This window comes from Panthera pardus, unplaced genomic scaffold (genome assembly GCF_024362965.1).
Source record: "Panthera pardus isolate Hobbes unplaced genomic scaffold, ASM2436296v1 HiC_scaffold_7, whole genome shotgun sequence".
Taxonomy (NCBI): domain Eukaryota; kingdom Metazoa; phylum Chordata; class Mammalia; order Carnivora; family Felidae; genus Panthera; species Panthera pardus.
The window spans coordinates 23,369,778-23,441,866 of record NW_026527002.1 but is presented as its reverse complement, the minus strand read 5'-3'; the positions used below and the strand labels follow the sequence as shown (position 1 = coordinate 23,441,866).

General features: G+C 39.6%; 1 long non-coding RNA gene and 1 pseudogene across 2 annotated transcripts; one reads left to right on the top strand and one right to left on the bottom strand.

The window, feature by feature from the left end:
* Positions 1–43,450: 43,450 nt before the first annotated feature.
* LOC109269530 (uncharacterized) lies at positions 43,451–49,383 on the bottom strand. 2 transcript variants are annotated; one of them, XR_008419970.1, is made up of 2 exons: positions 49,327–49,383; positions 43,451–43,762 (listed from the first exon to the last, which is right to left on the bottom strand). It is a non-coding gene; the product is annotated as an uncharacterized LOC109269530 (long non-coding RNA). The 2 variants fall into 2 exon arrangements; XR_008419969.1 differs by lacking the exon at positions 49,327–49,383 and adding an exon at positions 48,522–48,671.
* A 14,290-nt stretch (positions 49,384–63,673) lies between these two features.
* On the top strand, positions 63,674–64,829 carry LOC109269360 (L-lactate dehydrogenase B chain-like; annotated as a pseudogene).
* The last annotated feature ends 7,260 nt before the right edge of the window (positions 64,830–72,089 follow it).

Sequence of the window (72,089 nt, the reverse complement as noted above, 5' to 3'; positions counted from 1 at the left end):
AAAGGCCTGAAAATGGAAACACATCTGGAATGTTTCAGGAAAAGCAGGGCCACTGCACCTGTAGTGAAAGAGTAGCAGGAGACCAAGTCAGAGAAGTAATGGGTGGGGGAAAGGAGAAGATCTTGCAGATCCTAACAGGCCTTGATAAGGGTTTTGGCTTTTACTTTGAAGGAAAGAGAGAGTCACTGAGGGTTTGGGCAGAGAAGTGAAATGATCTCACTGATGTACCGAAGAACCCAGCTGGCTGATGCAGGGAGACCTGGGCAGAAGCTTGGAGACCAGTTAAAAGGCAACTGCAATCATCCGTGCGAGACATGTTGGTGGTTCCGACTAAAGTAGTAACAATGATGAGGTGCCTTGGGTGGCTCAGTCGGTTAAGCATCCGACTTCAGCTCAGGTCATGATCTCATGGTTCATGAGTTCAAACCCCACATCGGGCTCTGTGCTGACAGCTCAGAGCCTGGAGCCTGCTTAGGATTCTCAGTCTCCCTCTCTCTCTCTGCCCCTCCCCTGCTCACACACTCTCTCTGTCTCTCAAAACTGAATAAACGTTAAAAAATTTTTTTTTTAATAATAAGGTAGTAACAGGTGGGGAGAAGTGGTAATAAGATTCTGGATATCATGATTTCTTGAAGGACTATGAGGAAAGAGGAGTCAGGGGTGCTTCCTACACATGAAAGAAGTTGTCCTTAACTGATATGCAAAAGACTCGAAGGGAAGTTAACCTGAAGGAAAGATACAGAGTTAGGTTTAAGACACACGACCATGGTAATGTAGAGACACAGAATAGATGGTTGGCCATCAGCGTCTGGAATCGGGGCAGAATTGGGCTGGAGATGTACCTGTGATCGCTGTTAGCATATAAAGCCATGACACCACAGGAGATTTCCAAGGGAGTGAGTCAACTCAAGAAAAACAAGAGATCTAAGATCTGAGCACTGGATGTGTCAATGAAAAGAGAAGGAAGGAGCAAGGATCTGGGCAGATGTGGCCAGTAAAGTAGGAGGAAAAACAGGAACCCAGGACATCTTGGAAGTCAAGAGAAGAAAGCGTTTGCTAAAAGAGATGGGGTTAACTGGGTCAAGTTTGCTGAAAAGTCAAGTAAGGCAAAGACTGAAGATGGAGCTTTGGCTTTAGCAAGACAGAGGCCCTGGGCAGCCTTCACAAGCAGTTGCAGGGCAGAAAGGAGATGAATTTTTTTATCCTCAGAAAGGATAGGAAAACCTCAATGTTAGAAAAGAGAAAAGAAAAGAAAATAAAAGAAAGAAAAGAAAAGAAAAGAAAAGAAAAGAAAAGAAAAGAAAAGAAAAGAAAAGAAAGCGTCACAGTGTCTGGCACTAAACTTTTAGGGAGGGAAGAAGGGACAGTGCCTTTGGCATTTAAGGGACAGACTTGTGTGTAAGCTGAGCAGAGATGTGCTGTGTGTGTATAAGCCTTTATTTTCTCATGACTCAACAGATTATGCTGTTAATTTACTGACTCTTTGTTCTCTCTTCAACTCTGTCCTGAATAAGCTTAATCTTTTAAATGGAAGAAAAAAATTAAAGGTCACCTACCAGCAATTAAGCCATCACTCAGATGAAACCTGGACTTCATTCATTACGTAAAAGGGATGCTTGCAACATTCTCCTTCAACTCAAGATTCATTGCTCCCACAATGGATTTTTGCTTTTCATACTGTTGCCACACCTCTGGAACCACAATATTGGGAAATGCACGCTGTCCTTTCTCAGTATTCCATCCAAAGAGGCCAGACTTCTACATTCAAGGCCAAGCTTGCTCTTTCCATCATCACACACCCCGTCTCCCGTAAAATCATCTCCTGTCACCAGTATTCCTGCCAAGTTACCCATTTAGAACTGTCTCTTTCTTTTTCACACAAAGCCATATGTGGAAAGCAGAAGAGATGATATACTTAAACCCATCAGAATTTCTTTATTTCAAAAATGGAAGATATGCCTCAAAAATTCCTGAACAGTACCTTCTACCTCATAGCAATTACCAACTGCTTATTCCCCAGTTAAACCAGAAGATAAATGTATTCTTGAGAAAGCACCTAAGACATTACACTGCTCACCTTCTGCTTTGTTTCACTTGATGGAAATAACTATCATTATCTTCTATGGCTAAAAAATGGGAAAAGTTCGGTAAAAATCTCATTATTTTATATCCTACTATGAAAATAACAGTAACACAACCTTGATTGAAGATTACTTTTGTAGCATGATTGAAAAGAGGGCACTGCAGAGAAAATGAACTAACCCATTAATAGTGTTCAGGAAAGATATTTAACCCACTTAAAATATTATGTATTTGTTAAAGGAAAGCTATCCGTACACTATTAGTACAGAAAGGGAGTTTATACGTTTAGGTATGATCGATAGGCATTCAAGAATTCACTATGTCCTTCCTACTGTTTCTGTTGTAATTACTGATCCACACACACTCACACTCACCAACATTCATGCAAGTATTATACAAACAACTTACCAACCCACACGTTTTATTTGCCAACACCCACACCCCACCAGCAAGTAGGTTTCCCAGATTAAAAAAACAAAACCACTGGTCCTTTCTTTTTGTCCATAATAACAACTCTCTCTATATTTGAGCTGTAAATGGACTACTCCCTAAACTGCATTTTCATAATTATATAATTACAATTTGAGCAGGGTAAAATTAAAAGAGAAAAATGTTATTTCTCGATGGACTAAGAAATAACCTATAAAAAATTTGCCTCTTCTCCATGCCTGTAGAACTCATCACACGGTAGAAGTAGTCAGAATCCGTGCTTAATAACTATACCAAGATTCATTTACTAAACTCAAAATAAATAATATGCTTTCTTAAAATGCTATTTTTAGATGAGTTGTATAAGCAACCTGCAGAAGATGAAAATTGAAGGCAGCTCCTCACAAGATGTAAGTTTGAGAGGCATATATTAAGAATCTTCCCAGCCCAAGACCAGCAGATGATGAAATCTGACAGATTGGCTGGCATTATCTCCCCCATTCTGGGTGCATGTCTCATGCAATCTGCTCCCACGGGGCTGAGCCATTGCCTTGTTCTAAAAACATCAACCACACATATACCACCTCCGATCCTGGAAACTGAAGAACTCTACACTGCAGTAAACATTTGTTCTCTGAAGTTTTCTTAACTAAACTTTTAGGATTCAGATCTACCACATGTTACGAATGTACCAAATGTACAATATTCAGAAAATTTCCTCCATTGCTATCCACAATAGTTCAAAAATATTTGTTCAACAAACATCTATTGAGCACCTGCTTTGTGCCAGGCACTTTAGCAGCTATTAAGGATGTAAAGCTAAGTCTAAGATTAGTTCCCTCTTAAAGGAGATGGATGTGTATGTGAAAAACAACATCACAAATAGGACACTACCAGTGCAATAGGAGAAAAGAATGCAACGCGATTCATTCTGCCTGGAAGATTGAGGAAAGCCACACTGACGAGGTTATATTTAACCTGGTTCATAAGGATGAACAGTTCACTGAGGGAGAAGGACAGAAATCGAGTTCCAGACACTGCAAAGTCGTAAGACCTATTTGGGAACGTGAAAAGCTAGAATGGCCAGGGGAAGAGCATAGAGGAGATTAAAGCTGGAATGACAAGTTGGGCAGGATGGGTTTTGAATGTCATGCTTTTATTTTACTCTGAAACAGCAAAGAACATGAATGCATTTTAACCAAGAAAGAACAAGCCAATCAAATTATATAAAGATAATTGTGGCAGTTTAGAGGACGGACTGAAACAGGAGGAGGAAATCGGGACTAGAAGTGAAAGGGTGCCAGAGCAAAGGGAGAGAAGGAGGCAAGAGCTCTTCCAGAGGTGAGACAAATAGGAATCAGGGACCTTTGGATGGCAGAGTGAAGAAGCAGGGGTATCGCATGGATCCAGTGATCCCAATGACAATGACAGATGAGACAGGCTCTCATGATCCAAAAGCAGAAATGCAGGAGGTGGAGCAAGTTTGTGTGAAGAAGTGAGTTCAGCATTAGCGATTAGGTGAGTTTTCTAAGAGTGCAGGTGGAGAGGGGTGGGGGTCAAGCAACCCTAAGGCCAAGAGTCACCAATGCTGAAGTTAAAGTCAGCCAGTAGGAAAACAAGAGACATGGATGCCCAAAAGTGAATGGATTTGACCAAATGACCTGGATGTTGAGCTGTTGCGGCCACATGCACGCAAGCAGATGGAGTGTACATCAGGGGTAGATGTTTTCAGCTGCTTAACTCCAAAGCCATTGCCAAACCTCTTCTTCCTAAAACTGGACACTCATTTCCCCAGTTGTTTTTTTGTTTTGTTTTTCTTTATTTGTTGTTGTTGTTTTTAGTTAGAGGTGGCAATGTGGGGGTACAGGAATTGAGCTGGGAGCCAGTGGGAAAACTGTCAATTCTCTGATAAAAGGAACACACATAGTTGGTCTGCTTTGAATGAGGAAATGACATCTAGAGGTTCTTGGGGCTAGCTTGTCACCATGAGATGACCAAAAGCCAAGGCATTAATGATGATGAGGGAAAAACTAGGAAGCCCCACCATCCAGCTCAGGGATATAGGGAACTTTAGGCAAAGACCAAAGAAAAGCAGTATTATCAGGGGAAAATCAGGCTTCAAATGGGTCAAAGAAGAGAAAAATGTCTTCTAAGGAAATGTTGAGGAAAGGAACCGTGCCGTGCCGCTGCCCCAGCACCCACCACGTATCTGCTGAATCAATAAATATTCAGTGGATAGCTTCGTGGAAGGGCTTGAGGGAAGGCCGGCAAAGCAAGGTGGCCTCCATGAAAGGAGAGAGCTGAGCAGCCTGGGGACGCGGTGGGTTGATCAGTTAGAGCAGTTTGTCCCTTGGACAGAGGTCTCTGATCACAGCAAGGAGGGAAGAAGGTACAGGCTGAAGGTCAAGAGGGGAAGGCAAGTGAATTATGCTTTCTCTCTGGTTTCAGGTCCCAGATTCCAGAGAAAGACAGAAGTACAGCTTGGAGAGAAAACCATCTGAGCCAAAATATTGGCCTGGGCACTTTTTTTGCAGGTCCACTGGCAGAGGCAGTTCTGAAGGCCTGATGTTTGGGAGTTCTACATCCTTAAGACTGTGAAAGAGCAGTCTTACCCTGGGAAGCTCACAGCAAAGCTCCATGCAGGCACTCTTTAGGGGACCTAAGTCATCATGTAAGGCAATGTTGACTCAGCCTGACTCAGAGGAAAACCATGCATCTACCAGCGTCTCCGCTCATCTTTTTCTCCAGCATTGGCCATTTGACAGTACTGTAATCTCAGGGTTCCTGCCTGTGGCTAGATTTCATCTACGAGGACCAATTCCAATGGTTGGGAGGTAGACATTGGACAAGAAAGAACCAGCCTGCTGCAGGCTTCCAGGTGAAGCAATCTTGCAAGGTGGTGCTGCTTCAGCAAGCTCTCTGGGTAGAGAACGATGGCCCAGCAGCTGGAAGAAACTTGCCATCTGAGAAGTGCTCACAGAATTTCCCACAAAACCACACAGCCGCCTAAATTTTACTGCAGCTTCGTTTCCCCTTGAAAAAACCCCCCTTCCTACACCACTCCTTCCTGTACAAATTCAATAAGGAAAATACATCTAATGATCCCTTATGTGGTCTTTTTACAAAGAGGAGCCAAAAATGTGTGTGTCTGTGTGTGTATGTGTGTGAATAAAACATACACACCAGAATCACGTGGAGAAGGAAATAAAATTGTCTTCAAGCATTACAGTGCATGTGGGCACTGCTCAATTCCCAATATTGGGATGTATTTTCTGTCATTTAAATATCTAAATGTTCCACTTAAGGAAGAATGACATTTCCAAATGTTAGTTTCCTACATGTAATTCCAAGAGTCTTACCAAATTACTGGAGAAGGTGATCTAATTTCGAATAGCCCAAGTATGTATTCCAGTTACAACTGCATTTAACATTTTGATCCACGTTAGTATCCTCTGCACGCAAGACCTAGTGGAGAGGACACCCTAACAAAGTACAGCGCCACCTATTGACCACACACTAAAAATACAGCCTCATGGTCCAATAGTGTATATTCAGGCTGACAGGCTATACGGCTTTGAGTCACATAATGTATTCCATATGAACTGACCTTTAACATTTTCTACAGATTTAATAGAAGCAAAGTAGAGGTAAAAATTAAAAACTCTGGCAAGGTATTCTGCCTCACTTCATTCTTTTAATGTTATTTCTTACATCTCTATTACAGGACATCTTATTGAATATTTGTATTCAAATATAAATGAACCTCACTGGTTCATTAAGTACATATTTATCACATACCTGCATGTGTCAGACTCTGTATCTGGCAAGAGGATTACAGTGGTAAACAAGACTGACCTGGCCCCTTGCTCTTTTGAAGATAATAATATAGCCTGGGTGGCTCAGTCAGTTAAGTTCTGACTTTGGCCACAGTCACGATCTCACAGTTCGTGGGTTCGAGCCCCACACTGGGCTCTGTGCTAACAGCTCAGAGCCTGGAGACTGCTTTGGATTTTGTATCTCCCTCTCTCTCTGCCCCTCCCTCACTCATGTTCTGTCTGTCAAAAACTAAATAAACATTAAAAAAAAATTTTAAGATAATAATACAGTAGAGCTTTGAACATCATGGGGGTCAGAGGTGTTAGCACCCCTCTCCATGCAGTTGAAAATCCATATAGAACTTTTGACTCCTCAAAAACTTAACTACTAATAGCTTACTGTTGACCAGAAGGCTCACCAATAGCATAGTTAATACATATTTCATCTGTTATGTGTATTATATACTGTATTTTAAAAATAAGCTAGAGAAAAAAATCATAAGGAGAAAAAATAAATTTGCAGTATTGTACTGTATTGAGTAGGAAAAAAAATTGCATGTAAGTGGACCCGAACAGTTCTAAACCCATGTTGCTCTGGACTCTGACCACTTCTTGTCACCTCCACCATGAACACCCTGGTGGTCTCCTTCATGCCTCCTGCCTCTGCAAACCCTTCTCAGCAGAGTAGAGAGGGAACCCTCTAAAACCTAGGTCAGATGATGAGACTTCTCAGCTCTAAACCTTCCAAAGTTTCTATCTCATCCAGAGTAGAATCCAGAGCCCTCACTGCAGGAGATGTAGCCTCCCCCCACCCACCTAAGTCCACCCCCTCACAATCCCCATCATCCCTGCCAGCCACACGGTCCTCCCTGTTCTTCCTCAAACCTGACAAGCCTCAGGGTCTCTGAACCTGCTAGTCCCTCCACCTGAAATGCCCATACTTACATGGCTCGCTCCCTTACTCTACGTCTACGCTCAAATAGCCCATCTGGAACACCTCTCATAAAATCGAAAGCCCCCGCCCCTCCGTGTTGGCACTCCTATTCTCCTTGCCCTGCTCCACCTCTCTCCATAGTTCTTATCACCATGTGACCTCCTATGTGGTAGTCTCTGCCTTTTAATTTGTTGTTGTTTTTCCTATTAGATTGCATACTAGTGCATGGCCTGTATTTGCTGGATGAGATCTCTCTCACTTCTCACTCTCCAGGACCGTGGTTCCTGAGGACAGGGAAGGGGTCAGATACGCAAAGCCCTCACATTAACCCCCTGGGCTAGGACAAAGAAGACCTTGCCCCACAGGGCCAGCTTCATGGTGGACAACCCATGTAGTCACAGAGCTCCATGCTCAGAGGGCCCCATACTTGTGGCTCTGTAGTCATTGACCTGAAATTCTTAATAGGTTTTGAATAAGGGGACCTTGATTTCATCTTGCACTGGACCCTACAAATTATATAGCTGGTCCTGTTTTGACAGTTCAGGGTAGAGATGTGTGAGTAAAATAGCTCACTGAGAATATCCACTGAAAGGTGAACAGTGCTCATAGTGCATGACCATTTTGGTAAGTCAGAACCACTAATTGAAGGAGGAGCATATGGGATTTTCACCCTTTTCAGTCCAAAACAGATAAACCCTTTAGGGAGTCATGGGGTTATTCCCGGCAATTCTCTGCCAGCACCTTTCTCACCCCCATTTCCCCTCCCACCACAGTCAGTGATGAATGGCAAGGGAGGCAATCACATGTTAATAGAGATAAAATTGTAAAATTAACTATTGTGGAGCTTAAATTTAAAACAGACAGGGAGTGCCTGGGTGGCTCAGTCAGTTAAGCATCCAACTCTTGATTTTGGCTTAGGTCATGATCTCACGGTTTGTGAGTTTGAGCCTCAAGATAGGTTCTGTGGTGACAGCACAGAGCCTGCTTGGGATTCTCTCTCTCCCTCTGTCTCTGCTCCTCCCCTGCTCGCTCGCTCGCTCGCTCTCTCTCTCTCTCTCTCTCCCTCCCTCCCTCCCTTCTTCCCTCTCAAAATAAATAAATAAACATTTAACAAATTAAAAAAATTAAGGGGTGTCTGGGTGGCTCACTCAGTTAAGCATCCAACTTCAGCTCAGGTCATGATCTCATGGTGAGTTCTAGCCCCATATCGCACTTTGTGCTGACAGCCCAGAGCCTGGAGCCTGCTTTGGATTCTGTGTCTCCCTCTCTCTCTGCCCCCACCCCCTCAAATAAACAAACATTTTTTTTTAAAAAACTTAAAAAATTAAAAAATGAAATAAAATAGACAGGAGGATTCCATTCTAGTGGGAAAAGCAATGGTTTGTGGTTTTCCTTTAGACGATGTCAGGAGGGAAGAAAGGGTATTGAGCCCAGGAAAGAGTGAGTGTTTAGGGGTGCATGGTGCAAAGAAGAGACCAGTACAGGAAGGTAAGGAAGGGACATGAAATATCTTTGAAGACTTAGCAACTGCATTGTCTCCACTCAGGAAACCAACAAATGACTCCTGGTGCTGTCCTAGTCCTGGCAAGAACAGTGACCAGGACAAGCCAGAGCACGGGGGTTCCAGCTGACCCCTGCTGGCTCTCCAAGGAAGTGTCCGTATGCATGGTGCTGGCAAGCCCTCCCAGGGTTTTTCCAGAATGGTGGATCACACAAAACAAGCAAGATTCCTGGGAGTGGGGCAAGCGGGCAGATGGGCTAAGAAACACTTTCACACCTGTTTCATTTAACAGAGTGATGACTGGGTGATCCGTGTGGAAACATAAAGGGGAACAGAGCAGCTCATGTGTTTAGATGGCGGCTAGAATGGTATCATAGGCATTATCATCTCTTTGAGAGCCTGAAATACTGGCTAGGAGGCTGCAGTCACGGAACAGAAAAACATGAAACTTTTAAGATGTTTGCTTTGCCTCTCAGTTTGCCTCTCTCCTCCAGCCCTGAGTGAAGGCAGTCATGAGAAGGTGACAGACAAAAGGCACTTGTTACATTCAAAGTGGTTACCGGTAAATTCTCCAGTCATCCTTCAAAATATTAAATGTAGGATGAACATTAGATCTCATTTTCATTTGATCCAAAGAAATTTATCTGGGCAGAATCTTGCAGAAAACTGCTTAAAACTCCTTAAGACGGAACGAGAAAATTTATATCACCTTATCTATGACACAAGAATTCATTTTCATTTCTACAGTTTTCTTTGCCTCCTTTAGGTCTAAAAAAACAGTTTCATCAATGCAAACTGATACTGAAAACTTGAGGAAACAAAGGCATAGTGAATGCTTCCAATGAAACTTGAGGAAATAAAAGCATAGTTATGCTTCCAGGTCAAGATCTGCTTTTAAATATACTGGGAAGAGTAACAACTCTACAACTGACAAAATAACGATTTTCCATCAAGAGTCTAAACATGGACTAGAAACTGTCACATCTCCTTTTAAACTTCCCTCCTTCCTGAACTGCATCCATCCCAGTTCTTCTGCAATATTCACCTAACACAATCAATCAACACACCTGAACTTATTAGGTGCTTACCAGGTACTTAACAAAAGTATCATTGAGGCTCTCGGGTCTTCACGTTTGCACCACAGGGAGAACACGATGGAAATCTTATACAATGTGGTACCATTACTTTGAGAATTCAAAGGATTAAAAATGACTGAGGTGGATGGGAATTTAGTGGTTGAAGACAGACTTGAATTTGTTCTTGAAAGACGGGGTGGATTCACACAAGTAGGAAGGAAAAGGCGGGGGAGGGAGGAAAACATTAGCGATGGGGGAAGCTTTCCGAGAAAGACCTACAGAGACAAGAACAGAGGAGAGAGATGTTTGAGGCCAACCTACTTTGAATATTAAACACAGTTTACATCAAGGTGACAACAAACTATGCCTTTCTTCTAGAAATAAATAAAGGGAACATCTAAAAGAGCAAAAGAAGTTCTTGTGACAGGGAAGGCATCCTTTGTTAGACTGTTAGGAAGGCTCACTTTTCACATTCCTGTGAGACAGAGAGTAGGCAGCCCAGAAGCAAAAATGCCGAGTGAAACCATGATGTGATTCAAGCCTTTTAAAGCAATAGTTAACCTTGGCCACCAAAAAGTTTGTATAACTCCGTATGTCTAAACTGAAGCAAGACTGATGACATCAGAACCTCTAGGGTGGGACCCAGGGGATGCTAGAGCCGATGACACATGACTGCTGACGACTTTGTGGCAACCCACCTCAGGCTCCTTAGGATAAGCAGGTTGTGATAAAGTACAAGCTCATTTCTTAATGACAGTAGTTCTCAAACTTTAGGGAGCATTAGCTACATACAGCTGGGCACCTGTCAAAATGTGGACCCGCAGGCCCCATCCCCCCAAGATGTTGATTAAGCAGATCCGACTATGGTTCGGTAACATGAATTTTAAGCAGCGCCCCCACCCCTCAAGGTGATTCTGATACAAGTGACTCTAGGACTGTATTTTGTCTTGCCCTCTGAACTGTCTCCCAAGCAAACCCATAAGCTTCAGATTTAGTTTTCTAGCTTTTGCCATCCAAATTTGGAAGAATGCCTGAGATGCCTCCATTCCTGTCCTGATTTTCTTTTCCCTAGAAGCATTCGATACTCACACCAAGAAGGGAGAGTTTGAGAGATGCTATTATAAACTCAGTATTTGTGTCCCCCCTCCCCAAATATCATATGTTGACATCCTAACCCCCAATGGGATAGTATTTGGAGGTGATGCCTTTGGGAGGTAGTTAGGTTTAGATGGGGTGATGAGTCTGGACCCACACGACAAGATTATTTACCTTAGAAGAAAAGGAAGAGAGCCCAGAGTGCCTCTTCTCTGCCACATGAGGACACAGGAAGAAGGCGGCCAGCTGCAAGCCAAGAAGACAGCTCACATCAACGACCAAATCTGCCAGAACCTTGACCTTAGACTCCCCAGCCTCCAGAACTCTGAGAAAGAAATGTCTGTTATTTAAACCAGCAGTCTGTGGCACTTTGTTATAGCAGCCCAAGCTACGATACCACAGTTCAATGCTAAGGAGCGGGGGATCTGCCATGAGAAGTAGCCTAAAAATACATCCCCACCTCTTCCCTTTCCCAGAACCATCCATCTTATGTCCCAGGAAACAGACGAAGCTTGAGCACACAGGTTCTAGCTAAAATATTAGCCGTCTTGGACCTCAGTCTAATTCTTCACTAGAACTAAATCTGACCGTTTTTGTTAAGCTTTGGTTTGTAAGAACAAAAGGCAGGAACCTTTGGCTTTCAGAGACAGAAGAGCAGATTGTAGCGGCTGTGGCAGTCCTGTGGCTAAGTCGAACCAGCCGTGGATGGGTGCAGGGTGCATGCACCTCATGCAGGGTGCAGTGAGCAAAGGAGGCCTAAGCTGATTCACTCAACAAAGCCTCCCTGAGTGCCTACTGTATGCCGGGCTCCCAGCGGCCAACAGAACTGGCCATGTTCTCCCTACGTCTCGTGGGGAGAGACCGAAGGTACTCTCAAATGGTAATAGACACTGAGAACTGGGAGAGAGATTGGGAGGAAGGAAGTGGCTATTTCAGGTTCTCAGGAAGGCCTCTGCAAGACGGACACTTAAGCTAGGACTTGAACAACACGAAAGAACCGAGCATGTGAAGATCCAGGGGGCAAACAGCAGATGCGGATCCCTGAGATTAAAAAGAGTTTGGCAGGTTTGAGGGACAGGAGAGATTCCAGTGTGGCTGGAACCTGTGAACTAGAGCGGAGGTGAGCTGGAAAAGTAAACAGGATCCTAACGGGGTGAAGGCACCACTGTTGCTACAATACTAGAGAGCAGTTTCACCACGAACACTCCTGGTGAGAAACCCTGGCTTTTGCAGGTGATTGCCGTGCTCTGCCTTACACGCTGATATGACAAGTGTGTAGGTGGATGATTTCTAGCTTGGGAAGCCATCACCTCCCCTAGCACCTTCCACTATCCAGGTTGGAGTTTCACTTTTGCCACTTTTTAGCTGGCAAATGTTTCCTGCATCTGTAAAATGGGGATAACAAATACCTTACTCATAAAGTGGTAGCCATTCTATAACATATGTAGATCATATGTGGAGATAATATATGAGGGTAAGTGCATAAAAGTACTTTTCTTATCCAAGAAGCTTTGTTTCAATTTCTCTAAGACGTTGTTACAAATTGAACAGAAAATCTCTCTGGAGGAGTCACACCGTAAATTAAGATTAGTTATTTGCACTTTGGTGTGAGTTTGCAATTCTTTCTCCAAAGCCCCACCAAGCTGGATCTGAGTGGAGAATTGGGAGGGGTAGAGTGAGAGAACTTTTAGATTTCAGAGGAACCAAAAGAAAGCAGAGATGACTAGATGGGGAAGGAGGGCTATAATCTCTGAAATCTTCACACTGTTTAAATTCTTTAAAAGCTTTTTTGTTCTTCTTTTGAGTAATCTCTACACCCAGCATGGGGCTTGAACTCCTGACCCAGAGATCAAGAGTCACATGCTTTACCAACGGAGCCAGCCAGGCTCTCCCTTTAAGAACAATACAGGGAAAGAAGCATTTATTCTGCTTTCCCTGTACACACTGCATTTCAGGGTAACCAGACACTGATGAGAGAACTTTCTCTTTATAAAAAGCATTCTAGCTAAGCCATTAGACGCAGTGATGGGGCGCCCAGGTGGCTCAGTCAGTTAAACATCAGATGATCTCTTCAGCTCGGTTATGATCTCACAGTTCATGAGTTCAAGCCCTGCATCAGGCTCTCTGCTTTCAGCACAGAGCCCATTCAGATCCCGTCTCCCTCTCTCTGCCCCTCGCCCATTTGTGCTTTCTTTCCCTCAAAAATAATAAACATTTTTTAAAAGGAAGAAAAAAAAGGAAAAAAAGAAACAATGATAGAATTAAAATATTACCATTCAGCAACCTAACGAGATAATAGAGGGAGGTAATGATCTTGAAAGGTTGCTCACACCACAGAGAACCAAGCGTTTTGTGTCTCCTGATAGAAATGCAGCACCAACACCTGGGAGGCATTTCAGCCCTAAACTCAAGCCTACATCTTTAGATCAAATGATCAGCTTTATGGAACAAAGGAACATGCTAAACATCATAGGGAACCAACTGGCAAAATCCAGATTATGAGGAACTCTCTTGGATAAATCACCCAGTTTCTTCAACAAAATAAATTGCAAAGAAAAATAAAGAGTGTGAGGGCAAATTTGTAGATTAAAAAAAAAAAAAGATTTATGAGGTGCCTGGGTGCCTCAGTGGGTTAAGTGTCCGACTTCGGCTCAGGTCATGATCTCATGGTTCGTGAGTTCAAACTCCACATCAGGCTCCGTGCTGACAGGGCAGAACCTGCTTGGGACTCATATTCTTTCTTTCTCTCTCTTTCTCTCTTTCTCTCTCTGCCACTCCCCCCTGCTCTCAAGCATGTGCATGCTCTCAAAAATAAATAAACTTAAAAAAAAGTTAAGAGGTACCTCGACCAATTGCAATGGATGGACGGATCAAAAGGTCCTGATTCAAACAAATCAACTATAAAATTAAAAACTTATGAGAAAATCAGTGAAACTTGACTCGGTATTTGATACTATTAAGGAATTGCTGCTAATTTTTTTTTTTAGGTGTGATGATGGTATTGTGGTTCTTATTGGGGGAGTGGGGGAGGGTTGGGGAGGAGAGAGGGAGAATCTTAAGCAGGCTCCCTGCCCAACATGGAGCCTGACGCAGGGCTCAATCTCATGAACCAGGAAATCATGACCTGAGCCAAAATCAAGAGTTGGATGCTTAACCGATGGAGCCATCCAGGCACCCCTTGTGGTTACTTTTTAAAGAGTCCTGATCCTTTAGAAATATATACTGAAATACTTACACATTTACATATATCTGTTTATAGAGGTTTATATATGTTTACATGTAAAATATATAGAATACCTGGGATTTGCTTCAAGTTAATCTAGTAGGGAGATGGGGAGTGTTTTTAATAATAACACAATAAGAACTAAAGAAATCAGAAATGTCTTAAAATAACTTTATAGTTTTCCTTAAGATTAGTGCTTCTATACACATTTCACTGATTACAAAAGGCTCCATAAGTTGGAGACATTAAAATCTTTGAAATGAGGCATGATAGTAACAATAATGATGAGTGACATTTATGGATAACCTCTACATTTGACTAAAGCCAGCCAGAAACATGCTCAGTCAGAAAATGGTGCAACCACACTGAAAAAGGCAGCAAGAAGAAAAGAGCCCCTCACCATGAGTTCCTGGTATTTCTGTCTCCCCCAAGTTCTCTGTGAGCTGCTGAAGACCAGGGAACCAGGTTGTATTCACCTCCCTGGTCCCAGGTCTTTGCACGAAGCCTGGCCCCCAGCAGCATCCCAGATGACTGGAGTGAGGAGGGGGTGGGATTCTGGTGTCTAGAGCAGTGAGAAAGAAGCAGAGGTCAATCTGCTTGCACTTGGTAGGAACCAGCCTAAGTACAAGACTCCACTATCCGAATCTACTCAATCTACCCGAAGCCAAAGTAACAACCAATACAAGAAAACTAAAAAAAGTAAGAGAGTCAATAACCAAGGATGTGGTTTGTAACTTTAAACTGCTTTAGTTTCAAAGGACTGTGCCTGGGTGGCTCAGTCCATTGAGTGTCTGTCTGACTTTGGCTCAGTGCATGATCTGTTTGGCTTGTGAAGTCAAGCCCCACATTGGCTCACTGCTGTTAGCCACTTGGGATCCTCTGTCCCCCTCTCTCTGCCCCTCCCCCACTTCTCTCTCAAAAATAAATAAAAACATTAAAAAACTAACAATAAACTGCTTTAGTCTCTCCTCTGCTCAAGGAGCGTGGCATCCCCAGGTGAGTCTGGGAACTAAAGCACTTTGAAGGAAACCTAGCCCTCGCCCACAGGGGCCAGCAGAGAGCTGAAGTCCTAAAAGAAGCCGAAACCACATCCGTAAGGTAGGGCCTCGGCACCTCCTGCTGGGAACTTCCCCACTTTGTATCAGTGTTTACTTCTCCCGCTGGGCAAGAGAATGTGTATAAGAAGGGTTTGAGAGGAGTGTTGGGAAGCAGAAAATTGGTTAGCAGTGTGGGAGGAATAAAAATTACTGGGACAAAGTGATAGTGGAGAAGTGGAAAGTTTTCATAGAAATATCTTGAACATTGACGGGAAGTTGAACAAGAACCTTGCCCTCCCTGATTTTTCTCTTTCACTTTGCCCTCATCGCATATCCTGCAGATGGTTGTTAGACCATCTTTATTGGAGATCAAAGTATATTGGTTTCAGGAGAACGACAAGTTACAAACAGCATTACCTGAAGATGGGCAGATGAACAAAAAACAGAAAAAGCCCCCAAGGAAGAGGAAAACCTCACAACTTCTAATTAGGATTCAGAAGAGCATCTTTGTCTTCTAATTTTTTTTTAGTTTCAGGGAATAAGGCAGGAGTGTCATGACTAGAGAGGGTGATGCCAGGACTTGGAAGGTCTGGGCATGTACATGGTGGCCAAGAGAGGACCTGCTCTTCCCACATTTTCCAGGAGAGAGAATCTGCTGCCCCAGTTGCCCCAAGTTGCTGCCAGATGCCCCAGGCCCCTGAGGTGTGACCATCTCCGACCTCCAGGGGCACAGTGCAAGGGCCTAGAAACCAGGCACCATGTGAGAGAATCCCAGTTCCAACACTTGGAGGAGTGCCACATTCCTGAGTCTCAACATCCTAATCTGCAAAATGGGAATCCTATTCTAGAAAATCTAGAATAATAGAATGGGTGGTTGGGAGGATTAAAAAAAGACCATGTCGGGGTGCCTGGGTGGCTCAGTTGGTTAAGCATCTGACTTCGGCTCAGGTCATGATCTCATGGTTTGTGAGTTCGAGCCCTGCGTCAGGCTCTGTGCTGACAGCTCAGAGCCTGGAGCCTGCTTCGGATTCTGTGTCTCCCCCCTCTCTCTGTCTCTCCCAGGCTCATGCTCTGTCTCTGTCTCTCAATAATAAATAAATGTTAAAAAAAATTAAAAAGACCATGTAAAGCACCCAGTTCTGTAGCTGAATGCTTAAAAATCAGTAGCTGCCTTCCTTCCCTGTCCTGTTCCCATCCTATTCTTCCAGCCCCTCCTTTCCTGGTTATTCATTTGGCCCCACTCAACAAGAAAATCCTCTATCTCCTCTGAGAGCTAGAGGATTACATTACAGGATGCTTTGTTTCCAGAACAGGACAGATAGTCAAGATACCCAAACATGAGTTTTTTTCTGGATTCACACGCTGAGCTCTAGAATATGAGAGACATCCAATAATATATGCCTACTCTTTCACCAAAAGTAAGTATTCTGAATTAATAATTGACGGGGTTTTTTAAAAACTTTTTATCATGTTTAAAACTGCAAACACATACATAGGGAGAATTGTATAAAGAACCTGTGTGAGCCCATCTCTCATGGTAATGGTTATCAACAATTTAGCATTCTTCTTTGTTCTATCGCCTTTCCACTTTTGCTGCTGTCTTGCTAGACGTCTTATTATACCACCACAAATACTTCCAGATATATCACTAACAACTAAGGACCTTTTCCATCATAACCACAATTGTTGTCTCAAAAGTGTCTTACTGTGGTTGTTTGTTGGAATCAGGAATCCTCCACATTTGGCTGATATTCCTTGTCTTTGCTCATCTACAACAGTTCCTGTGGTAGCCAGAAAGTCGCCCCATGCAGATCCCCTCAAGAGAACCTGTAGCCAGCTGCAGCGTGCAAGGTCAGTAGACAGCCCCCAACTCCAGCTCTTTGGAGATCAGAGTCAGGAGCCCCCAGAGCCTCATCATCTTGGATCGCACCGCTCCCCAAGCAGTCAACCTTCAGTGACTAAGGCCAGGCTATAAACACCCAGCTTTCTGATCTGACACAGCACAGACAACTCTAATGGACAAGGTTTGCCCCATACAGCACCACTGCATCGGCCAAGGTTTTGCCAGACCTGCACCTCAATGGGCCCTTCCCCTCTGTTTCCCGGCTTCTTCCATTCATAGGCACTGATCCTTAATCACACAGTTTGTACCAAATTGTGTCTCAGTATCTGCTTGCAGATAATGTAATTTACAACAGTTCTCTTCCATTTGTTTTCATACTTTTTACTAGATGAAAAAAACCAGGACTGACCTTGTATTTTAAAATACTCTTTTGGGCATCCCTGCATTCACTTCTCAAGAGCGGAAATTCTAAGCCAAACATTCTCATTTTCACTAAAGGAGATTTCCCATCAACTAAGATCAAAAGAAATCAAAGAAATACCAAATACGTTAACATTCCCACTTGATTTTCTAAAAAAGCTAAACTATTTCGGGGCACCTGGGTGGCTCAGTCGGTTGAGCGTCCGACTTCAGCAAAGGTCATGATCTCGCTGTTTGTGAGTTCGAGCCCTGTGTGGGGCTCTGTGTTGACAGGTGAGAGATTGGAGCCTGCTTCAGATTCTGTGTCTCCCTCTCTCTCTGCCCCTCAGTCGATCATGAGTGTGCATGTACACTCTCTCACAAAAATAAACAAAAATTTTTTTAAAAAACTAAACTTTCATATACATTAATGTTAAATTGCTAACATCAACAAAATAAGCCATGAAAGAGGTCTAAATTCCTATCCAAAGACTACTGTCATATTCAAGTTATAATAAATCTATCAATCTTTTTTTTCCTAATATAGCAAGGGCCAACCTAAGTAACAACACATTGTGGGGAAGCTGCATGAGTTACAATTCAAAACATGTCCCAGAGTACTTGGTCATAGAAATGAAAGATTGGCTGGCTCAAAACAGTGTAAACTCCAATGCCCCAGATAAATGATTTGAGCAAGCCGCTTTCCCTCCAGAATCTCATTTTACTCACCGATAAATTAGAAAACATTACACTTCCAACTTCACAGGGCTGTTGTGAGGCCTGAGAGAATATGGAGAAAGCGCCTCTGACACGGCTACATACTCACAGCCCTAGATCCCCACCCGGTTTCACACTTGGGGTGCTAAGCTGCTGACTGAGCTTGTTCCCCACCCCTCCTCCAGTGCCTCTGAACCGAGCCAGGTGTGTGTGTTTAGGTCCCCGACCCTGGGCTCCCACCAAATGCCCACACCCTCGAGGTCAGAGACAACAGGTTTCAACACTGTCCCATGGGCTCTAGCTCATGCTGGTGGGGTCCGCCTGCCCTTGCTCTCCACAACTTTCTGTCTTTCATTCCTGACTGCCTGCCCCATGGACCTCAAGCTCCAGCATCAGACGGACACTGAGATCACAGCTTTATAACCAGTTCCCATGACTGAATAAGGCCAGATCCCTTGGTCCCCATCTGCTAGTGATTCTGCTCTCTGGCTGGACCTTGACTGACACACCCACCCTCATACCACCGAGCACCACAGTGCTCCCCACAGTGCTCCCCACCGTCCTCAGAAGAACTGCCCAGAGCATGCCCTCCCCTCCCTCCAGCTCGTCTCAGGAATTCCCTGGATCTTTGAGCTTTTCCTCTTTGACAGCAACTTTGTCAAAGGCCATAAAGCTGCTTAGATTTTCCACAGGTTTGAAAGAAAAGCCCCTCCGTGTAGACTGGCGTCATTTCAGAAGGGAATTTGTCAGTGTGTACTAAAACCTTTTCCAAAATGAACATATCTGCTGCCCCAACCTGCTGTGTTTTTAAGATTTGAAAGACACAATCTTGGATGTACACAAAGGATTATATGTCAGTTTAATTTATAATGGCAAAATATTGGGAAAATATTAACCAGAAGACTGATTAAACTATATTTTAGCCATATAGTGGTGATTATGCATCCATTAGAAGAGGTAAAGGAACAAAATAAATTGCATTTTACAGAAGAAACATACACAGCCCATAAAAATATGAAAAATGCTGGGGCACCTGAGTGGCTCAGTCAGTTAAGCATCCGACTGTTGATTTTGGCTCAGGTCATGAGATCATGATCTCATGGTTTGTAAGATCAGGTTCCATGCTGACAGTGCAGAGCTTACTTGGGATTCTCTCTCTCCCTCTCTCTCTCTGCTCTGCTCCCCCTGCCTCAATAAATAAACAAACACAAAAAAAGAAAAACATGGGACTTCTGTCCTCTAAAATAATATATATATATATATATATATAATTTTAATTAAAAAATAAAAACAAACAAAAAAGAAATATGAAAAGTGCTAACTTCATTAAGATTTAAATAAATGCAAACCAGGATTACAAGATACAATTTTACAGCCATTAGTTTGACAAAATTTAGAAGTTTGATGGGGCACCTGAGTGGCTCAGTGAGTTAAGCATCCAACTTCGGCCAGGTCATGATCTCATGGTTCACGGGTTCGAGCCCCACGTCGGGCTCTGTGCGGACAGCTCAGAGCCTGGAGCCTGCTTCAGATTCTGTGTCTCCCTCTTTCTGCCCCTCCTTCACTCATGCCCACACGCTCGCTCTCTCGCTCTCAAAAATGAATAAACTTAAAAAAAAAAAAAAAAAGGTAGATGTGGGGTGAAGGTTAGGAGACTGTAATAGGAAAATGTAGATACAAGTTTTGGGTAACATTCTAGTTCTTGGATTGAGTGATAGGTACACAGTATTCATTATTATGCATGATAACTAATAGTGATGTTACACATAATATTTTGTGTATATCATTTTTTTTATTACAAAAGACATTTTAATTGCAAAAGTCAAGTGAAGTCAATTTTGAGGGTGGCCAGAGGAGGGTTGGTTGGGGCATCGCACACTGAAGGGTTAGCTCTGCTGGCAATGTAAAATACTGAAAGAAAGGACTATGTAGGGCTACTTTTTGTTTCCACATATTTCTACCTGTTTCTTCTAACCATGTTTCTGCATATTTCATAAGCTCTGCTTCTCAAAAAAAGGTCCTTACAAGGTAGTTGATGCCATGTAAGTTACTTCTGCCAAGTCTCTGAGTAATGCTTCTGAGCAGCTGAATAGCATCATAGTATAGTGGTAACGAGCTCATGCTCCAGAGTCCACCTGCCTGGCTCTGAAGCTGCTCTACCAATTTCTAGCTATGTGACCTAAGGCAAGTTTACTTAGTCTCTCAGTCTCATTTTTGTAATCTTTACAATGAGGATGATAGTAAGAGTCCTACCATATTTCACTCATGTGAGAATTAATTTAATTGTGTATTAAAATGATTGACACTGGATATTTAGTAACAAATTTTTCATTTCTGGGAATATGGTACACTAGGTACCCATGACAACATTTCTGCAATAAATGAATAAATAAATACCTCAAAAATTTACCACATAAAATATTTTAATTTTTTTTAATGCATCCTCAGTCAGCAAGAAAATAAAAACTACTTCTATCCTAATTTTGGTCTCTCGTACCATTCCCCACAAAAAGAAACCAGGGCTCCCTGGAGAAAGAGCTGATTCCAGAAGTAGAACAGGAAGAATAAAAGGGGAGCCTGGGACATTTGGGTAGTGCTTAAAAACAAAGACTTTGAAAGATTAATGGAGTCATAACAAAAGGACCCAAGACTCAGTTAAAGGAGATCTACATGGCCTAATAGTAGCATTAAAAAGAATAAATTAATAATATAATAATATTAATAATAATAAAATAATAAGAGTTGATACAAGAGAGGGCAGGGGAACATCTTCACAAAGAGAAATTTATGCCTTGCTCTTAGGCAGATAGGAGGAAGCCTAAAGTCTTTCTGCATCTGCTATTTCCCAATTGCCATTTTTCAATCAAAATAATCCTCATGCCAGGGGCGCCTGGGTGGCTCAGTCGGTTGAACATCCGACTTCGGCTCAGGTCATGATCTCACAGCTCGCGGATTCGAGCCCTGTGTAGGGTTCTGTGCTGACAGCTCAGAGCCTGGAGCCTGCTTCAGATTCTGTGTCTCCCTCTCTCTCTCTGCCCCTAACCCACTCGTATTCTGTCTCTGTCTCTCTCTAAAATAAATAAACATTAAAAAAAAATTTTTTTAAATAATCCTCATGCCAAAATGGCATATTTTGAGATGACATATTCTGATCCCCATCAGTGGGTAAACAACATGTAGCGAATCTTTACTCATACTTTAATCCTACTACTCATCAGTAAAAAGAAACAAACTTCTGATACATACAACATGGCTACATATCAAAATAGCACATTCCATATGATTTCATTTATATGAAATCTAGAAAAGGAAAACATCATTTGTAATGACAGAAAAAGACCACTGGATTCCCAGACACTGGGAGGACACTGACTGGAAGGAAAACAAACTTTTCGGGGGGTCATGGAAATGTTTTAGATCTTAATTCTGGTGTTGGTGACACAGATGTATGTATTTGTCAAAAGTGTTCAAACTATATACTTAAAATGACTGCACTTTATGTAAATTACTACTCATCAAGTTGGTCTAAAATATAAAAAATATTAGCAAACTGAATCCAGCACTGCAGAAAATGAAACAAACTCATTCCCTGCCAGAAAAGAAAAACCCCTCTCATGACCAAGTTAGTTTTATTCCATGAACAAAGGTTAGTTTAGTATTAGATGAACAATTAATGGCACTTGCTACATTAATAAAGGAGGAAAATCTATAATCATCTATAGAAAGATCATGAGATAAAAGTTAGCAACCATTCATAAATATATGAATTTTTTACTTTGGCAATCTAGGACCAAAAGGGAGCATCCTTATTCTGATAAAGAGGATCCACAAAATCCCTGCAAGAAGTCTTTAGTTAGTATTAGCTATAATTACACATTCAGGTGCTACCATTTAATGGCTAATGTGACAAGTTCCACAATTCAAGAAGCATTGCTGAACCTACTAAACTCCAGATTTGGGCTGCAAAGAGATAGAATTTATAGATCCTGACTTCAAAGACACAGAAAACCTGTTGATGGAGTTTTAAACATAATCATTTAAGAAACTCATTCATTTGAAGTGAGATTTAAACATATTTATTTTAAATGCAAACTAACATGGGATTAATACCAAGTGGTTGATATCTTTACTTCATTGACAAATTATATATATATATGTATATATATATTTTATATTTATATTTATATACATATATTTATATACATATATATATCTTTTTTTTTAAGAGAGAAAGTGAGCACAAGCAAGGGAGAGAAGCAGAGGGAGAGAGAGAATCTTAAGCAGGCCCCAGGCTCAGTGTGGAGCCTGACCAGGGCTCAATCCCATGACCCTGGGATCATGACCTAAGCCAAACTCAAGAACTGGGTGTTCAACTGACTGAACCACCCAGGCAAGGCACTATGACCAGATGTGAAAAAAAAAACAATGAACCAGAGTTGGGAGACTTTTTTTTATTTTTATGAAATCATGTCATGTTCTAGGGATTTGTCATACAGGAGAGGTAAAATTATCTCCTCAATTACGTTTTATTGTCTACATTTTGTGTTTATCATTCAAGAATTGTATTATTGAACAGGTTTCCCAATGCACAGGCTCATGAAAAATTCAACAGCTTATTAAGGCCTGGGAATTTTCACAGCAAAACTAAGACATGTCATATTTCTGGTTTAGGGTGTATAATAAATTATTAACAAAGACTCGTACAATTGTTTTTTCGAGAAAACAGTGACAAGGGGAAAACAAAGATCAATTGGTTTTGCAACAAAAAGGGCAGCAGTGACTGACTGGCTAAATATAAGTCAGCATCTCTCGCCAGAGTACAACTTCAAACAAATTGAAGAAAATTACAAGCTTTGGTGTGTCGTGAAAAACCACATTGTTAATCTGCTCCAGTGTCTGTTCTTTGAGTTCCCTTCTCTATTTAGAAGAGCATAATTATTCGGCTTCAATAATTTTGCATTTACTTTTCCTTCTGGCTTCTTCTTTCTAGCATACACTGTAAGGTCACCAGTACCCTAAATGGCCAGCGGTCTCTTTTCAGCCTCACCTCTCCGCTAATTTCATAGCTGGCACTCTTTTTGTTACCCGTCTCCTCACCCAACTTTTGTGATGATGTTTGTCTTCCCTAATTCTCCCTCCACCTCCTCGAACACTTCCCCCCAGTCTTCTCTCTCCCAGAAGGATTCTCAAGTAACCCATGGCTGCAGCCTCCACTGAACAGTGATAGTTCCCATACCTGAACCCCTCCCCCCATTTCTCCTGCACTCCAGGCTCCTGCTTCTGCTCCTGGAAAACGCCACTTCAGAATGTTCAAAATTGAATGTACTGTCTGTCTTTCTCTTACTAAACCTCTACCTTCACCTGTGCCTTGCCGTTAATAACATCACTGCTCACCTGAATGCCAAGGCACCAACCTCAAAATCAGTGCCTCCATTTTTCTCATCATTGCCATATCCAAAGGGTCTCCAGTTTCACCGACTCAGCTCCTGAGCATCTACTACTTCTGGACACTCCTCATCTCCAGCTGCCCTAGTTAAGCCTTCATCCTCTCTTACCTAGATTATAGGTGCTAGGACACCTGCCTCCAGTCTCTTGCCTTCACCCCATTCTGCCTCCAGGGTGTTATTTTAAAATACAATCTGCTTAACTTGCTTTCCTGCCTGCTTGAATCTCTCAATGTTTTTCCAATGCCAACAGGTTAAAGTACTATTTCCTTAGTATAAGATGTAAGGCTTAAAAAAAAAAAAAACTGGATTCTACCTATTTTTTCAGCTTTATTTCATATTTTTCTCCACACTGAACCCCCACACAAAATACACATGCACACCTGTTTCTCCCACACTCACATTATGCTGCAGCCATACTGAACTGATACTTCTTGAAGACGCCTTTCTCTTTCGTGCTTCCTTGCTTTTGTACATGTGAGTCCTCTGCTTGGAGTGCCCTCCCTTATATCCAGGGTCACCATATTTAGCAAATAAGAACATAGGATGCCCACATAGATTTGAATATTCCTATATGGTATGAAGTATATCCCATATACCATGTTAACAATTTCACCTTTTACTCACCAATAAAATTCAGGGGTTGGCATTCAACGCTAAGAACATACCTCCCTCACCAGAGTGTGGCAGAATATGGCCTCTTGCTTTAAATGTCACAGAAATGCATGTCTGTCTCAACTGTGGATGTTGTTTTAAAAGCTACTGTTATTCAGTGCTAAGATTAGGCTAAGGGATTCACATGCATTATGCCTTGTTTATCATTTCAGTTGTCTTTGAGGTAGGTAATATTACTAAGTTTCATTTCATAGATGAGGAAACCAAAGCCTTGAGAAGATACAGAACTTGGCCAAAATTATATCATAAGTGGGGAAGCACCAGAATTTAAGCCCAAATAGCCTCACTGCAGAGCTCTTATGATTCATCTTTGTGCTTTAGTAACTACTTATGTTTGCATAGTACCATGCACTTTATGAAATGCTTTTTTTCCTCTTCCTCATGAGACATCTTGCAGAAAACTATAAGAACAATATGACCAAGACTTGTGTACCACCATCCACAAAAATTACAACACAAATAAAGCCAAAGCCCAATAACATTCTCTTCCCCGGTACATACCATGTTTAATTGGTGCTTATCCTTCTAATTCCTGTATATGTAGTATACAGTGTATAATATTATTTTATATATTTAATATACTATTTCTGTACTGTATTTGTCAGCAACTTGCATTTTTCTCTCCTATTGTATTTTTTAGACTTAGTCGATGTTGATATATGTCGTCCTAGTCATTCATTTTCACTGCTATATAATTCTTCATTGAATGACTATATCACAATTCATTCATTCTCTTGTTACATGGATATTGTTGCCACTTCTGGGTTTTTGTTTCTTGCTTTGGCTTTCATTTTGTTTTGGATTTTTGCTTGGTTGATTTTGTTTTATTATTGGTTAGAAGTAAAGGCTATTATTTAATTTTTATACATGGCTCCTCACACACACATGCAGGAATTTCTCTTTAGTAAGTATGTAAAGAGAGGGGTTTCTCTTAAGTGTATGCCCATTATTATATTAGAGGTCCTAGACAACAGAGTAAGACAAGAAAAAATAAAGTCACAAGAATTAGAAATTAAACTGCCAGTATTTACAGTCAATTTTATTGACTACATAAAAATCCAAAATTCAGGGGCACCTGGTCAGTCAGTTAAGCATCTGACTCTCCATTTCAGCACAGGTCATGATCTCACAGTTCATGGGTTCCAGCCCTACATCAGGTTCCACACTGACAATATGGAGACTGCTTGCAATTCTCACTCTCCCTTTCTCTCTCTGCCCCTGCCCCACCCCACCCCCTACTCACATGTTCTAATAAGTCTTTAAAAATCCAAAATTTAATAAGCCAAAAATTGTATGAGAGCTCAATAAAAGTAGCTATACACTTAATGTTCAAAAATCTGTTGCATTCTTATACTATTGCAACAGAATAATTAGGACGTATAAAATTTAAGAATAATTGGGAATAGGGGCACCTGGGTGACTCAGTTTAGCATCCAACTTCCGTTCAGGTCATGATCAAATAGTTCATGGGTTTGAGCCCCCCATGGGGCTCTGTACTGACACCTTGGGGCCTGGAGCCTTCTTCAGATTCTGTGTCTCCCTCTTTCTCTGCCTCTCCCCTGCTCACACACTCTCTCTCTCTCTCTCTCTCTCCCTCTCTCTCTCTCTAGAAAATAAATATTTTTTTAAAAATTGAATAATAATTAGGAATAAATTTTATAAAAGATATGTAAGGCCTTTAGGAAGAAAATGATAAAAAAAATATAAGATGCATTATAGACCTAAATAAGTAGAAATACTCAATATCATAAAATGTCAGTTTCTCTCAAAGTAATCTGTAAATTCATTGCAATTCTAATCACAATCCCTACAAGATCACCATAGACTGGGAGAAAATACTTGTAATGCATATATCCAACAAAATATCTGTATCTTGGATATAAAAAGAATCATACAAGTGAAATAAGTCAATCAGAGAAAGAAAATGCCATATGATTTCACTCATATGTGGAATTTAAGAAACAAAACAAGCAAAGGTAAAAAATGAGAGAGAGAAACAGACTCTTAATTATAGAGAACAATCTGATGGTTACCAGAGAGGAGAGGTGTGGGGGATGAGTTAAATAGATGATGGGGATTAAGGAGTGCACTTGTCATGATAAGCACAGGGTGATGTATGGAACTATTGAATTACTGTACTGTATACCTGAAACTAATATAACACTGTATGTTAACTAACTGGAATTAAATTTTTTTTAATATTTTTTAAAAAAGAATCATAGAAGACAAAGTAAAACAAATAACATAGGAATATAGGCAGTTTATATGTTGTGGTTCAAAATACATCACAAATTCTTTCCACACTTCCTTCAAAAGGCAGAGTTAATTCCCTTCTCTTTGAGAGTGAGCTGGGTTTGGTAACTCATGTCGAACAAACAGAGTAAGATGAAAGTGTTAGTATGTATGTGATTTTTAAGACTAAGTCATAAAAGACATCACGAACTTCATTTTTGGGCAGTCTTGGATTTATTGCTCTGGAAAATACTTGCCATGTCATGAGGACACTCAAGCAGCCCTCTGGAGTGGTCCAAGTGGCAAGGAATTGAGAACTCCAGCAAATAACCATGTAAGTGATCTACAGATGACCACAGTCCCAACTGATATATTGAGATAATATGAAAGATCCTGATACAGAATAATATAGTTAAGCCACTCCCAGATTTCTAACACTCAGAAATTATGAGATAATAAATGTTTGCTCTTTTAAGCTGCTAGTACAGGAGTGATATGTTATAAAAAATGACAAATACAGGCAGTTGTGTATTAACAGCATAGTGACTGAGAGCACAAATGCTGAGCCAAACTGTCTGGATTCAAATTCTGGCTTCACTGCTGATTAATCAAGTGACTATAAGAAGTGACTAGCTATGTGACGACTTCAGTGTACTTATCTGTAAAGTGTAGTTAATAACATACCGTATAGGACCACCATGAGGAATAAGTGAGAGTTGATACAAGTAAAGCACCAAGGAGAGTATCTGGTCCACAGGAAGCATTCAAGAAGTGTTAGCTACAGTTATTAATTCATGAAAGAGTAAATGTGAATTGAAAGTTCAAAAGAATAAATAACACAAAAACCCAATCCTCTCCCCTCCTCTACCCTTACGCTAGAAAATGCTCTGTCAATATCAAATACTGGCAAAGATGTGGAACAGAAGAGCTCATATCTAGCTGGTGAGAGTATAAATTGAGACAGCTATTTTGGAGAACATTTTGGAAATAGTAGCAAAAGTGAAAATGCACAATATTTTACTTGAATAATACATAAACTTGCTCTATTATTTTTCTGTATCTTCTTCTAACTTTCATTTCTGTTAAGATGTTGATGTGAGAGAGGAGTGCCTGGGTGGCTCAGTCGTTGGTGGTTAAGCATCCAACATCAGCTCAGGTCATGATCTCATGGTTCGTGGGTCCAAGCCCTGTGTCGGGCTCTGTGCTGACAGCTCAGAGCCTGGAGTCTGCTTCAGATTCCATGTCTCCCTCTCTCTCTGCCCCCTTCAATTTACACTCTGTCTCTTTCTCTCAAAAACAAATAAAACATTTTTTAAATGAATTGTTGAGATGTAGAAACCCAAACTGAGCTTCAGGTTCCCCACAGGTAGAGAAGCTTAAGGCAAGACATGAAAACTGAGAAAGGACTAAGAGAGGCAAAGGGGAATAGAGAATGTTTTGGATAATAGGAGTATCATAAGAACTGGAGATTAGAGAGAATACAGTTCTTCAGAAGAACGTTCAAAAGCTCACCATGGGGGAGGTCTCAGAGGAAGATGCAGAGTAGGAGGATCCTGAGCTCACTTCCTCCCACAGACACAATACATGTAGTTGTTGCCTCAGTGTAACTTCCTCTGGAAATGATCTGAGACTGTCAGAGAAGATCTTCCACAGCTAGTCCTAGAGAGAAGCCACATCAAAAAGGGTAGGAGGGGCAGAGATGAGATCAGGAACCAAATCCCCAGCTTAACTAACCACAAATGGGAAGGACAGCACAAGCACAGAAGAGAGAGATCAGACGCCACACCAGACACCCCCAGTCCTAAGAACCCACACTAGGAAGCAAGTCCACATAACGTCTAGCTTTGAAAAGCCCACTAGGACTTAACTCTGGGAGAACCAGAGGATGTTAGAAAACTGAGCCTCTGCAGGAGCCAGCACACTAAATAAATTGGTTAGGGACACAGACAAAAGCAGCAGTTTGAAAAGCACCTAGGGTATACCTGAAGGGGATTTATTTACTAATTTTAAGATGTGTGCCAGATAAGCAGAGATCTGCACGTTTCTCTGGGAACTAAGGTGCTGGCCTGGACAATTTTTCTTGCCTTCTGTGAACTTAGATGGCTGGAGGCTTTTGGGAATCCCTTCTAACACTCTTCATCTACCTTAGCAGCACGCCAGCCCCTACAGACCCACCCCATCAAATCCACCCACTACCACCACCACAACCCTCCAAAGCAGATCCCACATAACCACACCTAGTGGGCAGCAGCAGCTAGGACCAGCACCCCTCCAAAGTGACTCCTGCCCTGGGGAGGAAAGGAGCAAACCGTGCCCACCAGCACAACCACAGCAATCACAGTGGCTAACTGCAGACAGCCTAGCTGAGTGCTGGCCCCATCTACCAGTGATCCCAAGGCAGCTGTGGGCAGGCCCTTAAGCCAGCAGCATGAAAAGCAAACCCTGCCCACCAGCATGTCCACAGTAGCTGTAACTGGGCCTCACAGCCAGCCACACAAGAAGCAAGTCTGCACACCAGTGCACCCACAGTAGTCACAGCTCAGCCACAATGGAAAAGTATATGCAACACACACTGGGGACACCCTTGAAGTGCATGATTCTGGTGATGAGGATTGTGCTACCAGGGGCACTACAGAACCTCTTTTACACAATGCCACTACTTTTTCAAAACCAGGAGACATAGCTGACCTACCTAATATATAGGAACAAACACAAAGAGTAAGACAAAATGAGGAAACAGATGAATATACCTAAAATAAAAGTACAAGACAAAAATCACAGAAAAAGAGCTAAGCAAAACAGGGATAAGCAATATGCTTAATAAAGAGTTCAAGGTAAGGATAAAAATACTCATCAAACTTGAGAAGAGTAGATGAACTCAGTGAGAACTTCAACAAAGAAATAGAAAATATAAAAAATATGGGCACGTGGGTGGCTCAGTCTGTTAAGTGTGTGACTCTTGATTTCAGCTCAGGTCAGGATGTCATCGTTTGTGAGATGAAGGCCTGTGTCTGTGCTAACAGCACAGAGCCTGCTTGGGATTCTCTCTCTCTCTCTCTCTCTCTCTCTCTCTCTCTGCCCCTCCCCTGCCTATGCTTTCTCTCGCTCTCAAAAATACATAAATAAACTCTAAAAAATCCTTTAAAAAAAAGAAAATATAAAAAAAACAGACTGAAGAATACAATAACTGATATGAAAAATATATTAGAGGAAATCAGCATATGAGAGGGTGCAGAAAAACAGATCAGCAATCTGGAAGACAGGGTAAGGGAAAACTACCAAGTTAAACAGCAAAAAGAATAAAGAATAAAAAATGAGGATACATTAAGCAACCTCTCAAGCAAAATAAAATTTGCATTATAGGAGTCCCAAAAGGAAGAGAGAAAAACAAGGAGACAGAAAACTTATTTGAAGAGGTAATACCTAAAAATTTCCTTAACCTGAGGAAAGAAACAGATATTCAGATCCAGGAAGCAGAGAGAGTCCCAAACAAGATGAACTCAAGAAGGTCCACACCAAGACACATAATAATTTAAATGGAAAAAATTAAAGATAAAAAGAGAATCTTAAAAGTGGCAAGAGAAAAGCAAACAGTTGCTTACAAAGGAAATCTAATAAGGCTATCAGCTGATTTTCAGCAGAAACTTTACAGGCCAGAAGGGAGTGATATATTCTAAGTGCTACAACCAAGAATATTCTATCCAGTAAGATTATCATTCAGAAATGAAGGAGAGAGAAAAAATTTCCCAGACTAACAAAGTTAAAGGAGTTCATTACCACTAAGTCAGCCTTATAAGAAATGTTAAAAGGGATTCTTTAAGTAGAAAGAAAAGGCCATAACTAGAAGAAAATTATGAAAAGTAAAAATTTTACTGGTAAAACTAAACATAGAGTAAAGGTAATAGATCAATAATTTACATAGCCAATAGAGAGATTAAAACACAAAAGTAGTTAAATTAATTATATATACAAAAATTAGTCAAGGAATACACAAAATTTAAAACTGCAAAATATGGGGGCACCTGGGTGGCTCAGTCAGCTAAGCGTCCAATTTCAGCTCAGGTCATGATCTCACAGCTTGTGGGTTCAAGCCCCGCGTCGGCTCTGTGCTGACAGCTCAGAACCTAGAGCCTGCTTCGGATTCTGTCTCCCTCTTTCTCTGCCCCTCCCCCACTCGTACTCTGCCTCTCTCTCTCAAAAGTAAACATTTAAAAAAATTTTTTTTAAAACTACAAAATATGACATCATATGCATAAAAATGGATAAGGAAGTAAAAATCTAGTGCTTTTATAATGTGTTCAAACCTAAGCAACCATCAACTCAGTACAGACTGTTATACCCAGAGGATGTTATATATGAACCCCGTAATAACCACAAACCAAAAACCTATAAACGATACACAAAAAATAAAGGAATCAAGCATAACACTAAAGAAAGCTATCAAACCACAAGAGAAAAGAGCAAAAGAAGAAAAGGAAGAAGAAAAGAACTTCAAAGACAACCAGAAAACAAGTAAAAATATGGCAATAAGTACACACCTATCAATAGTCAATTTAAATGTAAATGGACTAAATACTCCAATCAAAACACAGAGTGAGAGACTGGATAAAAAATAAGACACATCTATATACTGCCTACAAGAGAATCACTTCAAACCTAAAGATACTTACAAACTGAAAGTTAAGGGATGTGAAAAGATATTCCAAGCAAATAAAAGTGAAAAAAAGCTGGGTTAGCAATACTCATGTTAGATAAAATAGACTTTAAAACAAATACTGTAACAAGAAACAAAAAGGGTCATCATATAATGATAAAGGGATCAATCCAACAAGATGATATCATAATTGTAAATATCCATGCCCCAACATAGGCACACCTAAATACATAAGACAAATATTAACAGATATAAAATGAGAAATTGAGAGTAACACAATAATAGTAACAGGCTTTAATACCCCACTTATATCAATGGATAGTTCACTCAGACAAAAAAATCAATAAAGAACTGGTGGCTTTAAATGACATATTAGACCAGGGGACTTAACAAATATATACAGAACATTCCACCCTAGAATAGCAGAATACACATTCTTTTCAAGTGTACATGGAACCATCTTCAGGATAGATAATTTGTTGAGACTTGTTTTGTGGCCTAACATGTTTAAGATTTAAATTATATCAAATATCTTTTCTGACCACAACAGTATCAAACTAGAGACCAATTACAAGGGGAAAAAAAAACAAAACAAAACTAGAAGAAACACAAACATGTGCACACTAAACATGTTACTAAACAACAAATGGGTCAAAGAAATCAAAAGGGAAATCAAAACATATGTGGAGACAGATGAAAACAGAAACACTACAGTTCAAAATCTTTGAGACACAGCAAAAGCAGTTCTGAGGGAAAGTTTATAGTGATACAGGCCTACCTCAAGAAACAAGAAAAATCTCAAATAAACAATACAACCTTATACCTAAAGGTAACAGAAAAATTGGAACCCCCCCAAAAAAAAACCCAAAATTAGGGAGAGAAAGGGAATAATAAAGATTAGAGTGGAAATAAATGAAATGGAGATTTAAAAACAATAGAAAAGATCAATGAGACTAAGATCCAGTTTTTTGAAAAGATAAATGAAATTGATAAACCTTTAGCCAGACTCATCAAGAGAGTACTCAAATAAATAAAGTCACAAATGAAAAGTAAGTTACAACTGAAAATACAGAAATACAAAGAATTATAAGAGACCACTATGAAAAATTGTATGCCAAAAAAACTGGAAAACCTAAAAGAAATTAATAAATTCATAGAAACATACAGTCTTCCAAGACCAAATCAGAAAAAAATAAATAGAAAATCTCAACAGACTAATAATAACATTATATCAGTAATCAAAAAAACTCTCAACAAACAAAAGTCCAGAATCAGATGAATGCACAGGTGAATCTTATCAAATATTTAAAAAACAGTTAAAACCCACCCTGCTCAAACTATTCCAAAAAAGAAGAGGAAGGAATGCTCCCAAATTCATTCTATGTGGCCAGCATTACCCTGATATCCAAAACAGACAAACACACTACAAAAAGGGAAAATTACAGACCAATATCCCTGATGAACATAAATGCAGAAGATCTCAACATATTAGCAAACCTAATCAAAAATACATTAAAAGGATAATTCACCGTGCTTAAATGAGATTTATTCTGGGGATGTAAAGATGGTTTAATATACATAAATCAATCAACATGATACATCATATTAACAAAATGAAGGATAAAAATCATCTGATCATCTTAAACATGCAGAAAAAGCATTTGACAAAATTCAACATCCATTCATGATAAAAACTCTCAACAAAGTGGATATAGAGGGAACATACTTCAACATAATAAAGACCATATATGACAAATCACAGCTAACATTATACTCAGTGATAAAAAGCTGAAAACATTTTCCACAAGATCAGGAACACGACAAGGATGTCAAATATCACCACTTTTATTCAACATAGTACTGGTAGTCCTAGCCGTAGCAATTAGACAAGAAAAAGAAATAAAAGGCATCCAATGTGGTTAGGAAGAAGTAAAACTGTCACTATTTGCAGATGACAGGATACTACACATAGAAAACCTTAAAGACACCATCAAAAAATAAGTATTAGAGGGGCGCCTGGGTGGCGCAGTCGGTTAAGCGTCCGACTTCAGCCAGGTCACGATCTCGTGGTCCGTGAGTTCGAGCCCCGCGTCGAGCTCTGGGCTGATGGCTCGGAGCCTGGAGCCTGTTTCCGATTCTGTGTCTCCCTCTTTCTCTGCCCCTCCCCCGTTCATGCTCTGTCTCTCTCTGTCCCAAAAATAAATAAAAAACGTTGAAAAAAAAAATTAAAAAAAAAAAATAAGTATTAGAACTAATAAATAAGTAAAGTTGCAGGATGAAAAAATCAACGTGCACAAATCTGTTTCATTTCTGTACACTACTAATGAAATAGCAAAAAGGGAAATTAAGAAACAATCCCATTTACAATTACATCAAGAAGAATAAAATACTTAGGAATAAATGTAACCAAAGGTTTAAAAAGTGGTGAAAGAGGTGAAAGACCTACTCTCTGAAAAGTATAAGAGATTAATGAAAGAAATTGAAGACAACACAAATTGAAAGATATACCATGCTATGGATTAGAAGAATTAATATTGTTAAAATGTCCATACTATCCAAAGCAATCCACAGATTCAATGCAATCTCTATCAAAATACCAATAGTAGTTTTCAAAGAACGAGAACAAAATATTCTGAAATTTGTATGGAACTACCAAAGACTCTGAACAGCCAAAGCAATTTTAAGAAAAAGAACAAAGCAGGAAGTATCACAATCCCAGATTTCAAACTATCCCACAAAGTTATAATAATCAAAACAGTATGGCTGGCACAAAAACAGATACATAGATCAATGGAATAGAATTACAAACCCAGAAATAAGCCCATGCTTATATGGTCAATTCATCTACGACAGAGGAGGCAATATATACAATGGGGAAAAGACAGTCTCTTCAATAATTGTGTGGGAAAACTGGACAATTGCATACAAAAGAATGAAACTGGACCACTGTCTTCCACCATACACAAAAATAAAAGCAAAAATAGACAATTAAGACTACGTTAAACTAAAAAGCCTTTGCACAATGAGGGAACCATCAACAAAATGAAAACACAACCTACTGAATGGGAGAAGATACTTGCAAATTATATATCCAACAAAGGGTTAATATCAAAACATACAAAGAACCCATGCAACTCAATACCAAAACAAACTCAACCAAACAAATAATTTGATTTAAAAATGGGCAGAAGACCTGAATAGATATTTTTCCAAAGAAGATATGCAGATGGCCAGACATATGCAAAGATGCTCAACATCACTAATCATCAGAAAAATGGAAATCAAAACCATAATGAGGTACTACCTCACACCAGATAGAACATCTAGGATCAAAAAGACAGGAAATAACACATATTGGCAAGGATGTGGAGAAAGAGAACCTTTGTGAATTGTTGGTGGGAATGTAATTTGGTGCAGCCACTATGGAAAACAGTATGATGTTCCTCAAAAACTAAAAATACACTACAAGCTAGTAATTCCACTTCTGGGTATTCACCCACGGAAAACAAAACACTAGTTTGAAAAGATATATGTACTCTTATGTTTATTGCAGCATTATTTACAGTAGCCTAGATAAGGAAGCATATCCATTGATAGATGGATGGATAAAAAAGATTGGTGTATGTGTTAGTATTGGAAGTCTTGGCCTCTGCAAGCAGATAATACAAAGACATAAAAGGCATCCAAATCAGCCAAGAAGAGGTCAAACTTTCACTCTTTGCAGATGACATGATACTCTAGATGGAAAACCCAAAAGATTCCACCAAAAAACTGCTAGAATTGATTCATGAATTCAGCAAAGTTGCAGGATATAAAATCAATGCACAGAAATCATTTGCATTCCTATACACCAACAATGAAATGACAGAAAGAGAAATCAAGGAATCGATCCCATTTACAGTTGCACCAAAAACCATAAAATACCTAGGAATAAATCTAACCAAAGAGGTGAAAAATCTATATCCTGAAAACTATAGAAAGCTTATGAAAGAAATTGAAGACGACACAACAAAATGGAAAAAGACTCCATGCTCCTGGATAGGAAGAACAAATATTGTTAAAATGTCGATATTACCCAAAGCAATCTACATATTCAATGCAATCCCTATCAGAATAACAACCGCATTCTTCACAGAGTTAGAACCGATAATCCTAAAATTTGTATGGAACCAGAAAAGACCCTGAAGAGCCAAAGCAATCTTGAAAAAGAAAACCAAAGCTGGAGGCATCACAATCCCAGACTTCAAACTATACTACAAAGCTGTAATCATCAAGACAGTATGGTACTGGCACAAGAACAGACAGATCAATGGGACAGAATAGAGAACCCAGAAATGGACCCACAAACATATGGCCAACTAATCTTTGACAAAGCAGAAAAGAATATCCAATGGAATAAAGACAGTCTCTTCAGCAAGTGGTGCTGGGAAAACTGGACAGCGACATGCACAAGAATGAACCTGGACCACTTTCTTACACCATACACAAAAATAAACTCAAAATGGATGAAAGACCTCAATGTAAGACAGGAAGCCATCAAAATCCTCGAGGAAAAAGCAGGCAAAACCCTCTTTGATCTTGTCTGCAACAACTTCTTACTCAACACGTCTCTGGAAGCAAGGGAAACAAAAGCAAAAATGAACTCCTGGGACCTCATCAAAATAAAAAGCTTCTGCACAGCAAAGGAAACAATCAGCAAAACTAATAGGCAACTGACAGAATGGGAGGAGATAGTTGCAAATGACATATCAGATAAAGGGTTAGTATGCAAGATCTATAAAGAACTTATCAAACTCAACACCCAAAAAACAAATAATCCAGTGAAGAAATGGGCAAAAGACATGAATACACACTTCTGCAAAGAAGACATCCAGATGGCCAACCAACACATGAAAAAATGCTCAACATCACTCATCACCAGGGAAATACAAATCAAAACCACAATGAGATACCACCTGACACCTGTCAGAATGGCTCACATTAACAGCTCAGGCAACCACAGATGTTGGTGAGGATGCGGAGAAAGAGGATCTCTTTTGTATTGTTGGTGGCAATGCAAGCTGGTGCAGCCACTCTGGAAAACAGTATGGAGGTTCCTCAAAAAACTAAAAATAGAACTACCCTATGACCCAGCAATTGCACTACTAGGCATTCATCCATGGGATACAGGGGTGCTGTTTCTAAGGGACATACACCCCCATGTTTGTAGCAGCACTATCAACAATAGCCAAAGTATGCAAAGAGCCCAAATGTTCATTGATGGATGACTGGATAAAGAAGATGTGGTATATATATACAATGGAATATTACTCAGCAATCAAAAAGAATGACATCTTGCCATTTGCCACTACGTGGATGGAACTGGAGGGTATTATGCTAAGTGAAATTAGTCAGAGAAAGACAAAAATCATATGACTTCACTCATATGAGGACTTTAAGAGACAAAACAGACAAACATAAGGAAAGGGAAACAAAAGTAATATAAACACAGGGAGGGGGACAAAACAGAAAAGACTCATAAATATGGAGAAGAAACTGAGGGTTATGGGAGGGGTTCTGAGAGGGGGGGATGGGATAAATGGGTACAGGGCACTAAGGGCACTCTACTCCTGAAATCATTGTTGCACTATATGCTACTTTGGATGTAAATTTAAAAAAATAAAAAACAAAATTAAAAAAAAAAAAAAAGAACATCATACTTCTGCCCAAAGCAAAAAAAAAAAAAAAAAAAAAAAGATTGGTGTGTGTGTGTGTGTGTGTGTGTGTGTATACATACACAATGGAATATTACTCAGCCATAAAAAAGAACAAAATCTTGCCATTCATGACAACATGGATGGACCTAGAGGGTATGATGTTAAGTCAGAGAAAGATAATACCATATTATTTCACTTATATGTGGAATCTAAAAATGCAAATGAACAAAAAACAACAGCAGCAAAAAGAGAAACAGACTCATAAATACAGAGAACCAACTAGTAGTTGCCAGAAGAGAGGTTGGTGGGAGGATAGGGATAATAGGTAAAGAGGATTAAGAAGTAAAAAATTCCAGTTATATATAGAGAAAAAAACTTTTATCACAGGGGAGGTGGGGAGATGGGCAAAATAGGTGATGGGAATTAAAGAGTGCACCTGTGATGAGCACCGACTGTTGCACGAAAGTGCTGAATCACTGAATTGTACACCTGAAATTAATATTACACTGTCTATTAGCTAACTGGAATTTAAAACTTTAAAAATTTTTCAGTTATAGGGACGTCTGGGTGGGTCAGTCAGTTATGCGTCTGACTTCAGCTCAGTTCATGATCTGTGAGTTCCAGCCCCGTGTCGGGCTCTGTGCTGACAGCTCAGAGCCTGGAGCCTGCTTCAGATTCCGTCTCCCTCTCACTCTGCCCCTCCCCTGCTTACACTTTGTCTCACTTTGTCTCTGTCTCTCTCTCAAAAATAAATAAACATTACTTTTTTAATTTTTCAGTTATAAAATAAGTCACGAGGATGAAAAATACAACATAGGGAATATAAGTCAATAATATAATGACTCTCTGGGTGACATATGGCAACTAAACTTACTGTGGTGGGCATTTTGTAATATATGTAATCGCTGAAACCACTATGTTATGTTGTACACCGAAATTAATGTCAACTATACTTCAATTAAAAATAAAAAGGGGTGCCTGGGTGACTCAGGCGGTTAAGCCTCAGACTTCAGTTCAGGTCATGATCTCACAGTTCATTAGTTTGAGCCCTATATCAGGCTCTGTGCTGACGGCTTAGAGCCTGGAGCCTGCTTCAGATTCTGTATCTCCCTCTCTCGCTGCCCCTTCCCTGCTCATGCTCGCTCTCTCTCTCTCTCCTCAAAATAAGTAAACATTAAAAAAAATTTTTTTAATAAATAAATAAATAAGAGGGCACCTGGGTATCTCAGCCAGTTGAGCAACCAACTCTTGATTTATGTGCAGGTCACAATCCCACAGCTCAGAGCCTGGAGCCCTGCTTGGGATTCTCTCTCTCTCCCCCTCTGCCCCTCTCCTACACTCATGCGCTCTTCATATATAAATAAAAATGAAATATAACAAATGATTAAAAAAGAAAAAACGAAAGTATACCAATACCAAAAAATAGTTACATTAAAATTAAAAAAAAAATAAAAATGAAAAGAAATCTCATCATTGCTAGAACATGGAGTATGAAGAGTAGTTATAGAAAAGGTTTCAGTAACACTGAAATGTCAGACCAAAACTTTTCGCTTAGGCAAATGGAAAAGCATCGAAGGGCTTCAAGGTGGGAGGATGAGAACCTGATCTATAATGTAGACAGGACTCCGGCTTCTAAGCACAAGATGAAGAAGATGTAGTTCCACACTTGATTTGGCAAGCAGTCACGGCGATCTCATTCCCCTTTGCCAGGACTGGTCTGGCAGTGGATGTGTGACTCAGTTCTGGCCAAGGAGACATAAGGCAGAGAGCGTATGAGCTCCTGAGGAAAATTTCCTCTCACTGGGAGGAGGGGAGGGGCAGAGATACATTCTACCAAGATTCGTTACCTGACTCCTATCATGAAGAGTATCAGAAAAGCCCAAACTGAGGGACAGGAGACTGACCTACACCCAGGAACCATCTGGAACAAGCATGAAGATGAAAGCTGACATGCTGAAGGAGGCAGAATGTAAAGATGGAGATCATCTGGGTTCCTGACAACTGTGTTTTGCTACCAAATTAACCAATCCTAGATCTAATTTCAACCAGAATTTACATGGTTTATTATTTAAGCCAAATGAACTTTGTCATTTTGTAGCACGTATTTAAAAAGTGATATTTATATGACACATGGGTAAGCAGATAAGGATATCCATGCTTAGCTCCTCAGGGCTCCAGGCCACCGCAGGCTCTTACCTGGTTGCTCCAAGATCTAAGGAGATCAGTATCTCAGAGTACCTGCAACCCACCTACTGCACACTACTGAGCCTGGGCACACTGGCTGCTAAATGCTGGCTTAAGCCACTGTTAGTTGGGTTTTTTGTTCTCTGTAGCTCAAAGGTTCCAACTATCTGGCTAATACCCGAGTCAACACACTGTTCCCTCAACCACCCAATCTAAAAACCCAGGAGTCATCCTGCACTCACTCCCATCATTCACCCCCTCATGTCTACCCTCCTCCCTCTTTGAAATCTCCATATTCTTTTTTTTTTAGTTTTCTTTTAATGGTTATTGATTTTTGAGAGAGGCAGAGACAGAGTGCAAGTGAGGGAGGGGCAGAGAGAAAGAAGGAGACACAGAATGCAAAACAGACTCCAGGCCCCAAGCTGTCGGCACAGAGCCCAACGTGGGGCTCGAGTTCATGGACTGCAAGATTATGACCTGAGCCAAAGTCAGACACTTAGCCCCTCTCTTCACCCCCACTGCTATGGCCTTCATCTGGATGACCAAAAGTAGCCTCACATTGCCCTACCTCCAACTCACTAGTCTTTAATTCATCCTAACACAGCCAGCAAAAGGTCTAAAATGCAGATCTTCTCAGACTACCACTCTCTTTAAATCACTACTGGAGGCCACCAATCCTAACCTTGCATCATGATCACTTGTGATGAGCCCCACAGATAATTTGTTAAAGTAAGAGTCAGAATACTAAAGTGTGCTGATGATTTGCTATTGAATATAAATTAGAATATATCCAAATTTGTCCCAATAATATTTGTTTTACATTCTGACATGCTTTTTTGAATGTTAAGATTTACTGGAAGAACACCAAAAATTTCTGCAGCAACTATTTACCCTCTCGTGTTCCATTCTACATAAGAGAGAGTAGAAATGAGATGAAGGGAATTATTTTAGCTTTGGAAAAAAAAAAGACACTTCCTGTGAGACAGGAGTGAAAGAGAAAAGGACAAACATGCAAAAAGTTGAAAAAATTGAAACATCTAAACTTAGGAAGTCTTAATCTTTTCAGAATAATAGGTATCTTTGTATCAAGAGAAGGTATACCAGAATCTTGTTTGACTTCCAACTTTTATCCTTCTCTGAGCCTGGGAGGCTGAATTTATGAACTAATTCAGTAAGACCCTTGCCTCCAAGTCAGAATAGGACTCACCAGTGGGAGACTTTGGCAGATCAGAGCATGGAGGAGATAGAGGTTGAGTATTTTTCCCACAGCTCCTTCCCTATCAGGTACCACAGGTTGGCTATGTACTTGCATCCAAGACCACAGATGCTGGCAGGTCAGGTTTCCATGTAACTACCTTCCTGATATTCTAGTAACCATCTCTTTCTGTTGTGTCTTCAGGACTAAGGTGGTAATAGCCCCCAGCTGTCAGTATGGCCGGGATACTACACTACCGTCCACTAACTTCCTTAAATCCTGTACATATCTTTGTAAATAATCCTCTTTTTAAACTCTCCTCAAATTAGTCGGTTTCAGAATGCCATCTGTTTCCTGCTGGGGCCCCCAGTGATTTTGACTTACAGAATGGGATGTGGGTCAGGCTGGAGGAGAATGGAAAGTTTTAACAAGGTCAAAATGAAGACCGTTATAGGCGTTTACTAGGCAAGCCCGTGAATGCACCACATACATGCATTCATCCTTCCTCATCTTTGGGAACAGAAAATATTTAAGAAACTGATGATTTATTGGACTGAAACCACCAATCAATAAATTTAATTTTTATCATTAGTAATCAATAATTACATATTATTATAATTATATTATCGCATTATTGACCACCAAATGATCAATATTTTTCACTCGGTGCCTACTAAAGTTAGCTATGATTATACACGTGTTTCCTTTTCTGTAACGAGATAATCTCTAAATTCCTTTATGACTTCAGAAATCTGTGATGATAGGATTACAATATTAAACCCAGAAATAAAAACAGGGAAGATGGAAAGGTAGAAACAGCAAGGACGAGCCTAGAGCACATTCCTCGTGTATGTACCTCTGTACTTTCTCCATGAATCTTTACTAACACCAGCCCTGAATAGTAGCTCTTTTCTAAATGTTGGTGGCACAAATCCTGTATCACAAAATCCAGCATTCCGTTACAGGTTTTATGCCACCCTCTTACCTCTAAACATGGCCCAGACATCAGTTTACCCTTGCCTTTATGCCTCCCGAGCAGCCACAGGCTCATCAAGAGTAGGGACTACACAATGTATTCCTCTGTCAAGGGCTGCCCAATACTTTTTTTTCAGATATTCAATATACGTTTACTGAATTGAAATGGTAAACACAAGATGACTGATTTCCGTGTATCAGGATGGGATACTAAACCTTCACCACATACTTTTATCTTCATTTGTGTTTGTTTTTGTGTATGTGTTTTCGCAAGAGGAAAAAGGTAGATCGCATTCTGGTGCAGGAGTTAATTTTCTCCCAATTTGTAAATATTTATATTTACAGAACTGCTCTAATAGTTAGCATAAGCTAGAATGTGGTTACAAACAAACCCCAAATTCAGTTGCTTAACATAACGTCCATTGCTCACGTAACACAAATTTATCCCCTCTCAGTTCTGGAAGTCAGAAGTCTGGTGAGCTTAACTGTTTCCTTGCTCTGGTCTCACAAGGCTACGATTGAGTTGTCAGCCAGCCTGTTCTCTCACCTGTAATTTCTAGGAGGCAAATCTGCTTCCAAGCTATCCAGGTCCCTGTTTCCTTTCTGTCAGCCAGTGTTACTTTTTAGCTTCTAGGGGCCTCCCTCCAGTTCTTATACATGGTCATATGGCCCCATACCTCTCAGGATCAACAAGGCAGTAGCACTAACCCTTCTCAGGCTTGGGAAACTGACTTCTCTTTCTTCTGTATCTCTCTGTCTCCAGCCAGAGAAAGTCCTTTGCTTTATTTTTTTTTTTTAACGTTTATTTATTTTTGAGACAGAGAGAGACAGAGCATGAACAGGGAGGGGCAGAGAGAGAGGGAGACACAGAATCCGAAACAGGCTCCAGGCTCCCAGCGGTCAGCACAGACCCAGACGTGGGGCTCGAACTCACGGACCGTGAGATCATGACCTGAGCCGAAGTCGGACGCTCAACCGACCAAGCCACCCAGGCGCCCCGAAAGTCCTTTGCTTTAAAGGGCCCATGTAATTAGTTTGGAGCCTCATCGACAATCCAGGGTAATTTCCCCAATTTTAAAGTCTGACAACTTGATTATACCTGGAAAGTCCTTTTTGCCACACAATGTAACTTCATGGGCTCTAGGGATTAAGGTGTAGACATCTGCGCGGGGGGGGGGGGGGGGGGGGGGGGGGTGTTGGTCATCTGCCTACAATACATGGTTTTATATTTGTGCCACACGCTATCCTGGATGCTTTACATACATCAACTGATTTTTTCAAAATCTGATGATTTGGTACTTTGAATATCCTAACTTTTTTTTTACAGGTGGGGACCAAAGCAAAAGAGGTGAAATAAGCTGACAAAAGTCACCCAGCTTGTAAGTGGCACTGGGGAACTTCAAACCCAGGGACTCTGGCTCCCACACCTGTTCTCTTTACTGGTACGCCACACTCCCTCTATGGGACTGCTTCTGCAACCCAGAGCATGTGTTGTCAGAGGCTACATGGATGGGGTACATTGCCAAAATCATCCCAGGCCCAGCCAATATAAATTCTTTACTGTTTTTTTTTTTAATATATATTCAACAAAACTACATGTTCCCTTCAATTCTTCTTAATAGTTGTTTATTAAACCCACATCAACCTTACATTTGCAAATAACCAACTTGCCCAGAAAGGCATTTATTAAAAATCAAAGTCGGGGCGCCTGGGTGGCTTGGTCGGTTGAGCGTCCGGCTTCGGCTCAGATCATGATCTCACGGTCCGTGAGTTCAAGCCCCATGTCGGACTCTGTGCTGACAGCTCAGAGCCTGGAGCCTGTTTCGGATTCTCTGTCTCCCTCTGTCTCTGCTCCTCCCCTGTTCATGCTCTGTCTCTCTCTGTCTCAAAAATAAATAAACGTTAAAAAAAAATTTTTTTTAAATCAATCATTTACTTAAATAAAAAAGCAATTTCCTAAGAAATGTATTTCAATGTGTTGATTATAAAAAGATTATGAAGTTTGGCTAAAAAAAAACTATATATGTGTATATATATATATATATATATATATATATATATATATATATATATATATATAATATACACACATACATGCATCCCCAAAAGTTAAGGAATCTGTTTCTAGTGTCCAAGACTTACATATAGTGAAAAGAGATTACCAGATGACTTTTCAGTGGAATACTAGCCTAGTTGTTTTAGCTATCTATTACTGAGTAACAATGACCCCAAACCTTAGCAGTCTTAAAATACATTATATATATTTATTTTTTCTATAGGTCATAAATCCAGGAGAGGCTCAGGTGGGTGGTTCTACCTCAGAGTCTCTCATGAGGTTGCAGTCGAGGGGACAGCCTGGGCTTCCGTTATCAGAAGGCTTGGCCAGAGCCAAAGGAGCATTTTCCAAGATGGCTCATCCATGACACTGCTGTAGGAGGCCTCCGTTCCTCACCCCCTAGGCCTCTCCATAGAGCTGCTCGGGCATCCTTACAACACAGTAACTGGCATCTCTGTGTGATTAAAGTTGGTCTACAACTTGCTATCACTGTAAACTGACTGAAAAGTCGAAAGGGGATATAGAACCATTACCACCATTACTTTTTAGAAGCTACTACAATTTATCAAAAAGAATTTAAGGGACCTAGGGGAATTCACCACTAACAAGTGGCAAAAACACATCAAAATCCTATCCATCTGACATCAAAGACTATGTTCATTCCTCTACCTGACACTGCCTTACAGAATTATCACTCTGAGCTGTTTTCACTATTGCTAATAACATTTCCTAGCTGTTCTTTGTGAATATTTCTGAATCTTGTGATTTTCATCTTAGACAAGCTCAGTATATGAAAATCTGAGTTTTTCCTAAAAAATAAATGGTGTAATAAGATTTTGAGATTCTTCATTTTTCAAAAGGCCTAACAAGACTTGTTTCCTTTCAAAAGAAAGTTTTCTGGGCTCATTTAAAATGTGATGTAACTTATGAAAAATTAATATACAGAGAACATGAGCAAAGACAAAGTGGAAAGGATAGGGTGTTGAAGGAAGAACAAATAATCTAATTTGGCTGGAATATAATGTATATGTCAGGAAGTGTGAGAGATAAACCTGGAAAGGTAATTTATTATAATTATTTATGTATAATATCACATGTGACTGTGCCTTATTAGGCGACATCTGCTTAGTCTCAGAAGTATCTAATCAAAACCACAGATACAAATCTAATTAAGAAGGTATTGATGTGTAACGTAGAATTTTCAAAAATGACTTTGCTATAACTTAGATATTGTAAAGGACACATATCTTAATTGTATAGCTAAAAAGATTTTATGCGTTTACACCCGCAGATCAAAATACAGAACAATTTCAACACCCCAAAAGGCTTCTTCATACACTCTAGTTAAAACTCACCCCCCACCCCAAAAAAGAAACTCAATATGCTGACTTGTATCACCACAGATTAGATTTCTTGTTTTTTCTTTTTTTTTAATAATTTTTTTAATGTTTATTTATTTTTGAGAGACAGAGCAGGAGGGGGGAGGGGCAGAGAGAGAGGGAGACACAGAATCCAAAGCAGGTTCCAGGCTATGAGCTGTCAGTACAGAGCCCCACGCAGGGCTCGAACCCTGAGATCATAACCTGAGCCAAAGTCGGATGCTTAACCAACTGAGGCACCCTTGTATGCTCTTGAAGTTCATATAATTTGTGTGTCTTCTTTCACTTGCTTTTATGTCTGTGAGATTTACCTATGTTGTTACAAGCAGCAGTAGTTCTTTTTTTTTTTTAAGTTTATTTATTTTGAAAGAGAGCATGAGTGGGGGAAGGGAAGAGAGAGAAAGAGACAGAGGGAGGGAGGGAGAGAAAACCCCAAGCAGGATCCACACTGTCCGCACAGAGCCCGATGCGAGGCTTGAACTCACAAACCAAGAGACCATGACCTGAACCAAAACCAAGAGTCAGACGCTTAACCAACTGAGGCACCCAGGCGCCCCACCAGCAGCTGTAGTGTTTTATTGCTGTGAGGTTCTCCAATGTATGGATATGTTTTTGCAATACTAATATAGTTAACACCTCCATTCAGCTGTTGATGAGTATTTGGATTATTTCCAGTTTGGGACCATTATACATTTGCAACGAACATTCTTTCACATGTGTTTTGGTGTGCTGAATGTTTATTCTTGTTGCCTATGTACCCAGGAATAGAATTGCTGGATTATAAATGGTATCTGGTTAACTTTAAATGTCTTCTACCGGGGTGCCTGCGTGGCTCAGTCAGTTAAGCGCCCGATTCTTGATTTTGGCTCAGGTCATGATCTCACAGTTTGAGGATTCAAGCCCTACATTGTGCTCTGCGCCGACAGCACAGAGCCTGCTTGAAATTCTCTCTCCCTCTCTCCCCTGCTTGCCCCTCCCCCCACACACTCACACTCTCTCTCTCTCTCTCTCTCAAAATAAATAAAATAAAATAAATGAATGAATGAATAAAGTGTTCTACCAATTTATACTCCCACCAGCAATATAGAATTCTGAATGTTCCACAGCTTCCCCCAACACTTGTTATCATTAGTCTTCTCATTTCAACCATTCTGGTAGAAGTATAGAAGTACCTTGTTCTGTTTTTTGTTGGGTGTTTTTTTTTTTTTAAATTTATCTGTTTTTGAGAGAGAGAAAAAGAGAGAGCACAAGCAGGGGAGGGGCAGAGAGGGAGAGAGAGAATCCCAGGCAGGCTCTGCGCTGTCGGCATGGAGTCCAATGTGGGGCTCGAACCCACAAACCATGAGATCATGACCTGAGCCAAAATCAAGAGCCAGACACTTAACCAACAGAGCCAACCAGGCACCCCCTTCATTCTGGTTTTAATTTGCATTTTCCTGATAACGTAGAGCACTTTTTCATGTTTCATGTTGCCATTAAGCTATCCTCTTTTGTGAAGTGTCTGTTCATGGAATGTAGACTTTACCCAAGGTTTTTTTTTTTTTTTTTAAAGAAATAAAGGTGTAGGCTTTTATACAACATAAAGTAAGCCCTCCCCCAAAATCCCCCTTAAGTATCTTTCTTTCCTCTCATGGCAGTTGCTTCATTTCTTTCCCCCTCTCCTCTGTCTTCACATAAAGATAAAACTACATATAAGATCTTCTCAACTTCTCCCCCACACTTCCACTAAAAAAATTCTTCATTCCTGCTCTACAAGATAATAGCTAATCAAACTTGACTCAGCAAAATGCACACTTGGTTCACATCTATTGAGTCATAAACTTGCTGCCTAGGGAACCTCAATACAGCTCATTCATAACAGGTCTTAAATCTACTAGACTATAAACCCCTCCCTTCAAACTCAAGTTATCTTGTTTATAAGTTAATTTACTTAATTTCTATCTGTTTTCAGTGGAAGTTGTTTTGTTCAATGTTGAAACGCAAGTGCCTAGAAAGAGTGCCTAATACATAGTAGGTGCTCAAACACTTATTAAATAAAATGAAGATTAAAAAGAAAGTACTGATTACATGAAAAGATGCTCAACATCACTAATCATCAGGAAAATGCAAACCAAAACCACACTGAGATATCACCTCACACCTCTTAGAATGGTTGCCATCACAAATAAGCCATACAGAGAAAGACAGATACCATATGGTTTCACACTTATGTGGATCCTGAGAAACTTAACAGAAACCCATGGGGGAGGGGAAGGAAAAAAAAAAAAAAAGAGGTTAGAGTGGAAGAGAGCCAAAGCATAAGAGACTCTTAAAAACTGAGAACAAACTGAGGGCTGATGGGGGGTGGGAGGGAGGGGAGGGGGGGTGATGGGTATTGAGGAGGGCACCTTTTGGGATGAGCACTGGGTGTTGTATGGAAACCAATTTGACAGTAAATTTCATATATTAAAAAATAAAAAAAATTAAAAAAGAATGGTTGCCATCACAAAGACTAGAAATAACAAGTGCTGGTGAAGATGTGAAGAAAAGGGAACACTTGTGCACTGCTGGTGGATATGCAAACTGGTGCAGCCACTGTGGAAAACAGTATGGAGTTTCCAATAAAAGTTAAAAATAGAACTACTGTATGATCTAGCTATTCTACTTCTGGATAATTACCTAAAGAAAATAAAAAGAGGAATTTGAAAAAAATATGCACACCCCTATGCTCATTGCAGCATTATTTACAATAGCTAAGATATGGAAACAACCTAAGGGTACATCAATGGTTAAAGAAGATGTGGTATGTATATTACATGTGGTCTTTTTCAGCCATAAAAAGAAGGAAATCCTGCTGTAACAACGTGGATGGACCTTGAGGGTATTATGCTAAGTGAAATAAGCTAGGCAGAGAAAAACAAATGCCATATGATTTCACTTATATGTGAGAACCTAGACAAAGAAAAAGCTAAGCTCATAGATACAGAGAACAAATTGATACTTTTCAGAGATAGGGGAGGGGGAGCAAAATAGGTGAAGGGAATCAAAAGGTATCAAATTCTCATTATAAAATAAGTCCTATGGGAATGCAAGCTGGTGCAGCCACTCTGGAAAACAGTATGGAGGTTCCTCAAAAAACTAAAAATAGAACTACCCTACGACCCAGCAATTGCACTACTAGGCATTTACCCACGGGATACAGGGGTGCTGTTTCAAAGGGACACATGCACCCCCATGTTTATAGCAGCACTACCAACAATAGCCAAAGTAGGGAAAGAGCCCAGTGTCCCTCGATGGACGAATGGATAAAGAAGATGTGGTATATATATACAATGGGGTATTACTTGGCAATCAAAAAGAATGAAATCTTGCCATTTGCAACCATGTGGATGGAACTTGAGGGTATTATGCTAAGTGAAATTAGAGAAAGACAAAAATCATCTGACTTCACTCATAGGAGGACTTTAAGAGAAAAAACAGATGAACATAAGGAAAGGGAAACAAAAATAATATAAACACAGGGAGGGGGACAAAATAGAAGAGACTCATAAATATGGAGAACAAACTGAGGGTTACTGGAGGGGTTGTGGGGGGGTGCTAAATGGGTAAGGGGCACTAAGGAAACTACTCCTGAAATCGTTGCACTATATGCTAATTTGGGTATAAATTTTAAAAAATAAAACTTAAAAAATGGTAAAATAAAAAGCTGTATTATATGCAGATCTCAAATAATGACATTCATTCACAGAAAAAAATATATTAAAATCCAATACTTAACAAGAAGAGGAAGGCAAAGAATGGGTACAGTTATTGGAATTTGTGTTTTTCTTTTTTAACTCACCAACCAAAACTAAGGTACTACCCATAGTTTAATGCTATATGGACAGCAAGTTGGACTCACATTAGAATTAGCCAGGTTTTGAACTGACAATCCAAGGACAAAGCAAATCTGGTTGTCTGTCTGAACTCAGCTTTGGTTTCTATGTCAGTTAATTTGCTGTTGACTTTGAAAACTTTAAGTTGTTGCCATCCTCAAACCTTGAGAAATGAGTCATTTGTTTCTGTCAAGTGGATAAGGACAAAATCAGCAGGGAAGGAAATAAAATAAAATAAAATAAAAAGTCCTAGGTTGTAATGTACAGACTATAGTGACTATAGGCAATAACGCTACATTACATGTTTAGAAGTTGTTAAGAATAAGTCTTAAAAGTTCTCAGCACAAGAATTATAACTATGATGATAGATGTTAACTAAACTTACTGTGCTCATTTTGCAAATAGACAAATATTGAATCATTATGTTGTACAGCTAAAATAATGCAATGCCAGTTATACCTCCATAAAAAAATAATAATCCTAAAGCTTCAAGCTTTAAAAAAAAAAAAAAAAGTACTGATAATATTATTGTATCCTTCCTGACATCCAAACCCCTCTAATAGGAAACCATCCCAATTTCAGACTAAGTATCCACATTTACCCAGTGAAGCCCATATCCTACCAAAGAACCCAATCCCACCCCTCTCAAGGGGAAGTAGGTAGCACTCTGAACCACATAATCCTATCTTCTGGCCACAGCTAATGGCCCTATGTCAGCTAATGGGATTGAGGGCAACACCAACTGAAGAATTCTAGAGAAGAGTGTTTCTTGCTGTTTGAGAGACTTTCTGGAAACCATCTGCTCTCTCCCCACCATACAATTACCTCCACCTCAGATGTGGACAAGGAGGTAGGTAACTCAGGGGTGGTCAGCAGCTGTCTTGTAATGCCAGCCTTGGAATGAAGAGGACCCAATAGAACATGGTAAAGGAGAAATAGGGGTTCTTTGTGACATCACTGAGCCACTGAACCAGACCACCCCTGAAGCCTGTCCTACTACTTACATAAATCAGTAAGTCTTCCTTATCATTTAAACCCAGTTTGAGTTGGGTTTGTGTTTCTAAGAACAGAACACACCTGGTACAAGAATGCAAGGGCATTCACTGTAGGTAAGAGGAACAGCAAGAGCAAAGGTAGAGAGGAATAGAATAGCATGATCCTTAGGGGAGCTATAGGGACTGCAGTATCTGAGCATAGAATAGGAGGAAAGCAAGGCACCTGGGTGGCTCAGTCAGTTGAGCATCTGACTTTGGCTCAGGTCAAGATCTCACAGGTTGTGAGTTCAAGCCCTGTGTCAGGCTCTGTGCTGACAGCTCAGAGCCTGGAGCCTGCTTTGGATTCTGTGTCTCCCTCTCTCTCTGCCCCTCCCCTGCTCATGCTCTGTCTCTCAAAAAATGAGTAAATGTTAAAAAAAAGAATTAAAAAAAAATAAGAATAGGAGGAAAGCAAAGTCAGAATGAGACTGAAGATGTAGACAGGGGTCAGAATAGGAGACTAAATGTGTGCCATGCCACAACACAATGATTTCATCCTATAGGTAGTGGCTTAAAATGAAATTTGAGGGGGCAGAGCTGTTGTCTCAGTTTTTATTTGAGATAGGTCACTAGCAGGTTTGAAATGGGTTAGCTAGGAAAGAAATTGTGAAAACCTGAGCAAAGAGAGTAGGGAATGTAGATTAGGGAACAGGTGTAAGATTTCAGAAGGTTGAACCTACCTAGTTAGTTCACCTAACGGACGGGAGTAGTAAAGGAGAGGAAGGGGTCAGGGCTCATGCCCACCTTTCTAGCTTGAATTTCCTGGCTGTCAGTGGCATCATTTACTGAAATGGTGAATACTAACTAATGAGTTCCACTTTTTGACAGATTGAGTTCCAAGAGTTGTGAAATATGCAAGTGTTGTTTGACAGGTATGATAATGACCTGCATGGTGCTTTTAGCTTTTTAAAATCAATTGCTGATATTTCATGATTGTATTTTTAGCATAAAAATCCAAATTTACCCCTTCTCTTGAAAAATCAGAAGATCTGACCACATTGAGCCAGTATCCCCACATGGTAAATTTAAATTGTGCATGTGCCCTTCCATTAACCATTATAGCATGCGTCCCATTGTCTTACACCCAGCCTGCTCCAACTGCCCCCCCCCCAACTTAGGGATCTGAACTTTCAGCCCCTCATACTGATGCAACTGATGTCATGGGAGTTTCACCCCCTGAAGCAAGTTTCCATCACTCCCATGTACCCCACATTCTAGGTACGTTTCTAGTGGCATCTAAAGCCCTTCCAGCAACGAACTCTCTGGCTACCACGTACTACCACCTTCTGTAGTTGGGTTTGCTACTACAGCTCTCTCCCAAAAAGAGTGCCTGGTTTCCAGGTCCCATGGCCAATACCTCTAAGCTCCCATCCAGCATTTCCCCCTTCCTTTGTCTTTTTTTAGTTCTTGTTCCTTCTGATAGCAGAAGGGTAGACCTCTGTCAAGAACAGAAGAGGAAGGGTCAGAAATGTATCAGCCTACTCAGGACAAACTGAGCTAGATTGGAGGAAACTAAAGGTTTCCAGGAAACCAGCCTCCCAGGAAACCCAGGGCTGCCACTTTAACGGAAACGGTAATGGAGATGATAACACACACACATGTTACTCTCCTGTGGCTAAAATTACCCATCCACCAAAATCTCCTCCCTTCCTCCAAAATGACTTCTTCTCTTATCAACAATATTATCAAGTACTTTTTCTTTTTCCTTTCTTCTTCCTTTTTTGCACACTCAGCATCTTCCTTTTTTGCACATCTCAGTCATCTACATGACTAAATTTTACTCAAGACAATAGTTGAACTTGAAAACTCAAGTAATTTGCATCAAGAAGTGAGTAAAATTGAACTCTGCTATGGATTCTGGCATTAGGAAAAGAAGCTTCCTAGCTTAGATGATTAGTAGGAAGTTGTGTACCTTGGGGGCCCTACAGTCAAGTGTATTTGAGCAGCCACAGAGCAACTTATTAAGAGGCTATTCTCAGTTATGCCCAGCTTATACCAAAAGGAAAACAGCGGAGTTCTTGGTTGCTAGCATTGTACTGATCCTGGGTTATCTGCACAGGGAAGCCTGGCATGTGCTCTTTGTCTGAAAACAGGCTGTTCTCATTAGCACTAATGTCCACATCCGGCCTGCTCATGAACACTAAGGAAATAGAAGCTCTTCACTTCCTTTGCCTTGAATTATTGCTTCCTCTCTTGGCTTTCAGAATTGTAAATTGAATCTTATACAGGAAAATGTGTCTTCCGCACACTGGCCACATGCATGCTTATATTTAGAACAGCTCCCTCTACTCTTCTCTATACCAATAATATCTTATAGGTCTTATGTATCTTGAAAAGGGCACCGCTAAGAGAATTATTGGTGGTGGTGATGGTACAGGTGCTGTGATTTAGCTTCATTAACAATATTAAAGAAAAAAATGTTGAAATAGTAATAAAATCTAAATCCCACTACCCTTACATGTTTTCGTTTTTTATATAGCCTCATTCAGTGTGTCCATATTAAATATATTGTTTTATAATGTTTATATTCTTATCATTTAACATACATTTAAGTACCTAGTGGTGTGCAGTTTGTTGGGTGATTGTGAGTGAGATGACCATCATGCTCACCAAGTCTTAACTAGATGTTTTCATTTATCAATACAACATTAATCTTTACTGGCTACCAGAGCTCATGGATATTTCCTGAAATAGCAATTGAGAAAAAAAATCTCAGATGTGTTTTTCCACACCACCAAGCAATTAACTCAATCTTCCAAGGACACGGACCGGGTGTCCTACGAATTTGACTCCGTTCTGACACTATCCACTTGGAGATAGCCACTTCCAATGTGAATCGAAAGTCCAAGTTAATCTCCTGTGCTTCTGACCCACTGGCTAAAAATCAGAAGTTCCACAACCCACTCTTTGAGTTTAGTTAATCTGCCAGAGCAGCTCGTAGAACTCAGGAAAACCATTTACTTACCAGATGACCGGTTTATGACAAAGGATACAAATGAACAGCAAGAGGTCCCGAACACAGGAACTTCTGTCCAGGTGAAGTTTGGGACCCGCCACGTAGATGTGTTCCGGTTTACCAACCCGGAAGCTCTCTGAACTCTGTCCTTTGGGTTTTTAATAGAAGCTTCACTACACAGGTATGATTGGTTAAATTATTAGCCATTGGCAATTGATTTCACCTGGAGACCCTCTCCCTCTTCAGAGGTCAGGGGTGGGACTAAACTAGTCACAAGGTTGGTTCCCCTGGCAACCCGCCCCACCCTTAGATGCATTCCAATAGTCATCTTATTAACGTAATCTCAGGTGTGGTTGAAAGGTGCTTGTTAGGAATATCGTGAAACTTTATCACTTAGGAAATTTCAAGGATTTTAGGAGTTCTGCACCAGAAATAGAGACAAAGACCAAATATATATTCCTTATTATAAATCACAGTATCACCCTGAGGTGATATTCTAAGGAGGGCATGTAACCTTTAACTCTTTGCTTCCCGACCCTTGTGGAATGCTCAAACTTGAGAAATAACATCCACGTAGAATTGCATGAATGCCCTAATTCAAGCATTACTTTATATTCTACTCCTCGATCAAGCAAGTCCCTGAAGTTGCTACCGAACTTGGACTTTATTTGACTGAAATCTACTGTGTTAAACTCTTAGTGTACCTCAAGAGACATTGACAGAATTAGTCATATCAAATCTTATAACAAGAAGTATAAATGGAAATATATGAAAATTTGTGTTATCTCAAAAGTCATCAAAGAAATTTAAACAGTGAGATGACTATTTTTGCTTATCAGATTAGCAAAGTGTTTTTTAATGGATAATGAGTACATTACTAGATAACCACAAGTGTTTTGATCTAGGTGGAGCATCAAGCATGAGACAGGAACACAGGACATAGTCAGAGATCCAATATATTCATTCCTGCATTCAACAAATATCTTTTAAGGTCATACTGACATGGGAAGCAAAGGTAAAAGAAAAAATTAAATTTCTTTACAGTGTACAGCCCACTGACAAGTCCTTGAGACAGGCAGAGTGACCTTCCTCTAGGAATGCAACTGCCTTGGTGTTAATATTAATACTTAGCCAAAGGCAAAAGGCAAAAGCTTAACATTATCCTGACCCCAATGGGATCCTGTAAGCCTCCTTTAAGATACAAAAATTCCTATGGAAACTTCCTTTATCTCTACCCCCCAAGATAAGTATTAGCAATCATCCTCCAAGCATATAGCCCGTTGATATACATCTCATGGTCTTATAACTAAAGGTTTATTAGACAGTAATAAATGGCCTTTTCCTAACAATAGCTAGCCCCCTCAAGGTCCTGGAAACCTTGCTTCCAAAATTCCTTAGAGACTTATGCCATCCCTAACACACTCCCAACTTGAAAGTACATAATCAGTCACCTATCACAACCCCAGTTCAGCTCTTTCTGCCCATGAGTCCTCTCCCTGTACTTTAATAAAACCACGTTTTTGCATTGAACACATCTCAAGCATTCTTCCTTGGCCATCGGCTCCAAATCCCAATGTTTCCACATCAGTACTATGTACCGCGCACTGGGATAGATGATGAGGACATAATGGTGAGTGAAACAAATATGATACCTGCTCTTGTAAAGATTACAGTCCTAGGGGGATAGATAAATATCAATCAAATAATCACACTAATTAGTGTATCATTGCAACCTGGGTTGGCTGTACTGCCACAGACACCACTAGGTGTCCCCATATCCATTCACTCCATCTACAGTAACAGATCTCCAGGTTTAAAGCTGGGTATATGGCTGCCAAAATAAAGACTACTTTTCCCAGCCTCCCTTGCAGCAAGATGTGGCCATGTGACCAAGTTCTGGTCAGTGAGAGGTGAGTAAAAGTAATAAGCACAATTCCTGAGTCATACCCTTACAAGGAGTGATTATGCCCTCCCTTTCCTCTTTCTCCCTTCCACTGACTGAAATGGAAATATGGTGGTGAATTGTCTTAAAGCATGCTGGTGAGGGTAACTTAGAGATGTCCACACAACGAGGTAGAAAAATTCTGGGCTCCCAACATCAGAGAGACTCTAGAGAAATCCTGGGCTGCTAAGGCCAACATTATATTGTCAGCAAAAGATAGAGACTTCTGTCTTATTAAATTCACCATGGTCTCTGTTTCAGCAGCAAATCTATGTTCCAAAAAGAAGAGCATTTGAGAAGACAGTAAAGTGTCCTGACCTACGCTGGTCAGAAGGTGGGCTTCTCTGAGGAGTTGAGGCTAGAACTTGGATTGATGGATGGATGGATTTAATCAGGCTGGAGGTTGAGGTGGGGTAGAGAGGAGTCCTGGAGGAAAGCTTGTTTAAAGAACGGAATAGAAGGCCACTGTGGCTAATTAGCCTACAGAAAAGATGTGTAAGAATAATGGTGGGAGCTGATGCTGGCTTAGAAGGACTTAAAACTGTATCAGAGATATGGATCTTGATTCTAAAAACAGCAGGAAACCATTAAAATGTTTCAAGCAGGGAAATGAGATGACCAAGTCTGTGTTTCAAATACATTGCTCTAGTTGGGATGAGGGTTAAGGTTGGTGTTTGGATAATATTGCAGAAGTCGAGAGAAATTACGGTGCCTTTGTCAACTGTTGTAGGCCTTGTGAGCACAGGGTACACATACAAGATTGTTCATGGCAACATTGTTTGTAATAGACAACATGAACAACATCATGTGGCCACAAAATGAAGGAGTCTTACAGACACTGTGCTGACCAGAAAGAAGACAGAGGTAAAAGATTACATACAGTATAATTCTATCCTCACAGTTCAGAAACAATCCAAAGTAGCCTGCATTAAATCTAAGGTGCCATTGATTGTAAAACACTCCATTATTTTATATTTCTGTATTTATATTTTATACCTTTTCTCATAAAGAAAAAAATGCTGCAAATTAAACCATGACAAGCCATCATCATAAGCATATCTCAACTTCAGATATGCTAAAATATGAAAAAGAGATCTTCTTGGATTTGGTAAAATGAGGCATAACATTTAAAGATTCATACACAGGAGGTAAAATTTAAATGCAAAAACATTGGGCACCTGGATGGCTCAGTCTGTTGAGCGTCTGACTTTGGCTCAAATCGTGATCTCACGATTTGTTAAGTTGAGCCCCACATCAGGCTCACTGCTGTCAGCACACACTTCAGTTCCTCTGTCTCCCTGTCTCTCTCCGCCCCTCCCCCCTCATGCTTTCTATCTCAAAATTAATAAACATTTTTTTTTTAAATCAAAATGCTATCACAGAAATCAGAAGAGTGGATACTTCTTGGAGAGAGGGCTGATTGTGTAATCAAGAAAAGGGCACTCAGGAGTGGGGAGGCTTCTGGAAAACAGAAATGTTTAATTTCTTAACCTAGAGAGTGCTTTGTGATTATTCCCTAAACTGTGCATGCAGGTTTTGTACACTGTTCTGCATGGCACACTGAGGCTTGTGGGGGACAGGCTGATTCAGATGTGCTAAGGGTGGAGGGTATGAGGGCAAAAGACCCAAGGCTGCAGAATGAAGGACGGGTAAGAGAGAAAAGCCTAAAAGCACGAAGACCAGTCAAGAGGTATATAAGCCTGACCTAAGTAGCAGCATGAGTATAGAAGAAAGGGAACAAATGGGGAAGATGCTTGGAATTTAACATAACATGGTCTTGGATCTGGCTAGATATACTGGTTGATTGGATTATGGTTACATTGACACAGTCTTGATTATCATTACCATAGGCATCATTTGGGGAGAGATTACTACATTTCAGACAGTGGCATTTTGCACACATTGTGTTATTAATCTTCACAACCATCTGAAGTGTTAAATATTGTTATCGCCAGTATTTTAGAGATGAAAACTGAGGCTTAAGTCACACGGTTAATGGCTGAGCCAGGACGCAAAGCCAGGTATAACCAGCACTCCCACCATGTCTTTACTAGTCCCCTATCATTGCACTCCAGGAGCAGAGTAGCTTTTCTCTTCCGTTGTGTGCACAAAGATTGTGTTACTGGGCTCCATGCTTTATCCAACTTTCTTTCTTTTTTTTTTTTTTTTATCCAACTTTCAAAGTGAAACAAGCAGCCTGATCTTCCCTTCACCCCTTCTCTACGCTGCTGTGTGCACTGGCCTGCGACACTGTGACAACTAGCCCCTGTGCATTCTGGTGTCATTGGGTTCAGTCAGTGGAGAGCCCAGCAGGAGTTCTGAGGGAGGTAGCAAAGTGCAATCCCTCCCTGTGGGGCTACTTCCAGCTGGTCTAGATGCACAAAGGAGGTAGGGGGTCTCAGCATCTCTCAGACAGACACTTTCTGTCTCCAGTTCCTGTACGCGGTCCCCTACTCTTGAGGAATAATGGAGTCCACTGATCCTAACCCTGGGTACTGCGCTATTCTGCATGGTTTCCCTACATTTGGTCCTCCGTAAATAGTTCTTTATTAAACCCTCCTTAAATTATCCTAATTTAAGTGTGTCATCTGTTTTCTGCTGAGACCCTGCCTGACACAGTAATAATACCTTACAGCTAAAGGCTTTTACAGTTTCTCATTAGTTTATTTGTACTTGAATAGCACTTTTTCAAGTTTTCTTTAAACAATAGACCTAGAAATGCAAGTGTCCATGTTTGATTCTTAGTCACTCTGCTGTAAGTAGAACTGAACAATCTCTTTGTTCTTGTCACAGACATTTTTATAGACTTTGTGTTTGTATTTCCATCCGTTGTTCCCTGAGAGGTCTTTATACTTATATAATGTTAAGGCATGAAACCGCTCCTTCCCATTTGATCTTTGCTTTTTATCCTCTAACCTCTGGACTCAGAAGCCTGTGCAGCCTCAAAGACAGGGAAGTGTTTTTCTATTTGTATCCTCTGCATCAGTCACAGAGCCCGGCAGGGAATGGAACTCAGGACGGACATTTTGAATGAATGGAGAATGATGTCTATTCTGGATCTCAGTTATTGGGGAACAAAACTCATCAGACAATAGTCTCCTGATAGAGCGTTCATGAGAAAAGTAAATAACGCTTGGTAATCAAGTTAGAGAGGGGTGTCTACAGGGAGGGCAAAGCATATGGAGAACTTACGGGCAATCAGAAGTTAAGGTAGCTCACAGACTTACATTGCCTTATACTTCCCTTCTTCAAAAATTCAAAGATGACCAATTCTTTTTCTCTGAGCAAATTATCCCATCTAAACATTCATGAATTAACCACATTAACTTACTTCTAATGAAGAGAAGAAATAGTTTCTGTCTCATACATTTCAGCTATCTTGTACTCAGGAGATTGTCAAGTTGAAAGATTTCTTTTTACGTTCCTCTTAATCCACTCTTTCCCATGAACAAAAATTTACTTCAAACTGGGAAGTGAGAGTTTGGGTTCATCTGTAATTTTTGACTCACATTATACAATCTAGCTCTAACTAAGCTGTAAAAGCATACAACACTCAAGACAAAATGAGAAAATAATAGAATTCTTTGACAGAGTAAATTATGTGTAGGTTTTCCTGTTTCGTCAAGCCAGGACCATTAGAAATGATCCAGTTCAAACCCTTCTCTTGGCAGATGAAGAGAATAAAGCCTGAGGTTGGATTGGTGGTAGATCCAGGTCTGGGGCCATTGTTCCCTGGCTGCCCACCTGAAAACCAACTAGAAATGGAGGGCTCTGGGCTCCTGGGCTAGTCCAATGGTAGAGAACTTGACCCACCTGAGCGCTACCTGGGCATCTTCTGAAGCACACCCAGTAGCTGACAGGGACTGGCCAGACTCTGGAGAATGACAGGCAAAGCTGAGAAGCAGCTGTGATTGGTGACAGCCAAAGGCCACTGAGACAAAGAGGCCTGGAGCGCCAGGCCCTAAGTTTTGTTTTAAAGCATTGCTAGTTTCCATCTTTGGATAGTTTAGTATAAAAAGAAAACATGGAAAAGCAAGGTCAGGGGAGATAAATACCATTTATGTCAAACCTACCACATTCCAAGTTCCCTCATCTTAACCTTGCACCACTTTTGTGAGGTAAATAGTTCTACCCCTAATTTATTTTGTATACTGGAAAATTTCATTTTTATTTTGTGTAAGTATTACGTTAAATTATTTCAAATAACTGGAAGCTTTTCACTTTTTTTATATTATGGAAATTGCCTGAGGTCATGAAGCTAGTAAATAGCAGAACAAGAACTCAATTAAGATATGTTTAATGCCAAAGTCCTGTAATGAGTTCCATCTCCTAAAATTCTAACAAGTTGAATCTTCAGAACATCTTTATTCGTATATATTACATTCTTAGTATTTGATTTCCACTAAACTATATGCCTGGCACTTGGTCATTATTTTAACCTTTAGAATGCCAAAATTTCAGTTTTTAATCTTGCCTAATCATCCTTTTCTAATTCAAGTCATAATTAAGAATTCATCCATTTTTATCATATCAGTTAAATTTTGCTCTTGACAATTTAAGATGTGTAATGTGTAAATGTGCTTACAAGCATCCCATAGTTGGCTGGGCTGTGAGAAAGCAGGTATATTTATATGTTACAAGAAACAATGTGAATTTAAAAAATAAAACATTAGGATCTTAAAACAAAAAGAAAGAAACAATGTGAATTAGTTCAACTTTCTGGAAAGCTATCTGGTAATATTTAAAAAAAACAACTATAAAATTATGGATGTCTTTTGTCCATTTTGGAAGAATACACACCAAGTGAGTAAACCACACCTATATATATGTGTGTGTGTGTATATAGACACACACACGCACACGCACACACACACAAATCTTCATAGTGTTGTTTCTAATTACAAACATTATAAGTAATCCATATGCCCAACAATAACAAGCAGAAAAGCAAAATGAAGCACATCAGGCCAATTCAAAATGACAAACGTGTGGGTCACCTAGCAACAACTAACATGAGCAAATTCCAGTCAACCTCAACCGGAAAAAGGTCACTGACAATGGCAGTGCCCCACTGCTGCCACATACCCTCTTCCCAGCCACCCTCAGTGAGTATTTCACTTCATTGTTTTCAGGTCTAAGTTTGCATCTTACCTCTCCAAAGCCCTGAATAAAACCCTCCTGAACTCTGACAGCCAGAACCCAACATCAACACAATTGTGATATAAAAGATGTGATCTTTAATTTCATTGACAGTCACTTCATCCAGCATGTCTCTCCAGCTCACCACCTCCAACCACTCTCCCTTCAGGGCAACCTTACCTCTGGATGACTCTGTAATCTTTTTTTGAGTTAGTGATCCTAATCTGCAATGATAAATATTCACTGCCATCTACTGTGTGCCAGACATTAGACACTGATGAATGAGACTATTTTGATTTGTGTATTAACCCGCCTATAGGCCATTTTCTCTTTAAAAGGAAATAAACCAAAAGTTGTCCAGATCCTAAGGGCTGAATTTTCAACATTAACTGTTAAGGACTGCAAAAGTCTGGAAACTGGAACTTTCTACAACCAATATATATACATATATACATATATACGTATATACATATGTATACATATATATACGTATATATGTATATACACATATATGTATATACATTTTTTTTTTAATTAAGAAATTGCCTCTGGGGGCAACTGGGTGGCTCAGCCAGTTGAGCCTCTGACTTTGGCTCAGGTCATGATCTGGCAGTTTGTGAGTTTGAGCCTTGTGTCGGGCTCTGTGCTGACAGCTTGGAGCCTGGAGCCTGTTTCAGATTCTGTCTCCCCCTCTCTCTGCCCCTCCCATGTTCATGGTCTGTCTCTGTCTCTCAATAATGAAAAAACGTTTAAAAATTTTTTTAATAAAATAAATAAAATAAAAAATAAAATTAAATAAATAAATTAAAATTTAAAAATATATTTAAAAAACAAAGAAAGAAAGAAATTGCCTCTGCAAGATTATAGCACTCATTTATCCTAAGTGCCATACTCTTGTTGGAACATACTGGTAAAAAGAGCAGAATTTTGAGTGAGTCCACATCTCAAATTCTATTGGGGTGACTAGAAAGGTATAATGCCAGTATCCCTTTGTCTTTTTAAATTAATTTTTGAATTTTATTTTTAGATACTTTTAAATATCTTTTGTTTTATATTTATTTGAGAGAGAGATAAAGAGAGAGAGTGAAAGCAGGAGAAAGGGGCAGAGGGAGAGAGAGAGAAAATCCTAAGCAGTCTCCATGCTCAGCATGGAGACCTATGCAAGGCTCCATACCACATTCTGTCTCTGTCTCTCTCAAAAATAAATAAACATTAAAAATAAATAAATAGGGGCGCCTGGGTGGCTCAGTCGGTTGAGCGTCTGACTTCGGCTCAGGTCATGATCTCACAGCTCGTGAGTTCGAGGCCCGCGTCGGGCTCTGTGCTGACAGCCCAGAGCCTGGAGCCTGCTTCTGCTTCTGTGTCTCCCTCTCTCTCTGCCCCTAACCCACTCACATTCTGTCTCTGTCTCTCTCAAAAATAAATAAACATTAAAAAAAATTTTTTTTTTTAAATAATAATAAATAAATAAATAAATAGTTTCAAATTTACAGAAAAGTTCCAAGGATAATAAAACTCTCATATACCTATATTAACCAATTTTTAACATTTGCTACCTTTGCTTTATAACTCTCTCTGTAATATGTGTATATATATACACATATATATATATATATATAAAATATGTGTCTACATATTTTTTTTTTCTTCTAAACCATTCAAGAGAGGATTGCACATACCATGCCCTTTACCCCTTTTAAGCAAGGATATATATGCTTACATAACAAAGGTAAATTCAGGAAGAGTAATAAGGAATTTGAATTTAATCTAAAGTGCACTTTTCAGTCTCATTAAAGGTCCTAAGAATTTTTTTATAGGCAATTTTTATTTGGGCCAAGATTACGTATTTCATTTAGCTACCACGTCACAGCCTTTCCTTGCCTCGTGACACAGACATTTTTGAAAAACACAGGCCAGTTGTGTTTTTTTAATGCATCCTCCTGATAAGTTTGGTGCTTCTTGGCTGCTGTGCTACCAAAGGGTAGTGCATCCTTTCAGTGAGGCCCCTCTGGAGGCACATGATGATGCCCATTTACACTTCATTGGTGATATTCATTGTGATCACTTGGTTAGGGTGTTGTTCAGTTTCCCTACTGGATAGTTACTGTTTTTCCTGTTGTAATTATAATTTCTCTTCAAACTTTCCCTCCCTAGATTTAGCATGTATATTTGATTCTTCCCTAAATGAAATTGGACCATAATGGTTAAAAATGTTGGTTTTGGGCACCTGAGTGGCTCAGTTGGTTAAGAGTCCAACTCTTGATTACACTCAGGTCATGATCTCACAGTCAAGATCAAGCCCCATGACAGGTTCCTCACTGGGCATCAAGCCTGTTTAGGATTCTCTTTCTCCCTTTCCCTCTGCCCCTACCCCACTCATGCTCATGAAAATGCATGTATGAGCTTACTCTCAAAACAAAAGAAAAACAAAAACAGTGGTTTTGTAACTCCATTCTTCTTCTTTGTTTAAAAAAGTTTATTTTATTTATTTTGAGAGAGCGAGAGAGAGCAGAGGAGGGGCAGAGAGAGGGAGATAAAGAATCCCAAGCAGGCTGCACACTGTCAGCAAGGAGCCCCACATAGGGCTTGAACTCACCAATCTTGAGATCATGACCTGAGCCAAGATCAAGAGTTGGTTGCTTAATCGACTGAGCCACCCAAGCACCCCACTCCATTATTCTTCTAACTCCATTATTAGTTGGCATATAAGAAAGAACACTCCCTTCTCGCCTAGTTACTTATTCACTTATTTACTTACTTAATCTGTGTATTACTAGTAAGGACTCCTCGATTTTCTTTTTTCCTCAATGAGTAGTAATCTATTACTCTTCTTACACATATTGATGCACTAATTGGCCAGATTGTGGCCAGTGAGCAACATTTCAAGCTGGTTTCTGAGTATTTTTAACATGTTGCCATCAATGGGGGTTGGGAGGAGGTACTTCCTTACTTTTGTGAATAATACAATGTTTTAGGCTTATCAGACTTTCCTTGCCTCAATCCTAAAATCAGCTATTATGTAAAGAGTACAGATTCCATTTCTAAATTGAATTGTTTGGTTTTTTTGCTATTGAGTTGTATGAACTTTTTATATTTTGGGATATTAGCCTTTGATCAGACACATGATTTGCAAATATTTTCTCCCATTCAGTAGGTTGCCTTTTCATTTTGTTGATGGTTTCCTTTGCTGTGCAGAAGTTTTTTAGATTGACGTAGTCCCACTGTTTATTTTTACTTTTGTTGCCTTTGCCTTTAGTGTAAGATTCAAAAGCTTATCACCAAGATCTATGTCAAGGAGTTTACTGCCTATGTTTTCTCTTAGGAGTTCTATGGTTTCAGGTTTTACTTGCCAGTCTTTAATCCATTTTAACTTAATTTTTGTTTATGGTGTAAGATAGTAGTCCAGTTTTGTTCTTTTATATTTAGCTGTCCAGTTTTCCCAACACCATTTATCGGATAGACTGTCTTTTCCCACTGGGCTCGTTTGTTGTAAATTAGTTAATCATATATGCAATCAAATAAACATTTTTGGGCTGTCTATTCTGTTCCATTGATCTATGTGTCTGTTTTTATACCAACACCATATGATTTTAATCTATAGCTTTGTAATATAGTTTGAAATCAGGGAGCATGATGATCCAGCTTTGTTATTTCTTCTCAAGATTGCTTTGGCTATTCAAGGTCTCTTGTGGTTCTATACAAATTTAAGGCGGTTGTTTCTATTTCTGTGAAATAAAAATTTTTTAATGGGCAGAGGATCTGAATAGACATTTTTCCAAAGAAAATATCCAGATGACCAACAGGCACATGAAAAGATGCTCAAGGAGATGCAAATCAAAACCACAATGAGATATCAGCTCATACCTCTTAGAATGGCTATTATCTAAAGGACAAGAAATAACAAGTGTTCTTGAGGATGTGGAAAAAAGGGAATGCTCATACACTGTTGGTGGGATGTGAATTGGTGCAACCACTATAGAAAACAGTATGGAGGTTCCTCAAAATTTAAAAATAGAACTACCACTCCTTGCAGATACTGCACCAGAGGAGTCACATGTAGTTGTCATTGCCCTCTTTGCACGACTCTTACAGAAGTTTCTCTCTGAGCACATGGCAACTCTTAAGGAAAAACTGATGGCACCAGTTGCAGAAGAAGAGACAACATCCCAAACAATAAGATCACTGCAATGGGTGTTGAACAAGTTGGTATGGCATGTGCCATCAGCATTCTGGGAAAGTCTCTGGCTCATGACCTTGCCCTTCTGTATGTTTTAGAAGATAAACTCAGAGGAGAAATGATGGATCTGCAACATGGGAGCTGATTTCTTCAGACACCAAAAAATTGTGGCAGATAAAGATTACTCTGTGACTACCAATTCTAAGACTGTGGTGGTAACAGCAGGAGTCCACCAGCAGGAGGGAGAGAGCCATCTCAATCTGGTGAAGAGGAATGTTAATGTCTTCAAATTCATTATTCCTCAGATAGTCAATCACAGGCCTGATTGTATCATAACCGTGGTTTCCAACTCAGTGGATATTCTCACATAGGTTACCTGGAAACTTAAGTGGACTACCCAAACACCATGTGATTGGAAGTAGGTGTAACATGGATTCCGCTAGATTTTGCTGTCTTATGGCTGAAAAACATGGCATTCGTCCCAGCAGCTGCCATGGATGGATCTGGGAGAACACGGCGACTCAGGTGTGGCTGTGTGGAATGGAGTGAACGTGGCGTTTCTCTCCAAGAACTGAATCCAGAAATGGGAACAGACAATGACAGTGAAAATTGGAAGTAAGTGCATAAGATGATGGTTGAAAGTGCCTATGAAGCCATCAAGCTAAAAGGATATACCAGCTGGGCTTTGGATTAAGTGTGGCTGATCTCATTGAATCCATATTGGAAAATCTATCCAGGATTCATCCAGTGTCAAGAATGGTGAAGGGGATGTATGGCATTGAGAATGAAGTCTTCCTGAGCCTTCTGTGTATCCTGAATGATCGGAGATTAACCAGTGTTATGATCCGGAAGCTGAAGAATGATGAAGTCACTCAGCTCAAGTAAAGCAGATATCTTGTGGGACATCCAGAAGGACCTAAAAGACCTGTGAGTTCCGACTTCTAGGTTGTCGAAATTTAAAACTACAATGTGATTAACTGTGAGCCTTTAGTTTTTCATCCATTTACATGGATCACAGTTTGCTTTTATCTTCCTAAATATATGAATCTGGGCTCACAGAATCAGAGCCCATCTTTGGTTGAGTGCTTGCAACAGAGCTCTTGAACAAATAAAATTAACTATTGTAGTATGCTTCTAAAAAATAAAAATAATAAAAACAATAAAAATAGAACTACCATATAATTCCACAATTCCACCTCTGGGTATTTATGCAAAGAAAACAAAAACACTAACTCAAGAAGATATTTGCACCTCCATGTTCATTGCAGCATTATTCACAATAGCCAAAACTGAAACAACCTAAGTGTCCACTGACGGATGAATTATAAAGAAATTGTGCTATGTACATACAATGGAATATTATTCAGTCATAAAAAAGAATGAAATCTTACCATCTGTGACAGAATGGATGGACCAAGAGGGTATTATGCTAAGTGAGATAAGCCAGACAAAGACAAATACCATATGATCTCTCTTATTTGTGGAATCTAAAAAATGAAAAACAAAACAGTACTAGTCCATAGATACAGAGAACAGATTGGTGGTTTCCAGAGGTGGGTGTGAGGGGTAGAGGGGGGAGGAAATGTGTGGAGGGAGTAAAAAAAAAAAAAAAAAAAGAGTACCAATTCCTATTAGTAGGGAATTTCACTGTGTGCACTAAATTTAACCCTTCAATTAAAAGAGTTAGGAAAGATACTAGATATCATAAATTCAACTAATACCAATTCCAGTAAATCTTATAGGGTTCTTCTTCTTCCCACTGTCCATATTTGTATCTCCCTTCTTATGTAATGAGGACCCTACACTAACTCCCAACGAACTAATATATTTATTCTTTTGGTCAATCCTACAATACACACAAAGTAGCTTTAGAATTGCTATTTGCACCCTACTTTGTGGGGGGAAGAAAGAACTGCTAAGAAGAACAGTGTATAGAGAAACTTAACAGAAGACCGGGGTGGGGGGAGGGAAAGGGGAAAAAAAAGTTACAGAGAGGGAAGGAGGCAAACCATAAGAGACTCTTAAAAACTGAGAATAAACTGAAGGTTGATAGGAGGTGGGAGGGAGGGGAAAGTGGGTGATGGGCATTGAGGAGGGCACCTGTTGGGAGCAGCACTGGGTGTAGTATGGAAGCCAATTTGACAATAAATTTCATATTAAAAAAAAGAGACTCAATAGTGAAGAAAAGTAATATTTTAATACAGTCTTTTGAAAAAATCAAAGGAAAGCAAAAATAAAATCCATGATGAATAAAATATTAAAAATTTTAATAAAGACAAAAAAAGAACGGTGTATAGTCAAATTATTGTATAGTCAAAAGTTACTTGGATTAGTTTTTTTCTCCCTTCAATGTAGACATGACATTCATTTAAAAATATAATTGGCTTTATGTGCTTCTATTTACATTCCATGTTAGGAAATTTTTGATCCTTGTTGATTTCTTTTATTTCAAAATATCTAGAACATTAACATAACTCAAAGTCAAACTTATATACAAAGGTGTGGTCAGAGAAGTGTTACTCCTGCCTGTATACTTTTCATGTCTCCTCCACACACCCTCTGTATAGGTCACTAAGTTCATTAAATTTTGGCTAGTGAAAATAAGCAGACATATGCATTTTCTTTAATTTCTCCTTCTCTCTTCAACAAAGCTGGGTACTACACATATACTTTTGCAATCTCCTTTTTTCACTTACTATGTCCTAGAAATCCCTATCAGTTTTAGAGATCATCCTACCTACAACCAGATTGTATGTATGTGACAAAATTTATACAACCAGTCTTCCATGTATGTGACAAAATTTATACAACCAGTGTTCCATGTTTAACCATTAAGGTACTTCCCAATATTTTGCAATTACAAGTAATGCTGCAATGAATCACCCTGGGCGTTTATTTTTGTATTGTTAGAGGCTATGTTCCTGGTGAATTTCTAGAAGTAGAGTGCCGGGTTTGTTAGGTATTGCCAAATTCCCCTTTGTAGGCGTGGTATAATTTGCCTTCCCAGCAGCAATGTTTCCTCATAGCCTTGCCAACAGAATATATCATCAAGCTTTCAAATCTTTGCCAATCCAAAAGAAGAGAAATGGGGAATTTCAATATAGTTTTTTTTTTCCAGTGTAGTTTTAATTGGATTTTTTAAAGTAAGTTTGAACATCTTTTTATATGTTTAGAGGCTATTTTATATAAATAATTCATGAATTGCTTCTCTTCATAAAAACTTGAAGCACTATGGGTAAGTCCCTTTTAACCATCACCCACCATCTGGTCCCCTTTTCCTTTACCCAAGGATAACTACTGTGATTAATTTGGCGTATATCCTTCCAGTTCTTATCTAATGTCTTTATATACAAATATATGTCCCCATAGAAAGTACACTGTATACTTTGGCATATTTTGAATTTTTTTCAATGTATCATACTATACATGTCTATCTATGGCTTAACATTTGTTTGTTTTTTTTACAGAGAAGTAAAACACTTTAATGCCTCAATGATTCCAATATTTTAAATTACAGTGTACTAAATATTTGTTTTAATATTTTTCCATTACCCTATATGCTTATAACCAGCAGAGTTTCTAATGTTTTGATTAAAATTCTTTATTGTGGTAAAACTCACATAAAATTATCATTTTAACCAGGGGCACCTGGATGGCTCATTTGGTTAAGTGTCCGACTTTGGCTCAGGCCATGATCTCGTGGTCCGTGGGTTTAAGCCCTGTGTCGGGCTCTGTGCTGACAGCTCAGAGCCTGGAGCCTGCTTCACATTCTGTGTCTCCCTCTCTCTCTGCCCCTCCCCTACTCATGCTCACTCTCTCTCCCTCCCTCTCTCCCTCCCCAAAATAAATAAACATTAAAAAGAAAGTAGATTCCCATTGTTTTGAAAGAGACTCTAAAACTTTTCATTTTACAAATCTGAAACTCTGTATGCATTAAGCAATTCCCCTTTTCCCCTGACCAAGCTCCTGGTAACTACCATTCTACCTTCTGTTTCTTGACTACTTTAGATACCTCATATAAGTAGAATCATACAGTATCTGTCTTTTTGACTGGCTTATTTCACATATCTTGTCCTCAAGGTTTATCAATGTTGTAGCACTTGGTAGAATTTCCTTCCCTTTTAAGGCTAAATGATATTCCACTGTATACACCACATTTTGTTTATCCATTTGTCTGTTGGTGACATTTGGGTTGCTTCCACTTCTTGACTATTTTGAATAATGCTGCTATAAACATGGGATGCAAATGTCTCTTTGAGACCTTACTTCCAATTCCTTTGGATATATATCCAGAGAGCATGGTTGGATTTTATGGTAGTTTTCTTTTTAATTTTTTTAAGGAAACTCCTGTTTTCTATAGCAGCTACACCATTTTACAACCTCACTAACAGTGCACAAGGGTTCCAGTTTCTTCTCATACACAAATAACACTATTTTTTTTGATAGTAGCCATCCTAACGTGTATGAGATGATACCTCATGATGGTTTTGATTTGCATTTCCCTAATGATTAGTGATGTTGAGAACCTTTTCACGCGCTTCTTGGCCATTTGTATATCATTGGGAAAATGTCTACTCCAATCCTTTGCCCATTTTTAAATTGGATTATTAGATGTTCTTGTTGTTGTGATGTAGGATTTCTTCATATATTCTGGATATTAACCTCTTGTCTGATAAATGATTTGCAAATAGTTTTCACCGCTCCTTAAATTGCTTTTTCACTATGTGCATTGTGTCCTTTGATGCAAAAAGTTTCTAAGTTTGATATGGTTTCATTTGTCTATTTTTGCTTTGATTGCCTGTGGTTATGGCATCATTCCAAATAAAGCATTGCCCAATTCAATCCATGAAGTTTTTCTTACAGGTTTTCTTCTAGGAGCTTTAGGTCTAAAACTTTAGACAGTTTTAGGTCTTACATTTAAGTATTTAATATATTTTGAATTAATTTTTATACATGGTGTAAGGTGAGTGTCTGACTTAATTCTTTTGCATGTGGATATCATCTTCCCAGCACCATGTGTTCAAAATACTGTCCTTTCCCCATTGAGTAGTAGCCTCGGTACCTTTGCTGCAGATCATTTGACTATATGCACAAAGATTGATTCTTAGGCTATTTTATTCCATTGGTTTATTTGTCTCTCTTTATGGAAGTACCACACTGTTTTGATTACTATTGCTTTGTAATGTTTTGAAATCAGTAACTGTGTGTCCTCTAACTTTATTCCTTTTCAAAATTGTTTTGGCAATTCAAAGTCCCTTGAGATGCCATATTAATTTTAGGATGAATTTTGCAGCTTAACTTTTTAATTCAGCAATGTTGCTTTATTTATCCACATTAGTACAAATACATCTACATCTACCTCATTCTTTTAAACTGCTGTATAATGTGTATTAATTGTTCTACAATTTCCTTTGAACATTATCCAAAATGATTGTCACTTACATTGTTCCCAATTTTCACTGATTTTGATTGGAATTTTCTACATGTTCCTTTAATTTTAAATAAGTCAATGGGTTTAAGTGATTAATAATGAAAGCATTCTTTTTTAAACTTTTTATGTTTATTTTTGAGAGAAAGAGTCAAGGTGCAAGCAGGGTAGGGGTAGAGAGTGAGGGAGACACAGAATCCAAAGCAGGCTCCAGGCTCTGAGCTGTGAGCACAGAGCCTGAGGCAGGGCTCAAACCCACCAACCGCCAGATCATGACCTGAGCCAAAGTCAGACACTTAACCAACTGAGCCACCTAGGCATCCCTTAAAGCATTCTTTTTAATGTCATTTTAGCTGAATATAAAAATCAATATGTACTCAGTATTAAAAAAATGATGCAGAAAAATACAAGGACTAAATCTAAAACACCTATAATCCTACCAAGATGCCAGGTAACACATCACAGAATGGAGGGATTTATAGTACAGAGATTAAATCCTAGATCCTCCTTTAACGATGGGACCCTGGGCAAGTTACTTAACTTCACTAACCTTATTTTTCTCACCTTTAAAATGAAGACAATAATATCTACCTGTTGGAAGTTTTGTGAGAATTAAATGAGATAAAACTTAGGATATTGGGTAGCACTATATTGTATATCTATGCTATAGATTCTATAGGGAAATGGGTGACTAAATTATAGTATAGTCAAACAATAAAAATTTTTATAGCCATTAAAAATAATGAGGTAGCCAAACTATGGAGAGAGCCCAAATGTCCATCAACTGATGAATGGATAAAGAATTTTTTTAAAAATCTAAAGAGAAATTCTAATTTTAAAAAGAAAAAATAACTTTAAAACACAGAACTACTTTACAGAATCATCCACCTTTGTTTTTTTCAAAGTTAACAACACCTTGTGAAAAATGATTTCAAATTAAAAACAGCAAGAGCAAATAGGCCACCTAAAACCTTCCAACTATGTTCATCCTGAAGTAGTATCCAGAAAGGTTTACAGGAGTGCCAGGGTGACTCAGTCTGTTAAGCGTCTGACTTCAGCACAGTCTGTGAGTGCTGCTTTCAGCACAGAGCCTGGTTTGGATCCTTTGTCTCCCTCTCTCTCTGCCCCTCCACTGCTCATGCTCTCAATCTCTCTCAGTAATAAATAAACATTTTTTTAAGAAAAGGAAAGGTTTACTTAGTGCAGTTCTGCAGGAGAACTTGTGAGATCAATCTGAACCTTCTGGCCTCAAATGATCAATCTCAGATAAAATAAGCATCTTCTACATTTCCCCTGGCTTTTATTAATGTAGGCCCCTGGCTCATTTGAAAATTGGCCACACCAGCTTTCTTACACACAATAGCAATCCATGTAAATCTTTTAGCCTCAGCTGCCCAGGGCTATACAAGTAAACCATTACAACCATGGTCTTTTCTTAATTCCTAAAGGAAATCAATGGTGAGGTGAAAAGACTACTTCCACAAACTGTGGGGTTTTCCATTATATGCTGATGATGGTGTAATAAACTAATCAAAATATCAGATTTGCTATTTTCAGGATATGCTTGAATTATGTTTGTAGATCAAGGAGAACTTTCTAAAAACATATTTACTATAATAATTTCTATAAACTTATTTATAAAAGGGATGAAAACTAAAAAGAACAAAGGGTGTAATTTTGTTTTTTAGTTTATTTATTTTGAGAGAGAGAGAGGGAGAGATGTGTGTGAGCAGGGGAGAGGAAGAAAGAGGGGGAGAGAGAGAATACCAAGCAGGCTCCATGCTCAGCACTGGGCTTGACACAGGGCTCAGTCCCATGACAATGAGATCATGACCAGGAGATCACGACCATGAGATCATGACCTGAGCCGATATCAAGAGTTGGACGCTTAACTGACTGAGTCACTCAGGTGTCCCCAAAGGGTGTAATTTTAAAAGAGCTTCAGAAAGCCAGCGCAATGTAATAGCTACAAATTACTTTTTTACTTTAACAAATGAAATTTACTCTTCCATAAGCAATGTAGAAATCCCTAAGAACTGTAAGGGTTAAATTGTAGTGTAGGGCTAATGCTTAGCTTGAAAAATAACAGCTTTGTGTTGACATTGAAGGTTAAGAGATAACAGCCTTGCTTTACTCTTATAAATTACGCCTCATACTCTTGTAAATTAGGCTTCACCAATTAAGGAAGCAAAAAATCAAAGAAAAGAGCATCAGAGGCAGGGTCAAGGAGATCCACTGGTTGCAACTTAGAGGCAGAAAGTCTAAAGTAAACACCTCATTAGGCAACTGTTTCTAACTCATCTGGAAATTGTTTCTTTGTTCTGTTCCCAGGTGATGATAAAACGATGTGATCGGTTATAAAAACTCTGTACCCCGGCTGTTCGGGGCCGCACTCTTATCAAGAGTGTTGGTCCCGATCGGTCGGCCTTGCCTCTCATTGTAATAAACTTTGTTGTGACTGTCACTGGTGCCTGTAGCATTCTGTTTCAGGAGTCGTGTGGATGCAACAGAACAATTCTGATAAAGCTCAGTTGAGGAATTCATTGAAAGGTAAAACCAATTATTTGGGGGGGGGGGAGGGAAATTTATTGATAGGAGAGATATGAGATTATAAAATAGTTCAGGCACAAGGAAAAGTTTCCACTCCATAAATTTTTTTCTTAATAATGATATGTTATGGGATGAATTGAAATCTAGGATTAATTAAGCCAGTTAGGATATTTAAAATACAGTGAAGAAATTGAATGTGCAATTACGTTGAAAAATCCTAAAATGATTCCAAGAGAAAGAATACAAGATCCACATCTAAGCAATAGTTTTATCATTAACTCTTTATGAACAATGAAAGATCAGTAATAAACTAGAACTAAGAGAGTAGTGTCTGATAATTTTACAAAATTGTCTATTAAGTTGTGTTG